The 72,089-nt window shown below is 36.5% G+C and overlaps 2 protein-coding genes and 1 long non-coding RNA gene across 3 annotated transcripts; 1 reads left to right on the top strand and 2 right to left on the bottom strand.

The window, feature by feature from the left end:
• Positions 1-15,293: 15,293 nt before the first annotated feature.
• LOC136231923 (ankyrin repeat domain-containing protein 2A) lies at positions 15,294-18,865 on the bottom strand. The gene is made up of 7 exons (XM_066020949.1): positions 18,512-18,865; positions 18,081-18,182; positions 17,910-17,997; positions 16,736-16,800; positions 15,673-15,741; positions 15,545-15,594; positions 15,294-15,459 (listed from the first exon to the last, which is right to left on the bottom strand). The coding sequence occupies exons 2-7, from the start codon at positions 18,156-18,158 to the stop codon at positions 15,348-15,350; spliced, it is 462 nt and encodes a 153-aa protein (XP_065877021.1). The 5' UTR covers positions 18,159-18,182; positions 18,512-18,865; the 3' UTR covers positions 15,294-15,347.
• Positions 18,866-30,037: 11,172 nt separating this feature from the next.
• On the top strand, positions 30,038-33,163 carry LOC136232846 (uncharacterized). The gene is made up of 4 exons (XM_066022288.1): positions 30,038-30,302; positions 30,695-30,825; positions 32,227-32,331; positions 32,457-33,163. Exons 1-4 carry the CDS (start codon positions 30,231-30,233, stop codon positions 32,884-32,886), a joined length of 738 nt encoding a protein of 245 aa, XP_065878360.1. The 5' UTR covers positions 30,038-30,230; the 3' UTR covers positions 32,887-33,163.
• A 1,475-nt stretch (positions 33,164-34,638) lies between these two features.
• LOC136232020 (uncharacterized) lies at positions 34,639-39,870 on the bottom strand. Its single transcript, XR_010690247.1, has 4 exons — positions 39,671-39,870; positions 38,598-38,728; positions 35,385-35,490; positions 34,639-35,252 (listed from the first exon to the last, which is right to left on the bottom strand). It is a non-coding gene; the product is annotated as an uncharacterized lncRNA (long non-coding RNA).
• Positions 39,871-72,089: the final 32,219 nt, after the last annotated feature.

Genomic DNA, 72,089 nt, shown 5'->3' with positions numbered 1-72,089 from the left:
CTGAAGAGGCAATCAAAAACTAGTGTTGCATCTCCTAAGAAGAAATGAACAGAGAACGAGAATCCAACAATAAACCTTTTGCAAATATCTCATAGAGTCGTCATCATCATCATTTCATCACATCATATGCAAGAGCCAAACGAGATAAATATTATTTGTAAGTTGATGTTCAATTTCCATATGTCAATCCGTAAAGGCATACAAGCACTAAAAAATCCAAAAAATATTATCATGCACAATATTTTCCGACAAACAGATGAGACCTTAATTTGTGAAATGATGATGATTACGATGACTTTACCATATATTTTCAAAAGGTTTATTGTTGGATTTTTGTTCTACGTCCATTTCTTCTTAAGAGATGTAACACTAGTTTGTGATCGCCTCTCCATTGGCTTTGCCTCCTTTTATGGTTTCCCTTTCTCCATTCTCTATTGTTCTCACATCCTCCTCTTGCTAGCTTTCTAATTACTTCACTCATAACTACCATGTTCTCCGCTCGAAGGCTTGCTTGGGTGTCTCTCTAGGGAAGATTTGTTAATGCTGAAGTCAACTTCGATACAAGCATTGGCGGTAGGTTGAGCCGTGAGGGAACTTATTCTTGGGAGTTGTTTACACCTTTTTAACAATTCCTCATTGTAGCCATAATCAGAGTTGTTGTTGCGGAGTCTAAAAACAATAATCTCATTTCACGTCTTAAGAATTTCGTAAATCTTAGTGATAATGTGTTATCAAATATGCAACGAAAGGTAAATGATCTTTGTGAGCAACAATGCACCATTAAGAATCGTACCAGATATCAATATCAACTCTTCCTGTTCTGATTCGGATTCATCTCCTAATAGTAGACAACTTATTCCAGTTCCTAAGAATTTGGTGGCTCTTTTACAGCAGGGTCGTTATAATAGCCTTTCGTACTCTATTTCAAACTCAGACCACCCTTCTCTTAGTTAGATTGATGTAGATTATATTCGAATTATGGAAACTCCTCTTTAAAATACTGAACTTGATAGTAGACTAAAACAAAAAATAGCACGAGCGAAAGCTCATATTCAAAAGAAAGATTAACGGTTGCACAACGTACATAGCCTAGATCAGGAGGATGACAGATTAATGTTGCAACTCCTAAGAAGAAATGAACGTAGAACGATAATCCAACAATAAACTTTTGCAAATATCTGGTAGAGTCGTTATCATCGTCATCTCATCACATCCTATAGAAGAGTGATAACTTGCCGGATCCGATTTGATATTCTCTGCCAGAGTTACCTGCAAAACAGAACCGGAGACAGGATCTCCGGGAAAACTCTCCGACGATCAAGTCAGTTTTTGTAAGAAGGTTGGTAATTTGACAATAGTATTGCGGGGAAAATTGTGAGCGTACCTTTTTCCCTCGTTCTTAAGGCCTTTTATAGGTGTTTTTTAGGTAACCGCCGAGGGCGGTTACTCCTTAGTGGGCCACGTTCTGAGGGCGGTTCCCCCTTTTTAGGCCATGTCCCTTTCGTGGCTTTCATGGCAACGAACGTGGTTCTGAGTGGGAGTCTTGATGCTCCGTTTAGGAATTCGGGGCGGTTACTCGCTTCACCCGTTTCCGCTTATTCGGGTCCCATTCGGGGCGGTTACTCGCTGCGCCCGCTTCCTTTATTCGGGTCTCATCCGATCTTAGACCATAGGTCTAAGTATGGGCTGGGCCTGCGAAATGAGTATGACCCGGTTTAGCCTCGCGGGTCATCACATGCCTCCCCTTTAGTTTGATACAAGAGCCCTTTAGGGTCTGTTCATAGGGGACGCTTCGTTTTCGCTTGTCTATTCAAAATTCAAAAACTTGTGAATTTTTCCTCTTTCGTTATTTCTTTTCCGGCGTCATCTTTTCCGACGTTGACCTCTTATTTCCGTCATTTCTTTGTGTTGTCTTTCCCATGTAAGTTTTCCTTTTCATAATTTGTACCTCGTTCGGCTTTTTACTTCTGTTTATTTCTTTTCCTCAACATGTCGAACCCCGACCTTGACTTCGCACCGTTCGATGAGAGCTACGTCCGCGAGGTTTCTCATGAAGTTGATGAGATGGTTGATGAAGTTTCAACCAGTTCTCATGGGTCTGATTCCCACCCCGCTGACTTCCTCCATCTGGCGAATACAACCGACGAGGGTCTAGGTTTTGACCCTAAGAAGTTGATTCCGCCACCTGTCCCAACCCCCCGTTTGTTACCAAAGAGGGACAGGTCGGGAAGCCTAGTTTGTCGCGAGACCATTGAGGATTTGCGGGTGCAATATCCTTGGCTCCAAGGTCTCGAGACCATCATTCCCGGGGAGGATAGAGGACCGGGCGATTACCCAAAGGGGTATTTCACCATTTTCGTCGCCCAGATTATCTGCGGCTTCACTTATCCGCTGGCGGATGAGATTGCTTCCATCCTCGGCGGTTACGGAATCGCACCCGGGCAGTTACATCCAAATGGATGGGCCGACTTGACCCTGGATAAATTTCTGGCGGATTGTTTGGAGGTTCCTTTCTCGCTTAAAATTTTCTCCAAGCTTCATCATTTCAAGAGTTCGGCGGGGTATTTCACTTTCATCCGCCAGAGCGGATACTATGGTTTTGACGAGAAACTGAACAAGATCCGCGAGTGGGATCGCTCTTACTTTTTTATCAAGTTTAATGAGGGAAATCCGAACTTCCTTCGCCATTGGGGCCGGCCCAATGTGAAGAGTTTGAACTTCGGTTATCCCAGCGAGGAAGAATCCGCCGTCATCAAGTTCCTGAAGAGTACCCCTCCTTTTGTATAGACATATGATCAGGCCTTCCATATGCTAAGGAGCCGAGTAGCGATTGCCTACCGCGAGGGGGATCGCGTGGTCTATATCCCTTATCGCGTTTTTGTACAAGGTACTTTTTATTTCCAAGTTGATGATTTCTTTTAACCCTTTGCAGGGGTGATCCTTTATCTCAAATCGCTACAGATCGGGAGGCTAAATCCTTAGCGAGAAGGAAGAAGCGGATGGCGGGAACCGCCTCCGTTGTAGGGCCGGATTCTTCTGGAGGAACGATTCCTTCCATTGAGGCGGCTTCTCCTGTAAGGGCCTCCGTTTCACAAGGTCCCGCTTCTGCCTCCGAGGATCTTCCTTTGACGAGGAAGCGAAAGATAAGTGCGGATACAGAGTCTTCTCGTCCCAAGAAGAAGAACACCTCCGTGTCCCTTACTGTTGGCGGTACACCCGTATCCGCCTCATCCAAAGGAAAGAGCAGTACCCCAATTCATGAGGTATCCTGATCTATTCCCTCTTTCTATATTGCTACTTTTTTCCTCATGAGCTATCTACTGTTCTCTTGATATTTTTTTTACGCCTTTGCAGCCAATTCCCGACATCAGCGGATGGTGGACTAGGACCTTTGGCATGGCCGTGAGTTTTTCTTGCAAGGACATTGTCTCTTCCATATGCAATGTCCTCGGGCGGCTTCCCTCTGCTTCCCGTGTGCGCGAACAAGTACCGCTCCCTACCGCTGTGGAGGGGATTGAGAAGCGTTCTGTAGAGGTATATTGTTGCTTGTCATTCTCTTTCAAGGATCTTGCGTCCATTGTAACCGCCTATTTCTATTCGCCCTTTTTTATTCGTGAGCCGTCTTATATGCAGATTATCAATTTCGCTGAGGGCATTCTCCGAAGGGATGCCGAGCGAGCCAAGGAGTTGGAAGGTCTTGGTACTGAATTGGCGACTCAGAAGTCGCTTTATGATGATGTCCAAGGGAAGGTGAAGGTCCTAGAAGGCGCCCTTCAGAAGGCTGAGCGAGAAGGAGGAGGCTCTTAAATCTCTTCAGGCTAAGTCCGATGAGCTGCGAAAGGCCCTCGATGATCCAGCTGATTCCAAGGAGACACAAAAGAAGAGGGCTGAGGAAATTCTGACTGAAGACGGTGCCCGCATCTACTGGTATGGGGAGCGGATTCATGCCGCTTATGAGCATGGACATCAGGGTCTCGTACTTAACCGCCCCAAGGTTCCCATCCCTGAAAAGGATTTAACTGAGAAGTGGGACAAGCTGGAAGCCGAGGATGCTGATATGGATGAGGTACTCCTCTTAGATTGGAAGAGTTTTCAGGAATCTCCAATTATCGGCGAGATCCCTACCCAGAATGCGGAAGAAGGGGCACCGCAGGACATCTCTCAGCTTGAGCAAGAGGTACCGCCCTCTGAAGCAGTTATTGATTCGAGGGTTGAGGATTCGCTTGAAGTAGATCCGCCCACTGGAGGAGATGAGGGAGTCGCTGGAGGCGAGGAAAGCAATAGGGGTGAAGGAGAGGAAGCCGTAGCATAGTTTAATTTATATTTGGACTTTTTGTATGTAACAAACTGCCCGTATATATTAATTTTCTTTCACTTGCCGCTTTGCCTTGCCTATACGTGCGATTATTGTCACTTTATTTTCATGTATGATCCTTGCCTTTTGCCGACTTCATACTTGTAATTCTTCATAGTAATTTTTGCTTTCGCTAGGGTGGCCAAACCCTTTTTGCAATTTTTGAGTACTCGTTTATTCGCTTAATTTTATGCCTTACTCTATTATTTTTCTTTCGAAAATAATATAATCATAAGGTTAATCATAAGGTTTTGCGAGTGATGCGTAATCATGCATCCGCCTTTCTTTAATAGGCAACACATTTATGTGTTTTTTGAGTTTAACCCTAAGGGTTTTGCGAGTGATGCGTAATCATGCATCCGCATTTCTTTAATAGGCAACACATTTATGTGTTTTTTGAGTTTAACCCTAAGGGTTTTGCGAGTGATGCGTAATCATGCATCCGCCTTTCTTTAATAGGCAACACATTTATGTGTTTTTTGAGTTTAACCCTAAGGGTTTTGCGAATGATGCGTAACCATGCATCCGCCTTTCTTTAATAGGCAACACATTTATGTGTTTTTAAGAACAATCCGCATTCGGGCGTAACATATTGAATAAATGTAATAATTGAATACCTTTATTGATAAAGAGAAAAAGTTTATTACATAGGTACACCAACTGTGTGGGATCAAAGCCTCATTAAAACCTTTTATCAGAAAACCCAATGGGAAAAACTCATAAAAGGAAAAAGAGTACTCGTCATTTCCTCGAACTACTCGGCCTTTTTATATAGGCGTAGATTCTCTAGATTCCAGGTGCGCGGGAGCTTCTTTCCGCTCATTTCTTCTATTTCAAAAGTGGCTGGTCCCAGCTTCTTGGATACTTTGTATGGTCCGATCCAGTTGACGCCCAGCTTGCCTTTGCCATCTCTGGATTGTATTTTATCCGCTTTTTTCAAGACCAAGTCGTTTTCATTGATTATTACTTTTCGCATTCTTCTGTCATGATATTTCTTGATTCTATTGCGGTATACTGCCATTCGCATGTAAGCTTTTTCTCTTCGTTCCTCCACAGAATCCAAAGCATCTCTAATGTTGATAGGATTTTGTGTGTCGCAATAATAAATTATCCGATCTGTGGGCGACTTGATTTCAACAGGTAGGACTGCTTCGGCTCCATAAACTAGCGAGAAAGGTGTTTCGCCTGTTGCTGCCTTTACAGAGGTTCTGTATGCCCACAACATATGGGGTATCTCATCCGCCCAACCTGTTTTTTTGTCTCCTAGCCGCTTCTTGATGCCTTGAATCATGGCCCTGTTGGTAACCTCCGTCATACCATTCGATTGGGGATGGTTTACGGAAGAAAAATGATTTTTGATCCCCATGCTTTCGCAGTATGCTTTGAACTTGGCACAGTTGAACTGGGTGCCATTGTCGGTTATAAGCTTTTGCGGGATTCCAAATCGCATGATAATGTTCTCTCGTAAGAACTCGATCATTCGCTCAGGTGTTTATGCGGTTACTGCCTCCGCTTCTACCCATTTGCTGAAGTGGTCAACTGCGATTATCAAGTACTTCCTTTTCTTTGTCGTTTCTGGGAATGGACCCACTATATCGATTCCCCATGTTGCGAATGGCCACGCCGTCATTATAGCGATTTGTTCGGCTCCGGGAACATGCTTTTCATTCGCATGTATTTGACAATTGTGACATTCCGCAACCATCTTCTGGGAATCTTCCACCACCTTGGGCCAGTAGTATCCCATCAGTTTGACCTTTCTTGCCAACGCCGCCGAAGCTTCGTGCGCGCCACAAATTCCTTCATGTAATTCTCGCAGCACGTAGTCTCCTTCGTTGCGACTAATGCATTTCAACCATGGACATGTGTACGATTTCCGATACAAAGTTCCATCCCGAATTGAGTATCGAGCTGACTGCCCAATTAGCTTTCTGGCTAAGCTCTTATCAACCGGTAAATCTCCCTGCTCCAGATATTGGTGAATGGGCATCCGCCAATCTTCATCGTCTTCCAGTTCTTCGATGACCATAATCTGATCGACCTCGAATGCTGGTGCCGATTTTATTTCCAAATTGCATGCCTTTTGACTCCATGGTTCTCTACTTGCCGCTGCTTTTGCCAATTCGTCAGCCTTTGTATTTTGGCCTCGCGGAACATGCACCATCTCCCAAACGACTCCCTTGTGCGTTAACTCTTGTGTCAATCTGCCGACTACCTGATGGTATTTTACTAGCTCCTCCTGTTTCACCAGATAATTTTTTGTGATCTGGTTTATCATGAGTTTGGAATCGCTGTAGATTACCACTCTTTCTGGGGTGAGTTCATTGAGCAACTTCAATCCGCATATCATTGCTTCATACTCTGCGGCATTATTGGTAGTTTTGAAAGTTAATTTTGCTGCATAGCACAGGCGAATAACCTCCGGGCCCTTGATGACGACTCCCAGCCCAGCTCCATCTGTAGATAATGCCCCATCTGTGTACATGCTCCACTCTTCTTTTTGTGCCTTCGGACATTCATCGTCATCCCAGGTGAATTCGTTCACGAAATCGGCGAGTACTTGGCTCTTTAGCGCTGGTCTCCCTTCATAGCGAATATCGAATTCTCCCAGGCGAATTGACCATTCCATCAACCGGCCGGATGCGTCCGGTTTCTGTAATACCTTTCGCATTGGGATGCCAGTTCTCACAATGATAGTATGCGCCTGAAAGTATGGTTTCAATCTAGCCGCCGTGGTTATCACTGCGAGGGCCATTTTGTCCAACTTCGAATACCGGAGTTCTGCATCCTTCAGGACTTTGCTCACGTAGTACACTGGATATTGTTGCCCTTCTTCTTCTCGCACCATCACAGTGCATATCGCCATATTGGTGACGGATACGTAGAGAAATAAATCTTCTCCATCCTCCGGCCTACTCATTAAGGGCGGATAACACAGTAATCGCTTTATCCCCTCGAATGCTTCTTGACAATCCGACGTCCATTCAAAGGACTTGGATTTTTTGATGGCATTGTAGAAAGGTAGAAATCTCCTAGCTGAGCATGATATGAATCGCCCTAATGCCACCAACCGCCCATTTAGTCTCTGTACTTCTCTTATGCTCCTCGGCGTTTTCATCTCCATTACTGCTTTAACCTTCTCGGGATTCGCCTCAACTCCCTTGCCGCTAACAATGAAACCCAGGAACTTTCCCGCTCTTGCTCCGAATGTGCATTTCTCTGGGTTCAATTTGAGGCCATATTTGATTAGCACTTCCAGGATTTCTTTGATATCCTGCGGGTGGTCTTGCATTTTCTTGCTTTTGATGATCATGTCATCAACGTAGATCGAGAAGTTCTCGCCGGATTTGTCTGAAAATATCTTGTTCATCATCCTCTGGTATGTTGCTCCCGCGTTTTTCAATCCAAAGGGCATCACCTTGAAGCAATAAGTCGCCTGGTGAGTTATGAACGATGTTTTGATTTCATCCGCCTTCTCCATGGGTATCTGATGGTAACTGGATTTCACGTCGGTGAATGATAAAGCTTCATATCCTGCAGTTCCATCTACCAATATATCAATGTTAGGAAGCGGATACATATCCTTCGGACATGCCTTGTTCAGATCTTTGAAGTCGACGCACATTCTGTACGTTCCATTTGGCTTTTTGACTAGCACCACATTGGCTAACCACTCCGGATAGGTGACTTCTCGAATTGCATCTGACTTTAGCAAATCCGCCACTGCCTTTTCAATCGCCTTTTGCCGCTCAGGAGCATGTCCTCTCTTTTTCTGTCGCACTGGGGTTGCACCTTTGTCTACATTCAAACGATGGGTTGCTACGTCTGGACTTATTCCTTTCAGTATTTCATTTGGGGCGGCAAATGCCGACTCACATTGGACCAGCACCTCGGCAATGGCTTTCTTCGTTTCTTCGGGGAGGCCCGTCGCTATTCGCACATTTTTGTCGCTTGAGATGGCGAATAGTTCCGTTTCTCCCAATGCTTCCGCTGGGAACTTCTCCTCTACCCTATCTTCCTTGTCTGGCTTTGGTTCAAGTGACAATGTATAGGCCTGTTGAGATACAAGTTGATCACCTTCAACTATGACTCGCCCTTGGTGTGTTGGTAAATGTAATGTTAAATGCTTCATTGAGATGAGCGACTCCGTTTCTGACAGGAATGGGCGTCCCAGAATTATGTTGTAGGCCAATGGGAGATCAACAATTGCGAATTCCAAATCACCTCGCCATTTTAGCTTTTTATCGCCCATTTCTGCCTCCAACACCACCTGTCCACTTGTTTGAGAGGATTGACCCCCAAAACCTGTTACATCCATGAATGTATGTTCCACTCGCTCGTCATTAATTCCCAACTTGTTGAATGCAGTCCGAGTAATAACATTACAAGAACTGCCAGTATCAATAAGGACCCGCTTGACGTCCCATCCTTCTACAGCCATTGTAATCACCAAAGCATCCGCATGCGGCTCCGTGATTCGCGCGAATGAGTAATTGAGGGCATCCCCCCTATGAGTGTTGCTTTTTCGCTGTTCACGGCGAGCTCTTTTTGTTGGAGGCTCATAGATCCCGCCGACTATCACGTTTATCACTCCTTTTTTCTGCTTCTTTTCGGGCCTTGCCTCTTCTTCATGTGGTAACGTTGCTTTCTCGTCACTAGTCTCCTTTCGTACAAATTGATTCAGCTTGCCCCTTTCGATCAGCCTTTCAATCTCCTTCTTCAATTCATAGCAATCGTTCGTGTCGTGGCCGTTCAATCTGTGGAACCTGCAATATTTGTTAGGATGTCGCCCCAAACTGGTTCGACCTTTTACCTCGGGGAACCGCACATCCTTCTTCAGGGGGCTCTTTTCGATCCAAAGTAACACCTCCTGGCGAGTCGTGTTTAATGGTGTCTGATATCCGCCACTTTGAAAGGGGCGATCGCCTCTTCGAACAAAATTACTTTTGGACTGGGTCTGGCGCCGATTTCCGAAGTGGATCTAGCGGCATCTCTTTCTCGCCGGGTTTGAGCCCTATGTTCCCTGTTGACATCATCCACTTCCATGAATTCCTTTGCTATTTTCATGAGTTCGGCCACTGTGCGCGGCTTGTTGCGGATGATTTCCTCCCGCATACTCCAATCTGTGGTTCCATCTGCCATGATGTTGCGGATGCTCACGATATCCGGGTTTTGCAATCGCACCAGAATATCGTTGAATGCGACAACAAATTCCCTTAGGGAATTATAGTTCCTCTGTTTGATCTCCTTCAACTGCCTATCCGTCACATCCGCTGCCTTACAGCCCACAAATTTCGCACAGAAATCCTGACTATATTGATGCCAATTGTGAATAGATTCTGCGGGTAAAGATCGAAACCAATCAGATGCGGCTCCGCCCAAAGTTGTCGAGAATAACCTGCAAATGATGCTTTCACTCGCTCCTGCAACATCCATTAGTTCTCTGTAGTTCCTAACATGAGCCTCAGGATCAGAATTTGGATCCCCATAGTATTTAGGTATCGCGGGCGCTTTGATTCTGTGATCTGGAATGAATTTCCGCAACGAAGGGGCAAAAGGTGAATCGCTCTGGACCTCTGCTCTCGGCCTAGGCGAGTACCCCATTCGCTCCATCATGCTTCGTAATTGATCTTCTAAGTCAATATCGGGTATTCGCCGGACTTCTTCCATCCGCTGCTGGTGAATTCTGGGTGGCATCCACCCGCCCATCGGTGTTGAGACGTGTGCCTGTTGGGGGACTAACCGCTGTCCCGTTATAGGATCAAAGTTCCATGTGTGCTCTCGCCCAGGAGTCATCAACTCCGAATGTCTGTGAGGAAAAGGTTCCACTTGCTGTAGCGGAAGAGTGCCTTGCACTCCTGGCAACGGTTGGGATGGCTGCCAGGTCGGATGTATCGTCGTAATGAGATCTGGGTGCGAGTAGTTGCTCGGGTGGCTGTGTGGGTTTGTGCGACTACTCTGGCCCACTTGATTTGGCGCCTGAGATGGCTGCGGGAGGGCCTATATGACAGGGATAGTCGGTGATTGTGTTGAGATAACCACAGGTTCTTGAGGAGCAGCCGCCACGGCGGTATTGTGTTCGGCGAGGGCAGTTAGTAAATTAATCATTCGATCTCCAGCCGCCTGGCTCATGTTCGAAGCCAAGACTTGTCCTGCCATCTGCACGAAATCACTATTGGACATTTCCATCTCAGTTTGCACTTGGACTTCCAATAAGGGACTCAATTGTCCCGAAGGACCCGATGAGCTAGGCACCACAGGCTGTGTACTTGCAGGTTGCGAATTCGCACTCCGTGGTCCCCTGGAGTTCATACTGGTTGATCTAGTGGTAACGCCGGTCGTTCGTGATGGTTCTGACATGTTCTTCGCGTACCTTTAACCAAATGTTGGTAAAAAAGGTCCACGATCACCGCACCAATGATAACTTGCCGGATCCGATTTGATATTCTCTGCCAGAGTTACCTGCAAAACAGAACCGGAGACAGGATCTCCGGGAAAACTCTCCGACGATCAAGTCAGTTTTTGTAAGAAGGTTGGTAATTTGACAATAGTATTGCGGGGAAAATTGTGAGCGTACCTTTTTTCCTCGTTCTTCAGGCCTTTTATAGGTGTTTTTTAGGTAACCGCCGAGGGCGGTTACTCCTTAGTGGGCCACGTTCTGAGGGCGGTTCCCCCTTTTTAGGCCATGTCCCTTTCGTGGCTTTCATGGCAACGAACGTGGTTCTGAGTGGGAGTCTTGATGCTCCGTTTAGGAATTCGGGGCGGTTACTCGCTTCACCCGTTTCCGCTTATTCGGGTCCCATTCGGGACGGTTACTCGCTGCGCCCGCTTTCTTTATTCGGGTCTCATCCGATCTTAGACCATAGGTCTAAGTATGGACTGGGCCTGCGAAATGAGTATGACCCGATTTAACCTCGCGGGTCATCAAAGAGGCACACAAGATAATATTGTTGGTAAGTTGATGTTCAATTTGTAAATGTAAGTACATGATGGCATGTGTTATTGTCTTTGCTTCTACTTGAATAAGTTGTGGATCTAGGAGGAAGAAGGAAGTTTGTCTTCTTTCCTTCTACTCCCACCAGTTAGGTTTCCTGTATTTTTTGTTATTGTCATTTTGTTTTAGTCACGAGTCATATTTTATCGGATCTCTTTATCCGTCTGAACTGTATCCGCTCTCTATTATTTTTTTCGTTTATAGCTTTTTCGGATTTAGCAAGAGCAGAAACAGTTTATCTTGTCTATGGATCAATAAATCTACGTGGTTGTAACAAATAAAAAAGACTCGGATCTGAATGTTCGGAATGACGTAAATGATGAAGATTGGATTGCAGATTCTTTACTAAGGATTTGGATTTACAAGAAGTATATGTTTTATTATACTTTTGTGTTTTTTTTAATGCATGTTATAACATTTTTTGCTCTTTGTAATCGTTTTCATTGCTTCATGGATCTTGTATTGGCTTTAAGCAAAGTGTGAAGGTTTATTTCTTACCATTTTCTTGTTGTACTTCGTCTTTTTTTATCTAATGAAAATATATACATTTTTATATATAAAAAAAAAGTGTTGCTTTTTTTTTTTTTTGTAAAAAACATGATATCTGTTTGTGAAGGTTTATTCCTTACCACAATGTTTATTAAATAACACACGATATCTGTTTGTAAAGTTGTAAAAAACCGGACTATGTTTGCAAATGCGTCAAACTACAATGTCTATTTTTATATTTTTGCTTATCTATATCTATATATTTATATCTTGTTTGGTTTAGCTGTCTATTGTTATTGTTAACTGTTTACTATTAGTTAATCGATAATCGAGAATTCGTCTCAATTTTCTCTGATTAGTCCCTATTGGCGTTCTTTTTTCTCCTAGGCAATTTTCTCCTAGGTATTCGGTTCGGTTTGATAGAAAATGTAAAAAAAACCGAACCGCACCGAATTACACATATTTTACATTTATATATATATATATTATACAAGTTTAGTTTTTTTTTTTATTGTTGAGATAATAATCCAATATAGATACATTTTGGAAATATTTCAATTTTGTTGTTGTTGAGGTAAATTTAATGAGAAAATATAGTGAATTTTATTTGTTATTTGTTATTTTTAACTTAATTCGGTTTGTTCGGTTTAAACCGAACTGAACCGCATATTTCGGTTCAGTTTTAATTCGATTTTACCTATTATCCGGTTCGGTGTCGGTTTGAATTATTTTGATCATTTCGGTATTCGTTTTTTTTATTCGGTTCGGTTCGGTTCGATTTTGTACCGATGCACACCCCTAGACGTGAGATTTGAGAAATGAAAGGTTAGATGACAATGTAATGAGAATTCAAGTCATTTTTCTATGTAATGGGGATTACAAGATTTCTTCAACAAAATTTAACTCAAGGTTTTCTCATTCCATTACAATGAAATTGTAATATGCAACCAAACATGGTAATGAGCCTTCAATGTAATGGTCATTCCATTACGAAGCTCATTACGTCTTACCAAACGGCACTTAAGGGTTTTTATTTTTTACAAAATGTGTGAATTATTTATGACATGCTTATTGTAATTTTGCATAGGATGTATGCTTTTTTTTTTTGTTTGTTTGTTTACATGGATGTATGATTTTTTTTTTTTAAATCAAGAACAAATTCATTAACGAAAATCCGAATACAAAGATTAAACAATAAAATTCAGAGGATTAATCCACTCCAAAAATTCTGAAAAAAAAGGCTTGCTCGAACTAACGCATGAACCACACTATTCACAGAACTACCTATGAAAATACTGATGCTCAACTAAGAATAGAAACTAAATCAGATTAGTATTAATCTTCAAATTAAATAGTGTCAAGTTACCTAATTCAAAATAATACAACTTCTCCCTCGACGCTTTTCACGGGCCCTAGACATAGATACCCTTAAAATATTTTTTAACCTGATAAAATCGCGTTTGTGTCAATAAAATCACTATGCCGGATTCAACGCTAAAGACGACCACATCAACACCACCTCATGATATGTTCCACACATGTAGCCATTATTAAAAAAATACAAAAAAAAAATTATTAGATCAATTCAGGTCACGGGTAATGATATTCCGAAAATTTGTTGATGATCCAAATCGTCGGATTCGGCCACAGTGACTTCAATGATACAAATTTAGTGACTTCAATGATACAAATTTAGTGACTTTGTTGGATGAAAAACTAATTTAATGACCATCGGTGCACAAAACGGACATTATTGAAACTTTTAGGGTAAAAGAAACACCATAATTCAATGCAAAACTGTTTAGAGAGATTCAAATTTGAAGATGGAGAAGCAGGATCTACTGCAAACTCTTATAATTCCTCTTAACAGATGCATTATACTATTTTCATTTCAATTTCAAAAAGCTTACCCTCACTATACAAAATCCATAGCTTATGCAGCTTTTCAGTCAGATTGTAGAGCGATAATCTTTTCTCCATTCCTCCATTCGCCTACTGCAAAGCATTTCTCAACTTGTGCTTCATTTGAGAAAACAAAAAGACACATCATTACTACTCTGTTTAAATCTACTTAGACGGTGTAATTTCAAACATTATTAATAAAATGTGTTCTTTTTCCATTAATGAAGATATGAAATTTCATGTTATGACCATCATCCAACCTCCAACGTTATGGCCACCTAATAAGGGGCTTGAAACAGCCCATTTTCTCTCAACATTCCTTTAATAAGGCTTAAAATTGCATTAAGATGGTATTGTTTTGTACGTGAAAGATAAATCTGTTTTCCCCCAATAACTATAGGACTAAATTTGTACCTTATTCCTTTGTTCAATAAGCTCTTGTACATTTATTTGGAGTTTACCTTTATACTCTCATTTATTGGATAACTTAGCCCCTTACTATTAATTCTGTAAAATTTTAGAGAATTATGCAGGATATTAGATTTGTAAAATTTATAAATTTTACAATTTCTGAGGGGCAAAAAGGATCTAACATGAAAGTTGTTATTTTGGGTCCTAACATTTTTTTACTGATTAAAGCACTATTTGGCCCTTGATCTATGAAATATTTGGCCCTAACCTATGAAAAGAATGTTGGTGTTTGCAGTATGATTTGGTAACACAAGTCTAAATTGTTTAGATTGGCAGAAACGTTAATGTCATCTTGTCAAATATTATACCCAACTCATCAAAACTTTCATCCACGTGTGGAAAAAGAAATATAAAATTCTCAATCTTGGTACAACATTTGTCAAACTCAGATTACGTTTCTTCCACTGTAAACAATTTAGACGATATCTCTTAGTTCCATCCAAATAGGTGCAAGTTTTATTAATTTTGATAGGTCATGAGATAAATGTTACCAAATCATAGGTTAGGGTGCAAAAACTAACATTGTTATAGGTTGGGGGCCAAATAGTGACTTTAACCAAAACCGCAATGTTCAAAATTTTTACAGATCAAGGGCTGAATTATCCGATAATTGAGAGTACAACTAAGTACAAATAAAAACAAAGGTTAATACATAAAGAGCTCCCTAAACTTGGTCCAAAAACGTACATTGGCCCCCCTTACAGAGTTTCTCTTAGCCCCCTGAACCTGCTTAAAGTATCATGATTAACTCCTTATGTCAACAATAGCAGATCTTGACAAATTGAAAAGTATACCACTTTATGCAAGTTCAGGGGCAAATATACCACTCTAAGCAATTTCAGGAAGCCAACAGGTCATTTTAAAACAAATTCAGGTGGACAATAGGTCAGTTTAAGCAAGTTAAGAGGGTTAACAAGTCACTCTGAAAGTTCAGGGAACCAATCTACATTTTAGGCCAAGTTAAAGGAGTTCCTTATATGTTAAGCCTAAAAACAAAGAGCCTTATTGAAAAAATTTAGTCAAGTATAGGGGTCAAAATATAGATTTGCCCCGAAAGCTATAAGCAACGATTGAATTTATTACCTGCAAAAACATCCACCTATGCTTTTTTTTTTTTTGTCTCAGAAGATTTCTGAATTATGAAACCTCAACACCAGAAAGTTCTAATTGTGCCACAGTTGCATTAATTGCATCAATAACATCCAATTTCCCTCCACTAACAGCTTCATCCACTGGAGTTCTCTCATGGCTGAAAATCATTTAGTTATATTATTACTTGAGGCCCAGAAAACTGATTTTATTATAATTTGAAAAGCATGAATGTTCGTTCATACCAGTTTAGAATACTTAAACTTGCTCCAGCAAGAATCAATTTTTTGACCACCTGTAAAATCAGCTTTTATCAATAAGCTAAAAACATAATATCATAATAATTATGATGCAATGAGACTATTAAAATCACCTCAATTCGACCATTAAGGCAAGCCCAATGAAGTGGTGTATTCTTCTCTACATTAGAGGCATTAATATCCTGCACAGCAGGATAATAGAAAAAATTAAGAGCATTTACAAGAAAGATCAGTATGATACCACAGGAGATGTTACATAATAAAAAGGAAAAGAGTATATTTACACATTAAGCCACCGATACCAAACATCAATCTAGTTAAAAGAACGTTCCTATACGCCCGGAGTTGCGGTTTTTATGTTCTAAATGAGTTTTTTACATTAGACTAATAAAAAGTTGCTTTCGAAGTATTAAAAATGCCATTTCAAATGTAGAATTAATAATGCTTTTTTAACTAAGTTTGATGTTCACAACGTAATCAGCGCTTAATGTATGCCATTATAATTGATCAAGGGGTCAATATATCAAATTGAAAGATAAGGGACTTAATCAACAATAATTGAAAAGATCAGGAGCCTAGGATGCTTTTATTTCAAAAAAAAAAATGCAAATCGAAATATTGAAATTAAAAAATAAATGTATAATCATGACAGAGCAATGCAGTTTCAAGTTAAAACGCACACACTCATTGCTTTCCGCAACCAATGAAGCTTGGCCTTGGGTAAATCTTTTGGATACATATCCATTTTTAACATAGAGTTGTTCATTCCTATATGCATATATTATGGCTGTTTCATTATTTATCCTTACTTTGTTAAGAATGCAATATATTTGTTGATACTTACATACAGACATGTTTTTATTGCAAGCTTTTCCAGATCTATTTTAAACATGCTAAGAAAGAGAAACAGGTGAAAAGAAAGGAAAAAAAGAAAGATCTATACATGGCTCCATTCACAGTGAAAATTTTCAAATTTGAAAAAATTTAGAAGTAAGGGTGCCAATGAAAGAACAAAAGCATTTAGAGGCTTAAGACTTGCAATCACATCACACTAATTGCTAAATATTCGACACAGCAACAGTAAATAATAATTTAATAAACCAATGGTTGAATCATAGTCTGAAATGATTTGACAGAAAAAGAAAAAGAAAAAAAGAAGTGTGATTGATGCCTTACCACTCCCTGGCTGATAAGATATTCCACAATGTCAAGATGCCCATTAGCTGCAGCCATATGAAGTGCTGCAATTTTATCAGAAAAAAATCAAAACATGAAAGTGTTACAGAGTGATCGTTATAGACTTACAGTCATTAAGTGCAACCAGCTGCAATTTTCCCACTCAAAATCATTTAGCCAAGTTTAAAAAACAGATACATCATATGGATCTATTACTTCACCTCTCAAATATCCTATGTGAAGGTCAATGCTTTAAAAGAAGTTTCAAAAAATATATACATATATTATGATTTCATTTTAATCTTGTAATTATAATACCATGTAGTACACTCTACACTGGTAGAGTAACTTTAAGAACTATATATATCAAGTTATGCTGTTCACAAATATGATACAGTACATGGAAGTCATACACAAGCATTTTCTCTTTTATAAGTTGATTATATACATTTCAGTAAGCTCGGATCAGGTCTTAAGTGCAAAGTAAATATACTTCTATGTCTTTGTTACCTATTGATTTTCCTACAATGCATACAAACATCAGAAAGAGACACATCTCAACAATTAATCTAACTATCAAAACATTAAGCCAAACAGCCATATTTGGCAAAAGCCATTTTTTACTTGCTTAAATTTATTAAATTTCTATAGTAGGCCCACTTAATTAGATTTAACCTCAATTAGGCCCTCCACTTGTAATTTTTGAAGAAATCTAGGCACATGACTACAAACCTGTTAAGCATTTCTCCCATTTCTCGATAACCTACTCTGCACGGACTCGGAAACTTTATTTCTAAAGCATAACCTTCGTAAAATAGCCTTCAAACGAAAAAGGACATGACATGGAATGGATAAACATAGAAACGCAACTAAAGAGGAGTGTCCGTTAACTGACGCATCATCATCCACATGTAACCTTGTTAGTTTCTGTTGAGCCAATTAACGAAATTGGAAGATATGTCTAACAGGGACTAGATTATAGAAAATATTATAAGTACAGGGGAATGAAAGTACAGGACAGAGGTAAAAAAAAATTGGCTTTTGCCGTTCGTAATTTCAATGGATTTGTCTTACAGACGAAGCTAATAAGTAATAAACATAACAAAAGGAAGAAAAGCAAGTAAATGGAAACTTAAAGGATGGAACCAAAACTTAACTATACATTGATAATTACCTGTTCGACCCATTGAATCTACAGAATCAAGAGAAACTCCAGTTGAAGCTAAGCTTCTAATATCATCAATGTCATCATATCTAGCAGCCTGTCGAGGCAAAATTTGGGAATTTGCAATGAAAGTCATCAGATGAAAGTGTAGCAAGAGAATAAAAAGATTAAGAAATATACTTCGAGCAATGAATCGACACAGTCGGAGCTCATTTCTAGTTGGGTAAGCTGTCCTGATTGATTTGCCTCCATCACCATTGGATTCCTGCCCTTGTTAGGAGCCTACAAACAGGATGACACCAAGCTTGGATGAAAGTTGTCGACAGACAAATAAGGGAATGGTTTAAAATTAGGGTAAAGGGATGGCTGAAAGCACTATTTGGTCCTCAATCTGTACAAAATTTGTATATTTAGCCCTGAACAATTATTTATTCATATTTAGCCCTCTACCTATTACAATCGGTGATATTTCACCCTAATTGGATGACTGTTAACTTCATGACCTGTGGCAATCTTTTTCCTTTTACGATTCCCAAACAGTCTGAATGTTGTTCGTTTGCTTAATTATTTATTCAACATTTTCTTGACACATTTGGATAAGGATCTCATACCTTTTGAACAATGGGTCCTTGATTTGTGGTTTCACAGTATTTGCCTTTAAAAGGCAGAGTGTGAATTGGGAATTTTGAATGGAGTCTTTGAATTGGCGATAGGCGATTTCGACAGATCGTTCTTCGACTTGGGATGCCACTTCAATTGCAGATTTCAGGAGGAGGACGGACGAGTTGGGGATTTTCAATCTTTCATCAATCTTTTGACTTCGAATGAGACTTTAGTTGTGGCGTTTAGGTTTCTCGAAGAGAAGGATTTAGGCTTTTTCAATTGGTGAGGAAGAACACTGAATTGGTGAATTGGGGAGGAAAAACCTTGAACATAAAAGCTTGATTGGTGATTTCAACTTTTCAAAATGTCACAATAGCATTCTGAATTTTACATAAAATATATTGCTACTCCTCTAAACTTACCTAAAATGTAATTAATTGATCATTCGGTTGTAAAAAAAGAATTAAATGCGAAAAATATATTGCACTTGTTTAAAAAAAAGTAAAACAATCAAGATCGGGATATTGTGGTTATAATATTAGATAATACAAAGTTTATAGTTTAACAAGTAATAACTTCATTTTTACTCTATTTTTTAATATTGTAATAACATCCTAAGACACGTAGAATACATTTTCTATATTTAACTTACTTTTTTACAGCCGATTGGTCAATTGATTACATTTTATGCAAGTTTAGGGGACTAACTAAACATTTTATGTAAGTTCAATGAAACTATCGAGACACTTTGAAAATTGAGGAAGCCAATCAAACTTTTTAAACAAATTCAAGAGACTAATAATATATTAAACCTAATTTTTATAATAAACGATATTTTTCGCATAAAAAAAGCCACCTGGAATGGAATGGAGTTAACGGAGTTGTTAACTCTCTATCCAATTTGGTGAATTGTCCTCTATTACAATTGGTCAGTAGCCTAGAGTCAAAGGCCAAATGTAACAAAATAATAGATGAGGGGTTATATAGATAAATTTTGGATTGATAAGGAGTCAAATGGTGTTTGATGCCTAACTTTAATGGTTAAGAATAATTTTATCCAGCAAAACGAAAATTTATCCGTAATATTGACAAGTAGTGTCGTTTATTAGCAACACTAGTCGAAAGTTCGTGTGATATATAGATTGTGAAATTCTAAATTCATTTAAAAAAAATAATAAATAATAAGATAAATTTTATTATTTAAGGAGTGTTTGGTTGCCATTTTTTCTCCTTATATTTGACTTTTCACTTTAAAAGTGAGTGTTTTAGGTGTTTAGTTAGACATCTTCCGTTTACATTTTATAGCTAAAAAATAATTTTTCATAGAAATAGATAATCTCTACTTTTTGGAAAAACAGTTTTTTCCAACAATAAATAGCAAACCATAAAAGCAAACAACAAACATGAGATAAATCTAACGGATCCTTAATTATATGTGTATTATATAATAATTCATTTTAATTTTAGTTTTAATTAATAATTATGATATATGCAGCCTTTGAGCTGTATATAAGTCTTTAATAGGCATAGGTTACTATATTTATATTTATCATTGTATTACATTTATTATTACATTGAAGTTTTAAATACAACCAAATCTATTAATGTAAATATTAGAAGTATATAATTATATTTAATTTATTCAAAAGTTGAATGTAATAATATATACAAATATTGGAAATATACATAAATATATTAACCTAATAAATCTTACATACAACTATAAGGGTTGTATATATCATAACCCTTTAATTAACAATACAATTAAACCTCGATAAATGAATGTTCGATAAAGTAATAACCTCGTTTATATAATAAATTCTTCCGGTCCCAACTTGGACCAATGGACTAAAGTAATAACCTCGTTAAATGTATTAAATAATAAAAATATTTAAATCCTTAAGAGCCTAATGAAAATATAAATTAATAATTATTGAATTACATACAATATATATATATATATATATATATATATATATACCAAAACCTTTCAATCAATCAACTAGTAGCTAATTGTTTTTCTTTCCACCTAAATTAAAATGAACATTATCCTTAACTTTTTGTAATGCAAACACAACTTCTGGTATATGTTGCTCATGTTGTAGCAAGTAGTTATTTAAAGTGATTATTGCTTGAAAGACCTTTTTTGACGATACATTTGCGACAACGTAACTATTATCTGGCTCTGGATCATTTACATCATCATTGTTCTATAAAATAATAAATATTGATTTATCGATAAATGAATAATTTATTCATTTATCGATAAATAAATAATCTCGTTTAATGAATATTTTTTTCGGTTCTAAAGATATGCATTTATCAAGGTTTTACTGTATTTTAAATTTTTTAATTGTGAAAATTAAGTAGTTTTTTTATATAATATAATCATAAACATTATAAAACTATAACTTTTTTTTATCAAAAAATCATATTAATTACTGCTAAAAAAAAGAATCATAAAGATGAAAACGATCATTGCATACTAAGTTCCAGATACTAGCTGGACAATCCTCTATAACGACTATTATTAAAACTAAATCTTTTGCCCAACTAGCTACTGCATGAGCCACCTTATTTTCTTCACGAGGTATAAAACAAAACTCACATGAAGAAAACACATAACTCTCAAATAAAACATCAGAATAAATAAACGAGAGGCTCGATTATGGGATTGGTCCCTTTGTAGGTCCCTTGATCACCTCCTGACAATCCGATTCAATAATAATAGGATTTAGACAACAATCACAAGCAAGCTTCAAGCCTTCCAGAACCGCCAACAGCTCGGCTCATATCTGCAGAAAACAACAGGAATTCTCGTTGTTGCAATAATAAGACCCTCACCATCACGAGCAATAATCCTAAGATGCATCACAATTGACTTTGTAAGTTCCCAAACAAGGAGCAACCCAATGCACATTACGCCAAACAACCACCATCGATTGATCAGAATTCCCACAAGAGATACCCAACATCTCTCTCTCCCGCGAACTCCACTCCTCTTGAAATTTCAATATTTTCGACAGAATTATAAGCCTCGGTATAGTCTTCTTATTATGAATCAAATTATTTCTTCTGAACCATATCATCCACATCGCCATAGTTGCAACCTGCTGTTCCTGTACAGTAAAATTAACAAAAATATAACTGAACAAAGACCACATATCAGGAACAAACACCTTATCAAGTCGAGTTGGTAAAGGTAACAACCGCCAAAGACTTCTCAAAACCGGACATTTTAAAAGAGCATGTTATGTATCTTCCCTACCAAATCCACATCCCCTACATGTAGACTCTGTCATTAGTCCTTGCGTTTGTAGATTGGCATAACAAGGAAGATTGTTTTTCAACACTTTCCAAAGGAAATGATGAACCTTAGGTGGGCCGTCAATTTTCCACAGCAACGCCCAATTCTCCCTGTGATCGGATGATGATGAGGCATTGTTCAACATTTTTTGTCTGCACTCCTCCGCCGGATAAATATGCCCGATTTTGAGCCTTCCCAATACACTTCATCAGATGGGCCTTGTATGCTTAACTTCAGTTGCAGAATTTCTCTTGCTTCGTCTTCCACAAAAACTTCATTCACACAATCTCTTCTCCAATTGTGAGTTTCATTATCAATCAATTCATTTACCATGACTGGCCGAGGAGCAATCTGTGAAATTAACATTTTTTTATAATTCATAGACGAAAGCCATCTATCATTCCAAATATGGATCCTACTCCCAGTTCCCACTCTCCAAATAAGCCCTTCATTAAACACCTTTTTGGCCTCCCAAATACCTCTCCAAAAATAGCTCGAGTTATTACCAGGCCTTGCCGTAAGTAGGTATGAATGAAGATAATATTTCAATTTGATGATTCGTGAACACAAGGAGTTAGGTTCCTTCAATAAACGCCAACACTAGGGGTGTCAAAATAGGTCATGACACGATAACACGATTCGCGTAACCCGCAAATTAAGCAGGTTAGGGTTGAGGCTAAATAGGTCAAAGTGTTAAATGGATCGACTTGCAAAACTTGGTTAATAAACGGGTCGGGTCGCGGGTTGACTCGTAAACTCGTTACAACCCGTATAATTTTAGACGAGTTAACATGTCGGGTCAACCTGTTTCACTAACCCACCAAACCCGACCCATATAACATGTATAACCCGTTTAGTTATTGGAAATATCAGATTTTAGAGAGGGTATAATAGTAATTTAGAGGCCCATATATATACCTAACAAATTGTTAGTTTTTTCCATTCCATAACTTATCAAGCAGCCACCACAACACAACCCACACACCATACGATCGATTTCTCTTCTCCCATTTCCCTTTCTCCTTCAATTTTTTTCAAAGCTTAAACTCCTTCCGTCGCTACCATTCCGCGCTGCTGCCTTGTCGTCGTTTCTGATATCATGTTCTTCCGTTCAGTGAAGAAGGTAATCTCTGAGAACCCTTCCTTTACTTTTTAAGTTTATTTTCTTGGTTCTTTTTTTATATTGGAAACTTTTATTTGTGTTATTATATCTGATTATTGTTTCCTTAATTCATTGTTTTTTGCTGTTTTCTTTTGATACATATTATTGTTTTTTGCTGTTTTCTTTGAAACAGATCATTATTTGTTTATTTACTTTTTAAGTTTATTTTCTTGATTCATTGGTTTTTGCTGTTTTTTTATACAGATTAGCATGTCTGACACCAATTATTATTCACATGAACCTGTTTAATTCCTAATCAGTTTTCCTGTTTTGTGATTCATGTGTTTTTTGAGTTTTTCTCTTGATACAAGTTGTTGTGATACATATTCATGTGTTTTTGGTGTTTTTTTCTGATATAGATTATAGATTCATATGTTTTTGGTCTTATTAGCATATTAAACTAAACTTTCTGATATAGATTAGCTTATTAGATATTGTCTTTAATTGTTGTGCAGATGACTAGTACCACAGGAGTAGGTTCGATTAAAATTGGGAACGAAGCAAATACTGAAACTATTGACAGTGATGATGATGTCAATGCCATGGAGGTAGATGATGAAGGAGAAGGAGAGACTAGAAATGTAAGTGTTAAGAGCAAGGGAAAGAGGAGTAGGCCTAGAAAGTGTTATTCTATGGTGTGGCATTACTTTGAACGTATTACGTTGAATGACAAGACAAAAATTGCAAAATGCAAAGCTTGTGGGAAATCATACAAGGCTGGTAGCGCTTTTGGGACAGGTAACTTGTCACGACATATAAAGAAGTGTCCTAGAAAAGATACTAGAGAAATAGGTCAAACCATGATAGCTTTGATTGATGGAACAATTATGCACACAAAGTTTGACATTAATGGTTTTAGAGAGTTGGTTGTTATTGCTGTTATCAAACATGATTTGCCTTTTCATTTTGTTACATGGAATGTGATTAAGGATTTGTTTAAGTATTTTAAACCTGATTTGAATTTAGTTTCGAGGAATACATGTAAGGCTGATTGCATGAAGATATATACTAGAGAAAAAAATAAGGTCAAGTCTTTGTTGGAGTCAACCACTAGTAGGATATGCCTTACTTCTGATTGTTGGACTTCAATTACAACGGATGGGTATATTTTTTGACTGGACATTTTATTGATAGAGATTGGACTATTCAAGAGAGGATTTTGAACTTTTGTTATTTGCCTCCTCCACATACGGGTGTAGCTTTGTGTGAAAAAATTCATAATTTATTGTGTGGTTGGAAAATTGATGGTAGGGTTTTTTCACTCACTTTGGATAATGCAAGTGCTAATGATAAATGTGCGGAATTGTTGAAAAATTTGTTGAATAGCAAGGGTAGTCTTTTGAATCATGGAGAGTTTTTTCACATGAGATGTTCAGCTCACATTTTAAATTTGATAGTGCAATATGGTCTGAAAGAAACTGATGATTCAGTTGGAAAGATTGGGAAAGTATAAAGTATGTTAAGGGCTCTCAAGCTAGAAAAGTCAAGTTCTTAGAGTGTGTTAGTCTTTGCACTCTAGATTCAAAAAAAAAGGTCTTAGACAAGGTGTTCCTACCAGATGGAATTCGACTTTTATGATGCTCGATAGTGTTTTATATTATCATAATGCTTTTGTTCATCTTAGACTGAGTGATTCTAATTTCAAGCATTGTCCATCAGCAGATGAATGGGTTAAGGTAAAAAAAATGTACAAATTTCTTAGAGTTTTTAACGATATTACTTGTCTTTTCTCGGGTTCCAAATATGTGACTGCAAATCTATACTCCCATTGGTGTTTACTGCTCATTTGACTTTGAAAGAAAACATGAATAGTGATGATTTGTATATGAGTTCCATGGCAACAAAAATGATGGAGAAGTTTAAAAAGTATTAGAGTGTATATAGTAGAATTCTGGCCATTGCTGTGATTTTGGTTCCTAGGTACAAGCTAGGTTTTGTTGAGTATTGTTATAAGAAGCTTTATGGTGATGATGGGTTGACCGAAGCAAAACAAGTTAGGATTGACTTGTATGGCTTGTTTTCTGAGTATCAAAATTCTATAAATAAGCAAAATCTTCGTGAGTCAAACGGTGACAATAATGCAAGCAAGCACAATTCAATGATGGATCAACAACAAACTTCTTCTTCATCTGTTGCTTTAGATTGGGGCAAGGTATATTACTTTAAACTATTATTTATTTTACTTCTTTTTTTTCGTTTGACAAAAATCATTTATAAACACACTTTTGATGGGTTTTTTTAATATATTTGTAATATTGTGTAGGAATTTGATTCTTTAGATACTATGGAATTTACACCTCAAAAGTCTCAGTTGGATTTGTATCTTGATGAGCCAAGAATAGATAGAAAGATCAATTTAGACATATTAGCTTATTGGAAAGCAAATCAATTTAGATGCCCTCAAATTGCAGCCATGGCCCAAGATGTGCTAGTTATTCCAATTACAACAGTAGCTTCAGAGAGTGCATTTAGCAACAGTGGCAGAGTTCTTGACCAATATAGGAGTGCATTAAAATCTAATATTGTGGAAGCATTGCTATGTAAAGATTGGATTTCTTGTGAAATTGATGGTAAACTCTTTTCACAAATTTTGGTTATTTTTTGGTTTAAATACTTCAATTATATTTTGATTATTTGTTTTTATTTTTTTTTTTAGGTGTATAAGGACGTTGATAAACTTGAAAAGGAGTTGATGGAATTAAACTTGGAATCCCATGAATCAAAGCCTAATCAGCAAGATGCCAATTCCGCTGCTGTCAATCGAATGTTATGATTTTATTTGTTCTCACTGTTGTTTCATGTTTTGTGGATTTTGCATTTTTTTTTCTTATGGTTTGTTGTTTATGTTGAACTATTTGGATGTTTTTTTTGTATGTTTTATTATGTTGAACTTGAACTGAATGTTGTTTAATGGATTTGCTGAAATTTTATTGAAAGTTTAAAGTGTTAATGGGTCATATAACTCGTTTAGGGTGTTCTGACTCGTTAAGTATAAACGGGTTGTGTTAAAAATTGACATGTTTATTTATTAATTTAGTTAAACGGGTTATCCAGGTTGACCCGTGTCAACCCCTGTTTTAACCGAGTCATTTCGTATCAACCCATTAAGTTAAACGATTCATATCTGGGTTTCAATAAACGGGTCACCTAAGTAGGTTGACACGACCTGTTTACGACCCATTAACCCATTTTGACACCCCTAGCCAATACTGCTTGGCAAGCATAGTAATATTAAAAGACCTCAACCAGCGAAAACCAAGTCCTCCTATCAACTTTGATTTACGGATAGCTTCCCATGCAAGCCAGTATAATGGCCTTTTATTTTCACTGCCACCCCACCAAAATTTGCTAATAATACCCTGTATGTCACAACATATGGAATCAGGTAGTATAAAGCACGACATAACATATTGAGGTATAGATTTGAAGAACAACTTTAATCAAAACTTCACGACCACCAGTAGAAAGACATTTCATTTCACTCTCCTAAGTAACCTTTCCTTGATGGCAGCAAAAATTGTATTTTTTGATCGGCCAATAATAGTAGGCAAACCTAAATACTTAGGAAAAGCACCAGTCTCTTTAACCTTTAACTCCAAAGATAATTGTTCCCTGATCCTAGCAGGAACCCCTGAGCTGGAAAAAATCTCAGACTTCTCAAAATTTATCTATTGATCAGACGCCTACTCATACTCAGACAGAATCATTTTAACTATACTTATATTCCCCAAACTAGCTTTCCCAAAGATCATGGAATCATCTACAAAAAATAGATGGGAGATAATAGGACCCTGACTACTAATTTTAAACCCATGTAATGAGTGATCAGTAACAGCTTTTCTGATATTTGTTGATAATGCTTCTGCACAATTTAGAAATAAATAGGGAGAAATAGGATCTCCTTGTTTTAACCCTATGTCAGGCGTAATAGACCCAGATGGTTGACCATTTATCAGAAAAGACATTATAACCGACGACACACACATCATAATCAACTTTATGAAATGTTCAGGGAACTGCATCTTAATCATCACTTCCTGAAGAAAACCCCACTCAATACGATCATAAACTTTACTCATATCAATTTTTAAAGCAAAATAACCTTTTTTTCCTTTCATCCTAGTTTTCCATCTGTGAAAGGCTTCAAACGCAATTATAGCATTGTCGGTAATTAGACGGCCAAGAACAAATGCAGATTGAGTCTAAAAAATGAGGTCCTATAGTACTATTTTTAATCTATTAACAAGCACCTTAGATATCACTTTATATAACACATTGCATAAAGCAATAGGCCTAAGCTCTTGGACTTTCTCTGGGTTTTTAACCTTAGGGATTAAAGCAATATATGTATGATTTAAGTTACTAGGCATAATACCAGTGTTTAGGCAAGTAAGCACAAGGGAACAACCTCATTACCCATAATGGACCAACATGATTAATAAAATAGAGAGGACATACCATCTGTGCTCGGAGATTTGGAAGGGTTAATTTGACAAACAGCCGAGAATACTTCCTCCCTTGTAAATAGGACAGAAATATCAGCCTGTGTTGCACATTCAGATTAGAATTAATTGCTGAAATAAAACTCATGCTATCCCCCTCTCCTGTGCTAGAGAACAGCTCCGAATAGTAAGATGTTATAAAACGAGTGAGATCCTCATTACCCTCTGCCCAGTTATTATGAGCACTCTTCAACCACCAGATAGAGTTATTTTGCCTCCTAAAAGACGCATATCTATAGAAGTAATCCATGTTACGGTCCCCATCTTTAAGCCAATTTGATCGAGAACACTGCTTCCACAACACCTCCTCACGTGGATGTAATTCCGTAATCCATTTTAAGCATTAAACCTCAATTATTTTGAAATTTGGATCAACCAGAGTTTGTATTTGTTGTAACTCACGATAAGCCTCCTTAATACTGTTTCCAGTATCACCATACTTTATCCAATTCCAAGATTTGAGAGCTTTTGCACAAGCAGTAATATTACTCTACACATTATCATTCCCTACCCGATTTTCATTCCATGTCTGATCAATCAAATTTTTACACTCAGGATCACAAGCCACATTTGTTCATACCAAAAGATGGGCCTCTATTTGAATTGTTTATCAGAAAAACCATCAATATCAAGCAAAATAGGACAATGGTCCGATGATATACGAGGCAAATTCTTAACCAGCGACTTTGAGAACAACAATACCCAATCCTCAGAAGCCAGACACCTATCCAACCTCCCCCAAATAGCAGCATCTCCTGAACGTCTATTAAACCATGTAAATTGAGGTCCCACATAACCCAAATCCCTCACACCACACTCCTCAATTATGTGGGTAAATTTTTTATAACAATTCTTATAATCTAATTTAAAGAAAACACTTTTAAATTCACCATTAATTGAAGAGCATAATTAAATATCAGAATAATAATTCTATTAAATTGAAAAATATAAATAATAAAATTAAAATAAACTAGATAATAAACCTTCGAATAAACTGAATGCACGAAAGAAGTATTTTCTCGTCTCCCAGCAACACAAGCGTGAGTCAAACTCTAATTGTGTATGTCGAATGATCACTAAAATTTTGAAAAATAGGACGACCAAATCGAAATAGAAGTTTTGAAAGCTGAACAAAATTTGGTAGAAAGAACTTTTAGATGATTTGTCTATCTATTTCAAATGAGCTAAAAATTACTCTTATAAACACAGTTGAAATATTGTTGTCCTCAATTAATTCACTTATAAAAGAATTAATCTGATTTAATTAATTCACGTTAACGATAATTAAAAATATTGTTATTACTAAATTATTTTATAAAATTAATAACGATCATTAGTTTTATTTAATTCTATTGATTAGATTTGATTTTTAGTTACTACAAGTAACCACATTATACTATTTAACTAACAGTATCCCTTTAATTGATTTAACCTTAAATATAATCTAATTATAATTATCTAAATAAATCAATTAATCTATCTTAATTTAATTCCTATAAATTTCGGCCCCTTGTATCTCTCCTTCTTAAATTACCATTCCGTCCTCTGATCAATTCTTTGTGTGACCCTATAAAAATGAAGATCCTTTCTATATGAGTTGGTTAATCGAAGACCTGAAGAATTTTCAACGCAGCATGAGGATTTGGTCTGGCTCAACGCCATGACACTAGATCTGTCCATAGGTTCGAGTACCCGTCAGGTCCGTGTCCCTTAGGCCGAACTTGTACAATAAAAATTGACCTTAGATTCATTCCGATCGAGGCCCACTAAAGCCCACCACCTATTTTTTGGACGTATTTGAGATTGATAAAAATAGCATCGGTCAGCTCGCATTATTAATGCAACTTAATTTTCCATATATCATTTTTTTCTATATATACCAAATAAAATATGTGTTAGGATTAATTAGGTATGGATCTAATTAATCTGACCCGTTCGAAATGGAATAAGCCAAACCCATCTTAAGAAATAGAGGACTATGGTTTTCACTTCCTATTTATATGGACTTAACCCTAATCACAACATGATGTTCCCTCTCCTTCTGCCTCCGGCCCTCTCTCCATCTCATTCTTCGCTTTAGTCCATGGATTTTTCAGTCGATGTGTGGTTGCTTGTTACTTCCTCTATTCTAAAAGATCTATCGATTCTGCTATTCAATAAGATACACCCGTACCCGTATATCTCAACTGGATTAATTATCGTTAATTCCTTCAATATACTTTTACATCCATTTTAAAAGATTTAAACTTAATTCATAAATACTAAACTCTTTTAGATTCTTAATTTATAAAATTTAATCTGATTTTATTAGTTCAAAATAATTCAACACTTAACATCATCATTAGTTTTTTAAAAGTAAAATTTCGCTAAATTAATAGCATGATAAGCTGCCATAATGTTACCATTTTTTTATTTTACTTATGATAAAATGAATAAATTAGAAAAGCAAACGTGGTTATTTTATAATACTCCCACGTGGCACCCAACCTCTTGGAACTCAAGCAATAATTAAACCGAAAATAAAATAAAAATTGCCGCTTTATATCATCCACAACCATTCTGTCTAGCCGGGGCCTTTTTAACCCTAAAGAGGGTCTCCTCTTCTCTCTCTCTCTCTCTCTCTGGAATCTCCATAGGATTATTCGTTAGCATATTTTAGCTTTTGTACAAATTTTTCTTCTTAGATTATAGATTAGATTACGTTCTAGATTAGCTCAATAAATTCGATTCCATTCTTTTCAACTCATTTTTCCATCATGACTTCAGTCTTCGACGATGATCATCAACAACTCTCTAGCTCGCTTTCCCTTTTGTCTATTCAAGATCAGGTACCCTATTCGTTTTATCGGTTTTCCTCATTTCTTTACGATACAAGAAGGTATTAGTGTTTGACTGAAGTTATTGTGTTTCTGGATCCATGGATCTGTTGTTTAAATTGTTCATTTGATTTTCTTTTGCGCGAGAAAAAATTGGAAAAAATTTCGTAAGCGATTAGACCTATGTTCGGATTTGTGTAATTCGATTTCCATTTGAGATGAACGTTTTTAGATTGAGGGTTATTTTTTTTATTCAAGTTTGTGAAAAAGAATGTCGTTTCTTGTTTGTCATCTGAATAAGTCTGACGTAAGCTGTTATCGGTTCTTTCTTAATCTTCTTGTGAGATAAAGATTGTATTAGCTGATTTTTGTTTGTATTTATTCGCCTGGGGTTCTGATTTCAGGTTGTAGTGCGGACTGAGTCGGAGATTCACGAAAAACCATGTGGGAATCATGGTGGTGTTTGTGCTATATGCTTGGATAAAATCGTGCTTCAAGAAACTGCTCTTATAAAAGGTTGCGAGCACGCCTACTGGTTAGTAGAATCAACCTTTCTTTGGTCAATGATGGGTTTTGATATATCGAGAAATGATTTTATCTGCTTCTTGTTGGATATACCTTTCTTTGGTCAATGATGGGTTTTGATATATCGAGAAATGATTTTATCTGCTTCTTGTTGGATATATTTCTTGAAAGGTTTTTCGAATTTTATGTTGTTTTTTGGCCCTTATTTATATCAGCTATTTTTTTTTTCTTTCCGGATAACCTATTTAACACTTCAGCTTGCATTATAGGACCCCTAATTGTATTTTTGTGTTGTATTTTTGTAATTAAATGACACGTTATAATTACAATAATTTTACACTATCAACTGACTTACAGGTGCCTAGCAGTTACAATAAAAATCAAAAGAACAAATTAAGGTCTTTCTTTATCTTTCTCTTTTTTCCCACTGCTCTTCTCTAAAGCAGACAGTTGCAAATTTTACAATGCCTAATATGTCTAATTCAAATAAAAAGAACAGCTCATGTATGGCATGTGTCTTTTTTCCCCATTATTTTATATTTCTCTTGTTTCAATTCATATTCTCCAAGCTGGAAAATTAGAATCTTATTGTAGGTGTTTGTGTTGCTGTGTCTTGAAATCCTAATTGACATGCTGCTGCTGCATCACAAGGAGATAATCCAAGCAATAACGACTTCATTCATGGTCGCTGTAAGAGTGAGCTAGGCATTGAGTATAGGCCAGTACATATTAAATATGCACAAGGCAGTATAGGTTCATAGTAGTGGAAAGTCAATAAGTGCTGCTTCCATCAAATTGGGCAGTGGGTTTTTTTTTATGGTTTGAATAGGGAATCATGCTGTTAATTGATGAGTTGTGTATAGCTTTTTTTGATTGTTGGAGTAGGGAACCATGCAGTTAGTCAATGGGGTTGCCATGGCTGGAACAGGAAATTGGCTTAAAGTTTTGAATTCAAAGGCTTTCAATTCTATAAGAAGAGAGACCTTGAGGAATAATAAGAATAGATATTTAAAGAAAATAAAAAGAGATGAATTGTGTATTTTGTAACAGATAATGAGATATGTATGATTATTATCTTTTATCAGTCATGCGCCCATCATTGTTTAATCAAACACTCATGTAAGGATCACTAAATATCAATTTTTAGAATTTTAGGTGTTTGATATCTTATCTGAAAAGATAAGTAGGGGCTATTAGTCTTTTTGTGTCAAAATTCATTGGTGTATGTATGTATTGATTCGATTCTTCAACTTTTGACATGTCTCGAGGTATAAGCTGATCATTGGAACACATCATATGTTGTTCTGAATCTTTGGACTTGGCAGTAATAGTTTGAACTTTTGCTTTAACTGATGATGTTAAATATAGCTCGTAATTTTTAAAAATAGTAATGTGCTCTTTTGTTTTGTAGTGTAATGTGCATCCTGCGATGGGCCTCGTACAATCAGAAACCGACCTGCCCTCAGTGCAAATACCCGTTTGAGTCCCTCAACGTTCATCGTTCTCTTGATGGCAGGTAGGTGTTTATTCATTATTCAAGTTCTAATCATATAAAAAATGTGTAAATTTGGCTTAAAACAGTTATATGATTTATGTTGGTGTTCTTTTTCTCAATTGTTAATATGTTGATTTCTCCAACAGCATCCAGGATTATATGTTTGAGGAAAGTGTATGCCTGCTTCTTAGAGCTGTCTGGTTTAACCCCTTAATTGTAGAGCATCAGAATGATTCTTATGATGACGCGGAGGATTATTATCCGCATGGATACTATTACGATGATGATGAAGAGGATGAGCTAGAAGAGTACTTGAGCCATTCTTCAAATCTTCGTATTGGTAACCGAAGGTGGGGAGACAACGGTTACGTTAGGTCAGGGCGGCAAGAAGCAAGGCCAGTTCAGCGACCAAATAACCAGGACGCAGCTGCTGGTTCGTCGCGTGAACCTAAGATGAAAGAGCCTGCCAATGATAGAACAGGAAGGCGGGCAAAGAGGACGCTTAAGCGTGAAGCTGCTGACAAGGCAGCTGCAGTAAAACATCAACAGCATTTGGTAAGGCTTGGCAGGAAGTGATTCTCCAGCAACCCTTTGTTTGTAGTTTATATAATCCAGAAAGTACGGTCTGGTATTTGTACATTATTTGGTACCGCAGACCAATGAAATAATAACATGGTATCATCTTAGGATTTAATTTTTCATATTCAAAATTCATTCAGAGTGGTGTTCTGAATGTTATTTTTTTTTACCAATTCTGATTTTTGTGTACATTAAATAATATGATTCATGTACTTCATGTGTATTTGTATCATTGCTTAAGCTAATGTACATCAGTAGAGGCTATTTCTTTTAACTGGCAATTTGGATTTTTATTGTCTGTTGTGCTCTCACTTGTTATTAGGGCTGTAAATGAGCGTCTTGGTGTTCGGTTTGATAAAAGTTCGATCGAGTCCGGTTCAAAGTAGCCGAGCTTGAGTTGAGCACGACGTAGTTAGGTTCGAAATCTCGTGAGCATGTTTGATTATAATTCGATTTTATGAATAAGTTTATTTTATGAATACGTTTATGAGTAAGTTTGTTTATAATTCATAAACACGTATTGTTAGTAAATTTGGTTTGATTATTTTTTAATGAAAATATTTCTATAAAAGGAGAGAACTTGCTTCAATTACTTTTACTTTTAATAAAAGTATTTCTCTAAAGAGAGAAATTGTTTAAAAGAAAATTTAGAGTAATATAATTAATGAACATAATTGACAGTTTATGAGCAAATATTCGCATGATTAATATTGATTGATTCTAACTTTGTTATGAATATTTTCCCAATTCTCTTTGAGTTCAATAATTATTTCCTTCCATGGATAGTCCAGAGCTTTTTTAATGCCCAACATGCTGAGGTTTTACCTAATGTCTACTGTTGCAATTCTATTATTGCTATAATTCTCCGACATTTCAATATGCTTCTGTTTATTCAGCCAACTCTAGCTAATTTTGTCTTTGCCAAAATTGATGCATATCCAAATTGAATGAAGACTATGCTCTGGTTAGGGTCTAAGCCAACCTATAGGGTCTCCTTTCGTCTTGGTTGAGCTTGTTACCTCTCGTATTCGTAGGAATGAACCCTCTTAAGTCAAGCTTACCTCCTCCGGTATCTCTTAGGTGAGGGCTTGGGTTGCCAAGCCATAGTGGGTCTACTTGGAGACGGGTAAGAGTTTCAATGAGCTTAGTAAAGACAGACTCTTGAGTGAACTTCTCAATTTTCTATTAAATGTCAAGCATCAAGGTTTGGACCCCTAGGCGGAACGAAGTTAAGGTTAAGACATACCTGAAATGAAAACCGCTAATTAATCTCTTGATCTGGTATTCCGCAAAGGAGGTGGATAGGGTTTGACCAACTGTTTTATACAATTTTCTGGTATCATTTAGTTCTTAATTTAGATGCCAACTTGATGCTCAACCTTGAAACATGACTTGCTTTGGTTAATTTTGCCATTCATTAACTTTGTATTAGTTGATATGATCTCTTCTAATCATCTTGCAACACAGTATGGAAAACTATAATCTCTAACAGCATAAATCAGTGTTGATCATATTGATATGTTTTTTGTTCTCTTCGGTTGAAGTTTGCAGTGAAAGTGGTAGTTGTCCGTCTCTAGAAAATTAGTTCACTTATAAACGTTGTTGTCGTGTTCGGTTCGAGTCTTAGGAGTAGCCTCAATACACCTTTGTGGTAGGATCCATCGCCTTTTACTGTCAAGTAACTAGTATTGTTTTTATTCGATATTAGAAGAAATCACAACAAACTTTAGAACTTTGTCCTTGGAAAAACTCATTCTGTTTGTAACATGCATGCCTTCACAGATCTATTCATTAAGAACACCACTCTGAATTTTGAATATGCAAAATTGAATCCTAAAATGATACATGTTATTATTTCAGTAGTCCGAGGTACCAAATACTGTAAAAATACCAGACTGTAGTTTCTGGATTATATAAACTACAAACAAAGGTTTGCTGGAAAATCATTTCCCGCTAAGCCTTGCCCAATGCTGTTGATGTTTTACTGCAGTTGCCTTGTCGGAAGCTTCATGTTTAAGCGTCCTCTTTGCCCACCTTCATGTTCTATCATTTGCAGGCTCTTTCATCTTAGGTTGACACGACGAACTAGCAGCTGCGTCCTGGTTATTTGGTGGCTGAACTGAGCTTGCTTCTTGACGCCTTGACCTAACATAACCGATGTCTCCCCACCTGCGGTTACCAATACATTTGAAGAATGGCCTTAAGTACTTGTCTAGTTCATCCTCTTCGTCATCATCGTAATAGTATCCATACGGATAATAATCCTCCATGTCATCGTAAGCATCATTCTGATGCTCCACAATTAAGGGGTTAAACCAGACAGCTCTAAGGAGCAGGTATACACTTTCCTCAAACATATAATCCTGGATGTTGTCGGAGAAATCAACATATTAACAATTGAGAAAAAGAACACCAACATACATCATATAACTGTTTTAAGCCAAATTTACACATTTTTTATATGATTGAAACTTGAATAATGAATAAATAGCTACCTGCCATCAAGAGAACGATGAACGTTAAGGGACTCAAACGGATATTTGCACTGAGGGGCAGGTTGGTTTCTGATTGTACGAGGCCCATCGAAGGATGCATAATACACTACAAAACAAAAGAGCACATTACTATTTTGAAAAATTACGAGCTATATTTAACATCATCAATTGAAGGAAAAGTTCAAACTATTACAGCCAAGTCCAAAGATTCAGAACAACATAAGATGTGTTGCAACAATCGGCTTATACGTCAAAACATGTCAAAAGTTGAAGAATCGAATCAATACATACATACAACAATGAATTTTGACACAAAAAGTCTAATAGCCCCTACTTATCTTTTCAGATAAGATATCAGACACCTAAAATTGTAAGAATTGATATTCATCCTTACATGAGCGTTTAATCAAACAATGATGGACTCATGACTGCTAAAAGGTAATAATCATACATATCTCATTATCTGTTGCATACACGTTTCATCTTCTCTTTTTATTTTATTTAAATATCTGTTCTTATTATTCCTCAAGGTCTCTCTTCTTGTAGAATTGAAAGCCTTTCAATTCAAAACTTTAAGCCAATTTCTGTTCCAGCCATGGCAACCCCATAGACTAACTGCATGATTCCCAACTCCAACAATAAAAAAAAGCCAAACACAACTTGTCAAATAACCGAATGATTCCCTATCCTAACCATAAAAAAACCCACTGCCCAATTTGATGGAAGCAGCACTTATTGACATTCAACTATTATGTACCTATACTGCCTTGTGCATGTTTAATATGTACTGGCCTATACTCAATGCCTGGCTCATTCTTACAGCAGCCATGAATGAAGTCGTTATTTCTTGGATTATCTCCTTGTGATGCAGCAGCAGCATGTCAATTAGGATTTCAAGACACAGCAACACGAACACCTATGGTAAGATTCTCATTTTCTGGCTTAGAGAATATGAATTGAAACAAGAGAAGTATAAAATAATGGTGAAAAAAAGACACATGCCATGCATGAGCTTGTCCTTTTTATTTGAATTAGACATATTAGGCATTATAAAATTTTCAACTGTTTGCTTTAGAAAAGATCAATGGGAAAAAGAGAAAGATAAAAGGAAGACCTTAATTTGTTCTTTTTGATTTTTATTATAACTGCTAGGCACATGTAAGTCAGTTGATAGTGTAAAATTTATAATTGTAGTGTGTTATTTAATTAACTCCGCCTGTGAGTGTCACTCGGTGGCATTTACAGCCGGTCCCAAGCCCGGATAAAGGAGGAGGGTTGCGGTAGGTTTGTGACAGCCAGCGTAAATTTAGCCACATCTTATGCACATGAACCGAATTTTTTAGGAAGAGCATTCTTCCTTGCTTTCTCCACCTTGACCTTCCATTTCTTTTGTATTTGAGTGCTGCGTTTTCCCCCTGAAGTTTTTCCGTCGCCATTTCGTACCGAGCTTCTGCTTCTGCACGGGTATCCTCTGGGTCGTCCCTCATCCGTATTGGCAAGTCCGGGCCCTATTAGTGAGGTGCCCTAAATCCTTTTGATCGTGCCTGGTAGGATATTATATTCCTCACTAGTATAGTTCCCTTAGGCAAGGTATGTAGTTTATAAAGGAATTACGGGAATGGAATGAAGGCTGAAAAGCGCGAGACACAGAATCAGGGGTTTACAAAAAGTGGAATGGATAAAGAAACAAAGAACCACCAGCAGCTCCACCGAGTTTGCCCGGTAGCCTGAGAACTATTAGGCGGGAAGGGATCTAGTCGAATTCAAGCAAAAGAATACGTCGAACCCATGCATGTTACAAGAAAGCTTGTATTTCCGTCTGGCCAATAGATGTAATTGGCACCTTTCAGGTCGAGTCTGAAGCCATTTCTAGGTTCAGGTGGAAACACTTTCAAACTAAGCATCCAAGGATCGTGTTAGCTCAAGCCAGCCAACCAACTTCCATTCTAGTGGTAAGCTTATCAATTTACTGCAAGCTATGTAACGGGTAAAGGGAAAGAGCTAGGGATCTTGGTTAGCAGTCACCAGTTAGGAGTGTCACTTGTGTAATAGCCTATGAATAAGAAATAATATGACATGCCTATTTTCTTTGGCTCTACTCTAGAAGAAGTCAAGCCCGTTAAAGTACCTACCCCTGATCTATTAAAAGCAGTAGCTTTCACCTCTTAGGAAAGCCTAACTCCTTTGGGCAAGCAGGTAAGAAAAGAAAAGCGGGTAAGCGAGTTCGAGGACTAATCTCTTCACCCAGCCAGCCTTTGTATGAAAGGATAAGTCTATCTAGAAAGTTAGAAATAAAGAGAATCGGGGCATGTTCCATAAAGTTTGGAGAGTTCTAGTTTTCAAAGCCTAACCCAATCCCTTGGGGTGGGGGGTATAAGAGATCCATCCCCTATTGTCATTGCTGCGAGTCAAAAGCCCATAAGTGAAACTTCATAAGAGAAGAAGGCCGCGGGCAGCATTGGGTGGAATAGTTACTATAGTCAAGGTAGACCTTTACATTGGTCTAGCTTTGATAAGAGTGACAATAGGGGCGAGGCCCCCAGAAAAGAAAAGATAGCATTTTCTTTCTTAGGTAGATAGGACTTTTAAAGGCAAGGGTGAACAACTCCTTTAGGAAAAAGTGTTCCATCCCGGCCAAACCATGCATGCATGGGTTCGGGGAAGAAGTCTAATGGCTTTCAAAGTCAAACTTCCCTTCCCCGACAACTCTTAGCAATACAGTAACTTTAAGAGTCATACGCCAAATTGGAATATTCTTGATATTCCAATAGTAAAGATCTCTCCTCTATGTCGGCCTTACGAGTGCTAATTGAAGTATTCCCAGCACGGTTCGTCGATTACCGGAATTGGAGGGAAAAGTAACCATCCCCTTTCTTTTCCTATGTTACATTTATTGACTCCCTTACTAAGCTTGAAGTAAAGTAGTGTACCCCCCAACAAAGACAAGCAATACAGAGTCTTCAAAGTCGTCTTTTTGCGCTCTTTTTAGGGTTCCTCTATTGCTTACACTTAAAATTCTACTACTCAAAAACCTAATCACATTAAGAAGTAAAGCACTGAACCAAAATGCTTTCCACGCATTAGCTAAAGCAATTAGCCTAAATTCATGTCACAGTTGAATGGAAAATCGTATGAAATAGAATAAACAAACAAGCAAGTTCCAAAAATCAAGGAAGAGTATAAAGAAAGCAGAGAAAGGACGATTCTACTAACCAGTAGGCGTGCTGGCAACCTTTTATAAGAGCAGTTTCCTGAAGCACGATTTTATCCAAGCATATGGCACAAACTCCACCATGATTCCCACATGGTTTTTCATGAATCTCCGCCTCAGTCTGCCCTTCAACCTGAAATCAGAATCCCAGGTGAATAAATACAACCAAAATCAGCTATTCCAATTCAGAAAATCTAAATATGTTCATCATCTTTGTTGGAAATTGAATCAAAAGCCGATCAAAAGAATAACATAGGTCTAATTGCTGGAAATTGAATTACACAAAATTAGGTTTTGAGGCCAGTGGCGGTACCAGAGTCCCACATGACCCGGGGGGCTCAAATATTACACTTATGAAAACATTCTTCTCAATGTATACCACCATACATTTAAATATGCGGATTCCCTTGGCCTTTTAGTTAAAAAAAATTCTGTTCTTATAGTAAGATGTCTTGAAAAATAACAATGTACAATTTAGATCAGTTTAGAATTAATTACAATTTTCAATTACATATGCTAATAGCAAATGATTAATCATTACCTAAGATGTTTCTTATCCTAAGATGTTTCTTATGATGATTTAAACTTGAAACAAGTAAACTTCATTTGGAGACTGATTAACAAAACAATGGCAATTTTTACTCTCTCTTTCTCTTCTTGCTATGACATGAAAAATTCAAATGCTTCTTCTGAATTCTGATATGCTATATTTCTATTGATTTTACAAATTACAATGAAGTTGAAAAATCTTAATTTGGTTAACTTTAAGATAAAATACTTGATTTCCATATAAAGGTTCTTTAAGCCTTCAATTAAGTAAAAACACCAACAACATTCAATTAAGCAAAACACCAACAGCAAAAACACTTAAGCTTTCAATGAAGCCTTCAGTTAAGCAAAAACACCAACATAAAAGACACTTAAACCTTCAATTAAGCAAAAACACCAACAGCAATTAAGCAAAAATACCAACAGCATTCAAATTCAATTGAGCCTTCATATTCAATTAAGCTTTTATCAGCAGCATTCAGAGATTAATTAAGCCTTGCTTTCTAATTATATTGAGATTACTAACCTGCCTGACCGCTGGAGTTGATTTCCGTTTCCGTCGAAGAAAAGAGAAGGTTGCGGTGGTGGAAGGAACGGCGCCAGCGGTGGAGGCAACTGGCAGTCAGTGGAGTGTCGGAGGAGAAGAGCTCTCTCTATTGCGATTTCTCTCTCGCGATATCGCATAACTTGATTGGAAAATTAGGGATTTGTTTGCAGGGAACAACAGGTGGTTTATTTTCTTCTTGCAATTTCCACTTAATGAAACTTAATGAAACCACGTCGTTTTCTCATTAGGTATAACGATACCGTTTTTATCATTAAGTATTGTCTAGAAAATAGGAAACAAAAATTAAAAGAGATATCGTTTTTGTGCATCGATGCAGTTTAAACTCTATAACGAACCGATTGAATTTAAATTTTCAGTTTGTTTTTTTGATATTTTAGTTTGGCGTCGGTTTTATTTTTTGGTGCATTTCTGTATTTGGTTCGGTTCGATAAAAAAATATAAAAAACTCGGACCACACCGAATTATACTTCTATATTATTATATATACACATATATTTGAATTTACAAGTTGAATTATATATATTTGAATTTACAAGTTGAATTTTGTTTATTGTTGTTGAGATAATAAGCTAGTATGAATATATTTTTGAAAGTATTTCAAATTTTTTATTGTTGAGAATAAACAAAATTAAATTTGTAAATTTAAATATATGTGTATATAAAATAGCCAAATCAAATATTTTGGTTTTATATATTATTCGGTTCAGTATCGGTGGGAATTATTTTGGTATTCAGAATTTTCGGTACATTTCGGTTTTGAATCGATACACACCCTACTAATTTTCATCTTCTACAAAACAACATCTAAGGTTTACTAGTTTTAAACTTCAATAGCGAAAAATATATTTTTTTATAAACTTCAGGCTGGCTTCCATGGCTCCATCCCCAACAACTCCCTTGATTCTGCCTAGGGATGACAACGGATAGGGTACCCGCGGGTAATGTCATTCCCATTCTCAAACCCTTACCCTTTTATTTTTTAATTATCCGTACCCGTCTCATTACCCTAATGGGTATACCTTTTGCATCCCATACCCTTCCCATTTAATTCGTGGGTACCCGCGGGTACCTTTACTCGTTAAGAATCAATAAATAAAACAAAAAATATTACAAATTTAACAAGCTATAAATTTAAGGGACAAGGTACCAAAATAGGTCTAAGATTTTTGGGGAAGTACCAATTTAGACCCAACGTTCAAAATAGCACCAATGTAGGCTTAACGTTTACAACATAATATCAATTTAGGCTTAACGTTTACAATATAGCATCAATTTAGGCCTCACGTACAAAATATCACAAATATAGGCTTAACGTTTACAAAATAATACGAATTTAAGCTTAACGTTTTATAAAATATATACAATTTAAGCTAAACGTCACAATTAAATTAACTATATTATATTCAAAATATCAATGACTCCTAAATTCCATGGCTCATGTAATATATGCAAACTAAAAGTAATTTAAACTTGTGACGTTTAGCTTAAATTGTATATATTTTGTAAAACGTTAAGCTTAAATTCGTATTATTTTGTAAACGTTAAGCCTATATTTGTGCTATTTTGTACGTGAGGCCTAAATTGATGCTATATTATAAACGTTAAGCCTAAATTGATATTATGTTTACGTTACGTCTACATTGGTGCTATTTTGAACGTTGAGCCTAAATTGATACTTCTTCAAAAACCTTAGGCCTATTTTGGTATCTTATCCCTAAATTTAATAAATCATCAATCTAAAATTTGAACAAATTGAACCTTAATTAATAAGAATAAAGTAGCTTAGTGGTATCACTCAATTGTTGAAAAATAAAAAATTAGGGTTCAAATCTCACGTCTTACATCTAAAAAACATTGATATTTATTAATATAAAAAAAATTTATGGCGGGTAACGGGTACCCTAGGGGGTATTCCCATACCCATCCCATTACCCTAACGGGTAACGGTTTTGATCCCATACCCGTCCCATACCCTTTTATACAGGGTACGGGTAGTCCCATTAGGATCGGATAGTGCCGGGTACCTGCAGGTATACTACCCGTTGCCTTCTGCCCCTGTTTGAGCCAAACAATTTTTTTTTTTTTGTGATTAATATATACATTACAAACTTAATTTTTGATATTTTGGCAAGTCTTTTTGTGGTTATATTTGAAATTTAGGGGTAATTAGTACCGATGATCAGAAAAATTTGGATAATGTTATCAAACCGTTATAAAAGTTTAATTTGTTTCAATAAAATCACTTAAGTTTTTTTGTCCCAATAAAGTCATTTTGGACATTTTCAATCATTTTTTCGTCGAAGTTGATTATGTGACATCTAAGCACATATCTCGACGTTGTGTGGCATAGTAAAAAAAATAACCATAGATTAATTCAAGTAAATAAGAGTTGTCAATTAAAATTTTAACCACAAATTAACCCACTTAACATATGGATTGTCAATATTTGTTTTTTTTACTATGTCAGGTGGCGTTGGCATGAAGCTGAGCTACCATGTTAGTAATTCCAACAAAGAGATGACTTGAAAGCATTCAAAGTGACTTTATTTAGATAAAAACAATCTTAAGTGATTTTATTTAGGCAAAGTGAACTTTTGTGATCTTTTAAGGATATTGTCCAAACTTATATAACTGCCGATACTAATTACCCAATATTCATAATTGATGTTTAGAATGCTCGATATGACAGCTAAATAGTAAGTCAAATAATGATAAGCTGGTTTGTTCAATTTTTTTGGTTAGGTGAGGACAAATTTTACCATTTTATACGTTAACGATAAATTTGTAGTTCTATAAAAAGAACGATATGACATATTTATACCTCATCTCTATTTGGTAAAAAGAGGTTTGTGATAAAATTAGAAGTTTGGACCACTTTAGGATTTTGATTAGTCAAATTTCTAATGGAGGTGCTTGATGAACAAATGTTTGAAAGAGTTTTTTGTATTTTTTTTTTAAATTTACGCATAATACGCTTACATTAAAGAAAGAGCTTTTTGTATTTAAACATCTAATCCCTTTTGAAAGACATTCTTACTCCTAATTTCTACCCTTTACTTAAACAAATGTAATTTTTTTTTTAAAAAAATAAGTAAAATATTATAAACATATTCATCTAGTTATATTTTAGTGATAAATCTCAATTAATAAATTTAAATTTACTATTATGTTTTTTAAATTATATTTTTTTCAAAATTTATATGAATTAAAATTAATCATTGAACTAATGATTATTTAAACTTTGAAAAGAATATAAAAACGTTAAATTTTTATTTTAGTAAAATATTAAATTCTAAATTAATTGGTGTATATTAAAAAACGTATTATATAATATATTATATAATATCTAAAATAATATTAGCAATCTAATTCTAAAGTCTTTTTTTTATCAAATATTTACGATCATAGATGAAAATATATTTTTAATTGTTTAAATATATTTTTATTATTATAAAGACATGAGTTATAATATGTGTGTATGCTCTTTTTCAGAATGTAATTAAGAATATGAATTATTAAAAAAAAATAATTATGTAGTATCAATGTTTTTATTTGTCATTTTACATAAAACAGCTATTAGTAGTCGACTAAGTCTTACTAAACAAATTTACACAAACAACAAACAGTTAATCAAATCAGCTAATTAAAAAAGTGATCAACTAACAACTATTTGACAAATAGAGTCATTCGATAATAGTATGTCTCAACATCTATGCTATAATTATAGTACATTTTGGATAAGACATGAAATATAAAAGACCTTGTGAACTAATCTTTTTGTTTGAATGGTAATTACGAATTTTAGAAATGAAGTAAGTGATGGATTTAGGGTTTCGATCAAGAATGCTCTTAGATGATGTATGAGTGTTTCCTTAATATTTTTTAGATGTTCCTGCTTAAAAAAATTAAAACTCCGTACATAAATTTTATGGAATTTTTTGATATTTTTTGGTGATGCGTGGAGATTGAAACATCCTAATCCCATTGTATATGTCAAGTAAAAAAAAAAAAAAAATGTTGCATCGGGTTATATTTTCACACTATCAATAGGTGAAGCTTATAATGAGACATCCATTAAGTAAATTATGCTACAACAAAGACTTAAGTATTCATTTTTCAAGTTGTGTGGTTATGATTAAATTATAAATAGTAATTATTAACAATAAACTCAAATAAGAATAGTTGTTTATTTGCATATAAGACAATAAAGATCATGAAAGTAAGACCCTTCATGCAATTAATGATATCACAAAATACATCAAATATAACCAAATGTGGCATCAAATTAGAAGGTCTACGAGTTTAAAGAATATTATTGGGGACTAGAATAGATTGAATTCCACATTATAAATGAAGAGACAGTAATTGAATTACAGTAATTGAATTACATTAATAAGATGTGTTTTCGAAATACATAAACACGTTTTAAAGATGTGAGGTCCAAAAAAAATAAGGATGACAATGGGTACTGTATCCGTAGGTATTTGATTCTAATGGGACTATCTATTCCCTGTGTAAAAGGGTATGAGATCAAAACTATTACTCGTTAGGGTAATGAGACGGGTATGCGAATACCCCCTAAGGTATCCGTTACCCGTCATAACTCTTTTATATATTAAAAAATATTATTGTTTTTTAAATATAAAATGTGAGATGTAAACCCTGTTGAAACACCTTTCCACATGATTTTAATTTGACAAAATTATTTAAGTTAATCCCATGATTAAACAATTAAATTTAAGTGCTTTGATTTAATTGTACTAATGAGTTCGTTCAATGTTGAGTAAGTTGATTATTAAGAACTGGAACTAAAAATCCATTATAGAAAGTCGCGACCAAGTCAGCAGATGCAAAACACACAGCCGGAGCTGAGTAGAATGTAACTCAGCCTCGATAAAAGAGATGTCTTCTTTAGAATAAAGCTTGAAGGCGAAGCCGACCAAAGAAGCTGAGTAGAATGTAACTCAGCCCCGATAAAGGAAACGCTTGAAGGCAAAGCCAATCAGTCAAGTTGAGTATTCGTCAGGTCATCATCAATGATCCGTTGACTAGAAGACAAGGTCTGACACAGTTCTGCAACAAATTAGAAGCCTCGAAAATCCGTCTAAAGACCTTTTCGAGATACATGGACCATCTGACTTTTGGCAAGAAGACAAACCTGGTGCAAGGAGACAAACCTGGAGCAAGAAGACGAAACTGGCAAACCTGGCTCCTGCTAAAAACAGAAGACATGATTGGCTTGCAGCTCTGGAAGCTGACCACGTGATGACGAAGAAGACCGTTCTTCCCACAACGGCTATGTCTGAATTCAAATTATTGAAGCTTCAGAAATCACTATAAATAGACAAGTTCATCACTTCGATCAATCGCAAGAGACATACATACAGACAAGCAAAATCTTCACTAAATCGAAATCCAAAATAGAAGCTGTCTGAAAAGAAAAAGCAAGCTCTTACACTAAACTCCAATCATTGTGTAAAAGTCTAGAGTGACTCTGTCATCTAAAGTGTTCTTTGTTGTATTAAGAACAATCTCTTATCATTTGTAAAAGGTTGGAAAGGTGAAGCTGAGTACTCAGTTATAATACTCAGTAGTAGAGAGAAGCTGAGTACTCGGTTATAGTGCTCAGTGGTAGATAGGATTGAGTAGACGAATAGAGGACGGTACTCTTGCATACTCAGTTGCTATTGTAAACAGTTTGTGCTCTACCTTTGTAACTTCTAACCCTTTCTCTTGATATATATATATATATATATATATATATATATATATATATATATATATATATATATATATTTGTATGTGCTGCTTGCTTAAAATTACTCAGTAAATTATCTGTACAATCTGAAGCTGAGTAATCTGAGTGCTGAGTTGGAAACTGATCTAAGTGTTATCACAACTGAAATAGCTCTAGTCAGTATCTGATTAAAGCTGTCTCACACCACACTCAGCCTTGCTGACTTAAAACAGAGTTAAATTGTCAAACATTCAATTTAGTCAGCATTATTAAGCGAAAAAGTTATATTAGTTCCTAACCCCCCCTTGGAACTAATCCTAATACGTTACACGTGACCAACAAGTGGTATCAGAGCCTAACAGCTCACTATTCAAGATAAAACTATCTTGAGCTGATCCCTGTAATGGCTGAGAACAACACTCGTTTCCTTCTAGGAAATCAAACAACTCAGATACTCCCTGAGGGATTATCTATTAGTCGACCTCCTCTATTCTTTGGATCTAATTATACATTTTGGAAGAACAGAATGAAAAACTTCATTCAGGCAACAAATATGAGTGCATGGCTAGCTATAGTCCAAGGCCCTTTTGTTCCCTATGAAATCATTGACGGTGTAAAAACTGTCAAAAGCGAGGTTAAGTGGTCAGAAAATGACCTTAAGAAATTACAAAATAATGCTTCGGCTATCAATATGCTTCATTGTGCGTTAGATGTAGCAGAATACAATAAGATTTCAAGTTGTGAGTCAGCACAAGAAATCTGGAAGAAGCTGGAGGTTACCTATGAAGGAACTAGCAAGGTCAAGGAGTCCAAAGTGAATCAACATATGCGGCTGTACGAGTTGTTCAAGACGAATGATAATGAAGACATCTCCGAAATGAATGCAAGATTCACTAACATCATCAATGAGCTTAAAAGACTCGGCAAGAACTTCACAGAAGAAGAACATGTGAAGAAAATCTTGAGAAGTCTCCCCAAAAGCTGGCAAGCAAAGAAAACAGCTGTTGAAGAAGCTCAAGACCTGACCACATATAAATATGATGAACTCATTGGATCTCTGCTGACCCACGAGATTTCAATGAAGAACTTTGAAGTGAAAGAAAAGTCTGAAGACAATAAGCAAAAATCCTTGTCATGAAAGCTGACTCAACTGATGCTGACTCATCAGATGATGAGGAAATGGCCCTATTCACCAGAAAGATGAAGAAGCTATTTCGAAAGAATGAAAAATATAGTAGAAGGTCATTCAAGAAAGTTGACAAGTATAAAGCTGAGTCCAACGACAGCAGACACAAGAAAGACAACTCAAAGCCCGTTACTTGCTTTGAATGCCATCAAGCTGGGCACATCAAATCAAGTTGTCCTACTCTGAAGAAAGAAAAGAAAAACAGTAGAAAGGCAATGGTGGCAACTTGGAGCGATAATGATGAGTCAACCTCGTCAGAAGTTGATGCCACTGAGTCAGCAAATATTTATTTCATGGCTGATGAATCTGCTGACACCTACCATTTTGAGCAAGCTGACCACTCTGGTGGATCTGACCCTGAAGAACTCTCAACCGAGGTAATGTCTCTACCCTTGCTTAGAAGTGAAATGATAAATGCCCTGAGTGATCTTTATACACTTATCAAAAAGTGTAACAAGAAAATAAAAGCACTCAGCAGGCGATGTGATGAGATTGAAGAGGTCAAACTCAGTGACCTCCGACATCTTCTCTAGGACAACACCAGGCAAGATGAAAATTTAAAAATCTTGCATGGGTTTGTCTCTGAAGTTCAATCAGATTCTAAGAAACTGAGGAAGGACATCACATCTATACAGAACCAGCTGAGCTCATCGGCTAGGAAAAGGTTCTATCCAAACGCTAAGTACTTTGGTACTAGTCAGCGGAAATGGAATGCTCCACAAAAGGTCCAATGTGATTTCTGTGGAAAGAAAGGGCATAACACAAAGGTATGCTGGCATGCTCAGCACCCAGGTGCTGACCAGAATATAAGGTATCCCCAATGGAAGATTTATTGTGACTTCTGTGGGAAGAGTGGCCACACTGTTAATATGTGTCATCACAAAGTTAAGTATGATGTATCACCTGCTGACCCTAACAAACGGGGACCCAAAAAAGACTTGGGTACCTAAAGATAACTGATTATATTGCAGGTAAGCCCGAGGTGTGCTGAGAAGTCAAAGCTATGGTATATTGACAGTGCATGCTCAAGGCATATGACTGGTGATGAAACTCAGTTCATCACACTTGTGCGTAAACGAGGTGGGAATGTAAGTTTTGGAGACAACAAAAAGGGTAAGATAGTAAGTTCAGGAACCATTGGTGGAAATCCTTTTATTGAGTCAGTCTCCCTAGACAGGGGTCTTAAATATAACCTATTGAGCATAGCTCAGCTGTGTGACAGTGGTAGAAAGGTTGTATTTTGATAACAAGTAGAGAAATCCTGATCAACTTCCGTCCCTGTGGGGGCGTCGTTGGGTTCGACGGGGGGAAGCTCCGATGCCAAAGTCAGTAAGGTGAATCAAGGGAACAAACTGAATTGACAAAGGATGTGAGAATGTGTACCTTGATAGCCTGATGTATAGGCTATATATATAGTCATGAAGTTGTAAGTTGCAGTAACTAGAAAGTCTCCATTAATGCTCCATTAATGGCGGTTACATGTTATCTTTAACCTGGCGGTTAGCTAATTGATAGCTCATTAATGGTCTTTATGGCCGAGTCGGCAGTTAGCCATTACCGTGGCGAATCAGGTGAAAGAGGGGATTCGCCTCATAGGTTCGCCAGCGGATCTCTCTGAGCAGGTCCGTGGAGATCCGCCAGTCGGCTCTCCTTTGGGGATCAATATGCGGCGTTCTCAAGGTGAATATCCCTTTTGGTCCACGGGATAATATCTCTATGTTATCAGAAGCCCCCCTCCCAAATTCCTTTAAAGTCCTTTAGGGCTTTTGAGCTTCCGCGCGCCGTCATGAACATCTGTATTAATGAGCACTCTGTTCGATGCCAATCGAGGTGTGACACGTGTAATGGACGCACTGCCCCAGGAAAAAGATGACATCCTTCTTCCTCCTTCGCTTTCTCTTTCTTCTTCATTTCATCTTCACTTTCTTCTTTACTGCTCGAAGCTCTTCCTGGGAATTTTCAGAGTTCAAAGCTTTTCGATTTCATGTAAGTTTATCTTTCCTTACTCGATTTGTTCTGAATGTTTAGGAGTTCTTCTTCATCTTCTAAATCAACTTCAGAGCTTTTTAATTCGACCCCTTCCCCTGAAATAGTAGTTGATTTTAGTTGGATCACTTCGTCATCGGAGAACTCATCTTCTTCTGAGGACTCCATTAGCTCTGAGTTAGCTGGGTTTAGTAACTCGGCGTGTAATCACTATCAAACTCGTTCCACTAGGAATCCAGTTCTTTCTACTTCTGTCTCCGGTACCGCTCCGGCCGTTAAGTCTAGGTGTTTTCCGGGGACAATGGCCTCTTCTTCAATCCCACCTAGGAAAAAGAACCCTCGAGCGGAGTCTACTCCGTCTCGTATGAATGCCGCGGATCTAGTGGATCTGGCGAATCGCTTCCCTTGGATCAATAATTATGAGACTCAATTAGCCGTAGCCCACCAACGACCCTCCTGTCCGCCTAGCGGTTTTCTAACCGTATATTGCAGTCATGTGGAGAGAAGGTTCCATCTTCCTCTTCTAAAGATGATGGCAGACATCCTCTCCTACTTTGACATTACGGCCAGCCAACTGCACCCCAACGGTTGGTTGGATATCGCTTTAGACTGCTACCTCGCCCCAAATTTAGGAGTGGTATATACGGGTCGTGTCTTTAGAGCTTTCCATAAACCCTCGAAATGGAAGTTCGAATCCTATCTCACTTTTTTCCAAATTCGGAGTATATTCGCCATTCAGTGACAAAATGTCCAATGTCCACTGTTGGGATGAGAAATTCTTCTATGTGAAGATAAAAGATGGCGAGCCACTGGGTTTTCCCTCGTTTTGGAATCCTAAGCCGCTACACACGGCGGGTGATATGCGAATATTGACCGATAGTGATGAGAGGGTGGCGGAGCTCATGAAGCAGATCAAGGCGGATGCATGGACATACGCAGACGCTTTAGCCTTCATGATGAGCGATATTCCGTTGATTCGCCAAGAGGGGGATCAGTTCATTTACTCGAAGATTACGCAATTTGACCAAGGTAACTTTTATTTCTTCTTGAACTTTGATTACTTTAATGTTTTCTTTGGCAGGGGTTTATCTAAGGCCAATCACTCTATTGCAGAGAAGCGTAGGAAGTTTCTAGAGGCTGAAGCATGAAGGAAAGATCAAGCGGTGAATCCTCAAACGGATACTGGAAAACGCCCTACGGGAACAGTGGTTGAGCCGCCACTAAAAAGGAGGAAGCCTATAGCCACTAGAGGCCCTAAGCTTATGGCGGATGCCATAAGGTCCGCCAGGCCTGTAGGGGAGATAGAACAGGTAAGTTGCCTTTTACTTTTATCTGTTCATCAAGTTTTGGACTTGAGTTTTGACCCTTGAATGTTTGTGCAGATGGCGAAGCCTGATATTGGCGGATACTGGTCTGCTAAATATGGAGCTCAAGGATCTTTTGAGAATGAATCCATCATAAATGACTTGGATGAGGCCCTGGGTCAGGTGGGCGAAGTGCAAAGGAATCAGAACCAAATTCCTAGTTCCATTCATGCGCAAAAGGGGAAAACGGAGCTTCTTATGGTGAGTCCCCCAGAAAAGATTTCTTTTTGTAGAAAAAGTTGGTCCTTTGCTCTTTTTCTTTTAACGGAACTGTTTGTTTTTGATAGATGTATACTCGCATACGTGCTATGGAAGCCGAGCTCCTTCAAGGTGTGGCGGATAAGGTAACCATTGAAAAGTTGGAGAAAGAGTTAGCTAAAGCCAATGCGAACATCGCTTCTGCTAATGCGAACCTTGCCTCTGCCACAGCCGCTTTAGTCCTTAGAGACGCGGAAATTGAGAAGCTAAAGGAAAAGATTGTGACATACGCCAAGAACCATGAGGACGCCCTTGGAGAAGCTGAATATATGGCGGGCGAACAGGCCTTCTATTATGGCGAACTGCTCATGGCGTACTTTTCTCTGGCGTACCCCGAGATTAATTTTATAGATCTGCAGTTCGCCATCCCGACCCAGAGGATGTAGCCAAATATGACAAAATGCCAGACGCTAAGGAATACCTCCGCGAATATGTTCGGAGATGGATGAAGGGACCCATGGAAGAAACCAAACCTTCCACCAATGTCACGCTAGTGGAGCTTGAGGAAGTGCCCCTCAAGGCGGGTGAAGAACCGATCTCTGATAACACCCTTCCTTTTGTTCCCACATCTTCCGTGGAGAAGGAGGTTCCTTTGGCTGGCGTATCCGAGGCTGTAGAGAAGGAGGTTTCCCAGGCAAGCACCGTAAGCAAGGATAGCATAAAGGAGGATGCTCCCACTGTTACTTAGTTGTTTACTTGTGACTTTGTAAAAAATCCTTTATGTACAATTTGTTTAATCCTTTATGGCAGCTATTTATTTTACTATTACGTTTGGGTAAGTAAATATATAGGCATCTAGGATTTATTTTGGAGTAGGTGGCCAGCCATACTCTATTGCAAGGACCTTTGTGAAGGTTAGAAGCTGTTTTATTTCATTGAAGGAAGTAAAGCTGCTTAGGGGATCAATTTGCTGTCTTTGAGGTGAAGTGAAAGAGGGGATTCGCCTCAGAGGTTCGCCAGCGGATCTCTCTGAGCAGGTCCGTGGAGATCCGCCAGCCGGCTCTCCTTTGGGGATCAATACGCGGCGTTCTCAAGGTGAATATCCCTTTTGGTCCTCGGGATAATATCTCTATGTTATCATATTTGATACCACTGAGTGTAAAATACCCGAGGGCAAAACAAACGATGTGATTTTAACTGCACCTCGTGTTGACAACGTTTTCATGTTGAATTTAGAAAAGAAGTTTTCAAAGAAATATGTTTAGTGTCAAAGGAAGATAATTCCTGGCTATGGCATAGGAGACTTGGTCATGTAAGCATGGATCTCCTTGCCAAATTAGCAAGAAAGCAATTAGTTGAGGGTTTTCCCAAACTCAAGTTTGAAAAAGATCAGTTGTGCAATGCTTGTCAGCAAGGTAAACAAACAAAAAAAAAACTTTTCAAAGCAAAAATTTAGTCTCAACCAAGCGTCCATTAGAGTTGTTACACTTGGATCTTTTCGGACCAGTGCAGCCGCTGAGCTTGGGTGATAAGAGATTTTCCTTTGTCATTATAGATGACTTTTCTCGGTACACTTGGATCATTTTGCTGAGTAGCAAGGATGAAGCCTTTGAGATGTTCTCAACATTAGTTAAAAAGCTTGAAAATGATAAAGACCTAAAATTAGCTCACATCTAGGGGCGGAGCTAAGGGGGTAGGGGAGGGTCTCCCGACCCTCTGACCCTCCGGAACACCTTTGACGAATAGTGGTTCAGTCCCGAGCAGCCCCTCCAAAATAGTTAAAATTAGTACTTATAATGTAGAATGTGATTATATGACATAAAACTAAGTTTGCATAGTTGGTTGTAGTGATAATTAAAGGAATCTTTGCATCCAACTGGGTCTTATGTTCGAATCTCCCTCTCTTCACTTTTTATCTCATTTTAATTTTTTCCCTTAAACCTCATTCTCCTTTAAAAATATTAAGTATCATTTTTAATCATTATTAACCTCATTCTCCTTTATTATTTTTAATTGTATTTTTTTAGTTACAAAATTCATGACCGAGAAGACAATTTGATAAATAATTTTGCCAATTGACCAAACTTGTCAACGTTAGGGATAAAATTACTCTTAACTGCCAACATTAAGGGTAAAATTGCACAATTTTATACGTTAGAGGTAAAATTATTCTTAGGTGTAAACATTAGAGTATTTTTGCACCTTATCCTTACTTTATATTGAATCCCAGTGGTTTTGCACCTTGATGTTTTCCAATTATGATCAAATTTACTCTTATATTATCAAAAATTTGAAAATTTTTATTTGACTACTATGAATCAAAGTCTTAAGTCGTTATTAAGAAAAAAAAATTCATGTAATGGAGCCCCTCCGGACCTTGAGCTCTGGCTCCGCCACTAGGGCTGTAAACGAGCCGAGCCGAGCTTTGGCCTGTTCAAGCTCTGCTCGCTATAAAATTAACGAGCTCGAGCCCGAGCCGAGCTTGCTATAAAATTAACGAGCCGAGCTTTGGCCTGCTCAATGAGCTTGAGCCGAGTTTCGAGCTTGTTTCGAGCCCAAAATCCTCTTTGGGCTTTGTTCATTAAGAAAATTATCTAACCATGAATTGTTTGTGAGTAAATTGTTAATTATATTTGTGAAGTTTGTTCACAAATAACTCTTTAATTGTGTACATAAACAAGCTAACAAGCAAAGTTCGTGAATAAATAATAAGATGTTTACAAATAGTTCGTCCATTACTCATTTATTATGTTTGTGAACGAACTCATCTAATAGCAAATAAAATAATATTAAGTTTAGATATTTGTGAACTAACACAAAACTATATAGTTTTCTACAAAACTAAAATTTGTTCATAAATGTTCTAATCGAGCCTGCTCGCGAGCTTTTGAGCCGAGCTTTGGCCTGTTCATGCTCGGCTCATTTACGAACCGAGCCAGTAAATCGTGTTCACGAGCGGCTCGTTTACAAATCGAGCCGAGTCGAGCCGAGCTTTTATCGAGCCGATCACCGAGCCGCTCATGAGCGGCTCTGCTCATTTACAGCCCTATCCGCCACTGCTCACATCCGAAGTGATAATGGCGGAGAATTCAAAAATCAACAATTTGATGAATTCTGTGAAGTCAGCGGCATTGACCATAATTTTTCTGCTCCTAGAACTCCTCAACAAAATGGGGTAGTTGAGAGGAAGAACAGAACCTTAGTCGAAATAGCTAGGACAATGCTGAGTGAGAATAGGCTTCCAAAGTATTTTTGAGGTGAAGCTGTCAACACAGCGTGGTATATACTCAATAGGGCTTTAGTTAGACCTATACTTAAGAAAACCCCCTATGAACTTTGGAAAGGACGAAAGCCCAACATTGGTTACTTTCGTGCCTTTGGTTGTAAATGTTTTATTCTCAATACGAAAGACAACCTTGCTAAGTTTGATTCTAAAGCTGACGAAGCTATCTTTTTGGGGTACTCAACTAATAGTAAAGCATATAGGGTGTTCAATAAACAAACTCAGGTCTTAGAAGAGTCTGTACATGTTGAGTTCGATGAAACTGACCCTACAGGGAAGTCAAGTCATTCTACCGAAGATGACCCATGCTCAGCTTCCGCTGACCAAAATGGAGCCACTGAGTCATTACAACAAGGACTGGCCAAAGGTAAAAACAAACCTCAGATTATCTTTGCTGACCCATTTAAACCTGCGGAGATTGTTGAAACACATGTTCCTGAAGACTCAACACTGCCAAAAGAGATCAAGGTTCCAAGAGGACACTTAGAGAAGTCCATTCTTGATGCTGCTGAGAACACCCTGATGACCAGAAATCAACTCAAGAGATATCTCATTAATGTGGCGTTCGTCTCAGTTCTTTAACCGAAAAACTTTTCAGAAGCTGAGCACGATGAATTCTGGATCAATGCGATGCAAGAAAAGCTTGATCAATTCAGGAGAAATGAAGTATGGGATTTAGTGCCTAAACCAAGAAATCAAAAGACCATAGGAACAAAATGGGTATTCCGCAATAAGCTAGATGAACTGGGGAACGTAGTCAGGAACAAAGCTAGAATTGTAGCTCAAGGTTACAGTCAGTAGGAAGATATTGACTACGGTGAGACTTTTGCCCATGTAGCTAGATTAGAAGCTATAAGAATATTGTGTGCATATGCTAGCTTTATGAATTTTAAATTGTTCCAAATGGATGTTAAAAGTGCTTTCCTTAATGGAGTTATAAATGAAGAGGTGTACGTTAGTCAGCCTACAGGGTTTGAGGATCCCAAGTTCCCAAACCATGTTTATAAGCTCAAAAAGGCTCTGTACGGTCTAAATCAAGCACCACGTGCTTGGTATGAAAGGCTGACCAGCTTTCTGTTGACCAGAAACTATGTCAGAGGAAAAGCTGACACAACCTTATTCATTAAGAGAAAGGGTAAAGATACCCTGCTGGCACAAATATATGTAGATGATATCATTTTTGGTGCTACTAACGAGTCAATGTGCAAGGAATTTAGTAAGCAAATGCAGACTGAGTTCGAAATGTCAATGATGGGAGAACTCAACTTCTTCCTTGGACTTCAAATCAAACAAGGAAAGAATGGCATCTTCATTAGTCAGACCAAGTACAGGGGCGTCTCCAGCATTTTGGAGGCCCTAGGCAATTTCTCTACTTTTTAAAAAAAAATTATTATTATTTTAGAAATAATAAATACAGAATAATAAAATGATTACATCACATCATTAACTATAATTCAAACAATATATTAGTCTTGATATAACAATCAAAATCAAATAACAATAATCTAAAACTAAGAAATTATTACTCTTCTCGCTTTTGTATGTGCAAAATATCTAATTAAATCACTGTAATCTAGTTCAGCTAAAACTTTCTTCTCAATAGATAATATGGCCAAACCGTTCAATCTCTCTTGTGACATAGTTGACCGAAGATAATTTTTTATTAACTTTAGCTTAGAGAAACTTCTTTCGGCAGTAGCTACTGTAACCGGTATAGTCAATATAATTCTGTAAGCAATCCAAGTATTAGGAAAAGCAAGATGTAAATTCTTGATGTACTCTAACACTTCAACCGGGTTGGTTAAGTTATCTGGTAATGATTTTCTCAATAGTTGCAATTCTGAATATAAATCAAGGCCATCAATATCTGAATATTCTCCATCTTTCAGAAAAATATCAAGTGCAGTACAGGCATGCTTCATTTTCTCATCCTCCATAGATTTCAACTTGCTTAAGTTAAATAAGAACCCAAAAACATCTTCATATTTTTTAAATTGCTCAAATCTTGTAGTGAGCGAAGAAATAGCATTATCAATTATATTTAAAAAATAATTGACTCGAAAAGATTGTTCAGCCACTTGGATTGGTCTCATCAAAAAACCTTTTTTTAAGACGAACACGAGTTTCGCAAAAAGTGGGTTCAACTCCCATTTCTAAAGCAATCTTTTCAGCTTCACTTTTTGCAATTTCAAATCCATTATTTTTGTACTCTTCGAAAAAAGAATGAGACATTGCAAGAGATTAATACATGCCGCAATATTCATATCCTTACTTTGGAGAATCTTGCTAACTTTATTCACTTTTTGTAGAATTTCAAACCAAATAACCATGCAAACAAGGAAATCAAAGTTTTGAAGTTCATAATTTGCTAAAGAACTTGCATCACTTGTTGTTGTTGCATCAACACTATGTTCTACTAGATGAAGTAATGCATCTCTTATTTGAGGAGCTTGGAATCTTATTGCCCTTACACTAGAAACACGACTTTCCCAACGTGTATCTGACCATGACTTTAATGTAAGCCTTTTCCCATTTTGATCTTTCACATAAGATTTGAGGACCTCCCATCGTTTTGTTGATCCAGAGAATAATTTATAAATCCTTTGTACCACTCCAAAAAATGATTTAGCTTGAACAGAACTCATGGCCATATCACAAAGTGCAAGATTAAGAGAATGACAACCACACGGAGAGTAAAATGCTCTAGGATACTCTTTTATTACCCTACTACTTACACCTTTGTATTGGCCCTTCATATTAGAACCATTATCGTAACCTTGCCCTCTTATGTCACTAAAATCAAGTTTCAGGTTTCCAATAGCATCTTTAAGTTCATGAAAAAGTGCATCCCCTGTTGTTTCAATAACTTTCAAAAAGCCAATGAAAAACTCTTCTACTTTTATTGGACTCGTAGAAACATTAACACATCTTAAAACGAGACTCATTTGTTCTTCATGACTAACATCGGGAGTACAATCAAGAATAACAGAAAAATATTTTGCCTCTCTAACAATATGAAGAATTTTGCTCTTAACCTCACTCGCTAACAAAAGTATTAGCTCATTTTGAATATTATGACCAAGATAATGGACACGTCAAGTCTCTTTTTTTCGAATACACCTAAGGTGCTCTTCCATTATTGGATCAAAATCAGCAATCATTCGAATTATACTAAAAAAATTTTCATTATTATCATCATCAAGTATCTCCTTACTCCCACGAAACGCCAAATTACTACTAGCAAGAGTTTTTACAACACATATAATTCTTTTCAAAACTTCTCCCCAAAACTTTTTCTCTTTCTCAATGGCTTTTTTATTAAAGGAATCAATTGTCAATCTTTTTCTCAATCTCGTTTCTGCCTCCATCCAGTCTGTTATACTATTTAGGTGATCATTGCTCTTTTCATGCTCATTAAGCCTATAATGAATATTTTTCCAGTCATTATATCCAATGGTTACTGTTGTTATGGGACTAGACACAACTCTGTCTCTTTTGAACAAGACACAACAAAAGCAAAACACCTTATCTATCTTCCGAGAGTATACTAGCCATGACCTATCAAGTTTTTCTCCATTCTGTAAAGATCGAGTGTAGTGTTTATTACTAAAACTTCTACTTTGTGCATTAGAAGGATATGTTTCATCTATAACTCTTATGGGCCCTTTCTCTACTAAAAAATCAATTTTTCTTTGAGACATATTAATCTCCCAATTTCCTAGATCAAATAAATCATTTAAATCTTCTTCGTTCATATCCACATTTTCATTTAAAGGCTCACCATCTGTAACTATATTATTAAGATTATTATCAACTAAATCTACATCCGCAACATTCACAGGATTCAAATTCTCAGACAAAATTTTATCAACATATGAGATGTTCAAATTGTCATTGTTGATAGGTATATTTTCAGCCAAATTTTCATCAATAGTGACACTCTCGTTTAAATTTGGCAATATATTAGTATGTTTTAAATACCTATTCATCGTGGAAGATGGTGAAATTGATTTTTATTTTTTATTTTGGGGTTTGTTTGTGATAATTAGATAATAAGAGGGTTTAATTTGTAAAATAAATAAAAATAAGGACTAAATTAACTCTTTTTCCTTTGACTTTTAACACCGTTAGTCAATTTGGTATGTGTTTGCTAACGGAATGAATTACATGGTACCACTTTGCAAACTTTTAAACCACAGGGGTGCAGTTCGAAAATGGGCCAAACCACAAGGTTTATTTTTGTACTTTTCCCTAAAATATATTATTGAATTGAAACCTAATTGATTTTATAAAGGTAAAACCAAAATAAATTTCAAAGCTAAAAATTCATCTTTGTGAACTGAAATCCAATTAATAGGATTTCATTAATGACCCAAAGTCCATCACTTCTCATTAAACCTAAAAGTAGACTCCTGTTAATGGAAGTCGAATTTCATATGTGAAAACCCCAGCCTTCATCTTTTCCTTCTCTTCCCCGCCTTAATCTTTTCCTTTGTAGTTGGCAACAGTGATTCCCTAGACTATAAACAAACCCAATGCAGAAAGAGATTGATTTGAAGATACACTTGATGTTCGGTTCCTACCTGAACCGAACCGAATAAATTTGGTTCGGTCTGAACCGAACCAAAACTTAATTCGGTTTGGTTCGATTTACAAAAACAAGTCTAATTTGGTTTGGTTTGGTTTTAGGACCAAACCGGACCATGCTCACCACTAGGACACTTGCCTGCTGAAAAATTTAAGTTTTTACCTCTCAACGTAAAACATTTTGCATTTTTTTATTGTACTATTTGTCCACAAGCTAAACTCAAGCGTTTGCCTTTCCTGTATGGGGTAAAACTAAGCATATTTTTGATTTTGTACATTTGGACATATGGGGACCCTTTTCAGTGGAGTCTCATGTGGGTTATAGATATTTTTTAACTGTGATTGATGACTACAGTACATATACATGGATATACTTGTTGAAAAATAAGTCTCAGGCACCTAAATGTATTGAGGGTTTCTATAACTTTGTAGAGACACAGTTTAACCTAAAGATTAAGTCTGTCAGGAGTGACAATGCACCTGAGTTACAATTGGCTAATCTGTGCTCTGAAAAAGGCATAAAACATCAGTTTTCCTATCCTTATACTCCCCAACAAAATAACACTGTTGAGAGGAAACATCATCACTTGCTTGCTGTTGCTAGAACACTTAGAATACAAGCATACTTACCCTTAGTTTTCTGGACAGATTGTATTATGCATGCTGCCTTTCTGATAAACCTCATGCCTACACCATTGTTAAACAATAGTTCACCTCATAGCATATTATACTCAACTCAATTTGATTATACTAGTCTAAGAACTTTTGGATGTTTAGTGTATAGTTACAATTTTAGACAAGGGAAACCCAAAATCGACAATAGGGGAACACCTGGTACTTTTATGGGATATAAGCCTAATGTTAAAGGTTTTAAGGTCTTTAGTCTTCACACACAAACATATACCCTGACAAGAGATGTCATGTTCATTGAGCACTTTTTTTTCCCTTATGCACAACCTTTGGATCATAAGCCAATACCAGAGTATCACATTCTAAGCAATTCTTTTATTGAGAGTTTGTCAGCTTTAGAATCTTCTGCAGTAACAACAGAAATTTATGTTCCTGTTAGTCCATTACTTACAACACCATCAGTGCCTATACCAACCCTTGAGGTTCCTGTTGAATCTTTTAGGTTTGCTGAGTGATATAGACAGTGCTGATTCAATGAGTACTGAGATCAATCATCCTCATACTCACATAGGTCAAGACACACAAGAAACTGTAAGCCAAGACACACAAGCAACCATATTCAAGGAACTAGGCAATCATCTAGGAATAAGAAGCAACCCTCTTATCTTGTTGATTACCACTGTAATCAACTTAGCAGCCGTGTCATAGACACTAGTGTCAAGTATCCCATTTCCAATGTATTATCCTATCAAAGGTTAAGCATTCCACATAAGAATTATGTCATGAATTTAACCATAGTGCCTGAACCAAAGAGTCACACAGAGGCTATGAAATAGAGTTGTTGGAAGAAAGCTATGCAGAAAGAATTAGATGCACTAGAAGCTACTCATACCTGGACACTGGTTGAGTTACCTAAAGGAAAGAAAAAGGTAGGCTGTAGATGGACCTTTAAGGTTAAGCTTAAAAGTGATGGGACCCTTGAACGATACAAGGCAAGGCTTGTCGCAAAGGGTTCCAAATAGAGGGTGTAGATTTCCTAGACACCTTTTCTCCTGTGGTGAAACTAACTACACTGAGGCTTATACTTGCAATTGCAGCATTACATGATTGACCTTTATACCAATGTGATGTTAACAACGCATTTCTCCATGGTAATTTGCATGAGGAAGTGTACATGGCTCTTCCTCCTGGCATGAAGACTTCTAATCATAATCTTGTGTGTAAGTTACAACGGCCGCTTTATGGTTTAAAGCAAGCAAGTAGGTAATGGTTCGAAAGGTTATCATTATTTCTGTTTAAACACAATTACATTCAATGTTCATTAGATCATTCCCTTTTTATAAAGTACAATAATAACCTTGTCAATGTCTTACTCGTGTATGTTGATGATATAACACTCACATGCACCAATCTAGCTGAGATAGAAAACATAAAAAAGCATTTAGATGGGGAATTTAAAATAAAGGATTTAGGTACTTTAAAGTACTTCTTAAGCTTTGAGGTAGCTAGAATAGGAAAGGGAATTTGCATTTCTCAGCACAAATATGCTCTAGAGTTACTAGAGGATAATGGTCTACTAGCTTCGAAACCGGTTACAACCCTCATGGATCCTATTGCTCGTCTTAGTAAAGATATAGGCACCCCAATTCCTAACCCCACTGTGTATAGAAGGTTGATTGTCCGATTAGTATATCTGACCAATACTAGGGCTGACATAATGTATGTTGTCAACACTCTTAGTCAGTTTCTACAGACACCTACTGGCATTCACTTGAAAGCAACACATAGGATTTTGCATTATTTAAAAATGATCCAGGTAAGGGGTTGTTTTATCCCTCAAGCGCACCAACTCAGAAACTACAAGCCTTCTCAGATATAGACTGGGCTACATGTGTCGATACTAGACGCAACATTACTAGTTATTGTATTTACATAGGAAATGCTCTAATTTCCTGGAAGAGCGAGAAGCAAGTCACCGTGTCTCGATCCTCCACTGAAGGAGAATACAGGGTTATGTCCTCTACAACGGCTGAAGTACAATGGATATTATACCTCATAGATGCATTGAAGATCACTCACAATATCCCAATACCCCTGTTCTGTGATAATAGAATTACTATTAACCTAACTTTTTTTTATTATTATTTTGAATGTTAAATATTAGAATTACTCTATTTGAATTTTTATGTTCTTATGCCGCTGTGATTTGGGTCTATTTTTATTGCTACTCGGTAAGAAATCTCTTAAAATACATCAATTACTAATTTGGTTTTTTTTAGCAATTACTTAATAGAAATCAGGCGAGCAATTGTTTATTTGGGTCCTATATTATGTTAGGTTCATAGTAATTTTATATTTTTAATAGGATTATGGTATGAATGGTCTTTATATTTGCTACAATATCTATTCATTAAATATGAAGATCATACTGTATTAACAGGTTTATAGAAATTTTATATTTTTAATAGAAATCATAATTTATATTTAGTGCCTAGCAGGTTACCATTATCACATCATTCTAAGTTTTTCATGTTTCCTCAAATATTTCAATTCAATTCAAATCCTTATATATTATAAGCTTTACTCTTCATTTAGTTACTCACTCTTCATTTATAATTACATGTTATACTCTAATTGGAGATTAATTAAAGTGCACATAATCTAAATGAAGATTGATTAAAGTGGACATAACCCAAGTGTTAGAACTCCTTTTATATTTTGATTGATTAAGTGATTGTTAACTTTTATTCGTATTTGTTGTTGTTATTGTTTATAAATTATAATATGCCTCCTAAAATACATTTTTCTGGATCTGGAAAAAGAAATAAAAGAAAACGATTAAATGCTTTAGTAAAATCGCAGAAATGAGCTATTGATAAATTCATAATTAAAAAGAAAGATTATCATGAAAGTCAAAATGGGGAAGGTGCAACTAATGTGGATCATTTGATTATTTGCATATTTTATTTTGTGGGCAATTAGAGATGATCTTGAAGGGTTGGAAAAAAAATTAGAAAATGAAGAATATCATTATAGAGAGAGATCTTTAGTGATTTAGAACAATTTTGATTTTGTTTAGCACATTTTGAAGTTCTATTCTTAACTGTTTTGTTCTTTTTCATTGCCTATTAATAAAATCAGACTTAGGTGTAGGAGAGTTCGTTAGGGGGTGTCAACCTAGTTGGGATGTCTGACAATCTCTATTTCATCTAAGTTCTAACCTTCGAAAAAAAAATTTAAAATTTATGCATGAAGGGGCCCAAGTTTATTATCTCGCCCCCGGGCCTACAAAAGGTCAGGATCGGTCCTGTACCCGTCATAACTCTTTTATATATTAAAAAATATTATTATTTTTTAAATATAAAATGTGAGATTTAAACCCCATCCGCTATAGAGATACTGCGTGTATTGGTCGGAACCTTTTCAAAGGTATCAAGGAGCTTCTCAGAAACTTCAAGTGTGTTCATCTTCGGAATGTGTTCTGGAAGCTAAACCGAGTTGCTGATTTTGTGGCTAGTAGCGCTCATGCTCTTGAACCAGTTGTTACTCATCTTCTGCTCCCACTGGTTGATATTCGAAGGCTACTACTGGATGATCTTGTGGGAGCTGTGTCACACCCGACCCGAAGCGACTCCTAATCGGCATCGGGCGTGAAATATAAATCTCACAATCAACACTTAATAGTCTCCAAATTATCCAAATATCATAAATATCATGCTTTTCAAGATTCTTCTTTGATATATTCTAAAATAAATCCACATTCCTACTATACTAGCCATTTAAGAACCTCAACATATTCACCAACTCCATTATATTACAATTGAAATACTAAAGTTCTAATGGTAACTCTAACAATAAGCAACAACTTCCAATTCTCGCCTAATCAGTCGATAATCTTCTCTATACCTTGTACTTTGTCACCTAAAAACATTAAAACATTTAAAAAAGTGAGACAGAAATCTCAGTAAGGAATTATCAACTACATAACATATTTATACTCAAAATAACTATATATATTGTTTAATTTGTTTAAAATCTCAAGTATACAAAATAAATAAGTTTGCAATTAACCATTTGCTCAAAACAACCGTAAATCAATAAATACTTGATAAATCGTATTTCGATAAATACTCCATAAACTGTATCCCAATAAATACTTCATCAACTGTATATCAGTAAATATTTCAGAAACCATATATCAATAAATAATTCGTAAACCGTATCCATCCGAGAGATAATCCCCGTATGTATCAACCCCCACAATATAATAGAATCGAGATATCTCATAATTTTCCTAGCCTGCATGGTCTTACTCAACACTTCTTTTCCATACCGATATGTCTTTCAACTATATACACATGCCGTATTTCTCACTAAATACAGACTTTAATTAAAGCCACCTATCCGTATTACTCTCGATGGATACTAAAAACATTATAATTTCATAATATAACTTAAAATCAGAAATATATCATAAATCAACATCATAAAGTTTCCAAGTACCTTTCTCAATCCATTTCCAAAATATTCAATCATAAACCATAATTGTACTAAAATCACCAATAAATAATTTAAAAATATATTATCAATACTAACTTCAATTTCTTAAAAATAAGCACATAAATCATCATATATAAAAAATTTATTTCATAAATCATAAGTTATCAAAAACAATATTTTAACCATCTTAAAATCAAATATTAGCTTAAGAGATAAAATTTATAAGAATCACTTAACATATATGTATAGATAATCAAAATCATAAAAAGATAGTTGATAAATTACTTACCTCAACAATTAATTGAAAGAAAACACAATCTGAGTCTCAAAATCTGTCTAATATATATACAAACTCATCTTAAGGACTTTGCACTCCAATCTTCATCACTTAAACTATGAATTGAAGTGTTGGACATTCACACTTAACTCCATTTACTACTAACTTTCTCTTATTCCCACTCTTAATTTCATTTCTTTAGGCTTTCTCTCTCTCTTTTCTTTTCTTTTTGTTCTTGGATGAAATAATTAAGTGTGAATATTTTTTTTTCTTTTTCAAATAAATTTCTATATATACTAACATTCTTCTTTGTTTGCATGAATGACACATCTTATCATGCATGCCACATTTTCTTTATACAAATTTGCATGCATGACACATTTCATTTTACATGGCATTTATTTTTGTTTTTTTATTATTAAAAATTTATGCATGAAAGTTGCCACCTCATTTAAAATGTATATTCATAATAACAATTTATAAAAACACCCTTTTTAGTAATTACTTATTTTTGAAATAAGTTTTAGAATTTACTATATTTCCTTTTCATTTTCATGATATAAAATTATAAAATAAAATATTGCTAGAGAAAAAAATGACATAAACCAATATCTTAAATTAAAACCACCATTTCTATGAAAATAAATAAATAAATAAATAATATATATATGTTAAATAAATAATTAACTCAAATATTTAAATTGATAAAATAAAACACTTTTTTACATGTGTTAACCTTAAGCATACGTGGAAAACATGCATAATGGAAAGCATGCATGATGAACACTTGTCAGTCTATGTACATATTGAATTTTTATTTTACACATTTTTTTTTTGTGTATTATTAAAGTAATATGACATTTTTGTAATTATTTTTCACATTATTTCCAACCATATAAATTAACTTAGAGAACACAAATCTCGATTTGTGTTATTGATCTTCTCAATAAGAGAAATAGTCTATTTCGGTCCCTCTAAAATTTAACTTCTTTTAAAACTTACTCTAAGCTTTTAATTTTACACTTAAAACATAAAATTAATTTTCAAACTATATCCATAATACTCAATTACCTCTCGAATAAATAACTATAATATAACCTAATGTTAGGGTATAATAACTAAAAATTAGGGACACGGATGTGACAAGCTGGCTTTCCTAGGATGGTTTCGGCTTAGTTTCTTTTCGTTTTTTGTTGTTTCCTTTCTTATTTATCAAAAAAAAACCTCATCCGTTTATTTTTCAACCATTGAGTAATAGCACTAAGCTACTTTATTCTTATTGATTAAGGTTCAATTTGTCCAATTTTTAGATGAATGATTTATTAAATTTATACTTTGTTAAATTTGTAATACTTTTTGATTTATTTATTGATTTTTAACGAGTAAGGGTACCCGGAGGTACCCGTGAATTAAATGGGACGAGTATGAGATGCAAAAAGTATACTCGTTAAGGTAATGTGATGGGTACAAGTAACTAAAAAATAAACGGGTAAGAGTTTGGGATTGTCACTACCCGCGGATACCCTACCCGTTGCTATCCCTACCAAAAAAAATGAGACTTTAGTTATCACATAGATACTTATTTATTTATTTATTTTAATCAAAAGAGATAATTATCTTTGTATCATCTTTTATTAGGTTTGCCATATCTCACATATGATATATTAACTAAGTAGATGTGTCCAATGCATTCCTTCATGGAAAGTTAACTGAGACAATCTAAATCGAGCAACCCCAAGGTTTCCACGATAAAGACAGATCCGATCATGTCAACTTACTAAAGAAATCTTCGTATGGCTTGAAATAAACACCCACCGGGAATGGTTTAACATGCTGAAGTCCTTTTCATTTTATCGGTTTTTCTCATTTCTTTATCATACAAGAAGGTATTAGTGTTTCACTGAAGTTATTGTGTTTCTGGATCTATGGATCTATTTTTTAAATTCTTCACTGCGTTTCATGTTGAAGAAAATGCACCGTTTCACTTATCAACGGTAACAAAGAAAGGACCAGCAGGAAAAAGATGTGTGGAGCTGAGCTATATAACAGCCACATCAAAGCCGTTACAAACAACAGTTTTCATTCTTCTCCTCCCTCTCTCTTTAGCTTCTCTTCTCTATTCTTCTGTAACTCTCTTTTCCTTTTGTAATTCTCTTCTTCCTCTGTAACTGTCTTCATCTCCAACAGATTGTTGTATATTATTCAAGATAATAAACTCAGTTTTGTTATGGTATTAGAGCACACGCTTTGCGTTTGATTATCTTTTCGTTACATAGTTCTCAATCATTCATACGTTTTTCTATTTTATTCCAAAATCAGGATCGAAACATTACTTTCTTGATTGAAAATTTCAATCAATTTCTTTTCTTGATTGAAGAAATTCAGTCAATTTTCCTTTGATCCATCTTTTCTCTTTGCCAACAGGTAATTCACACAAAAATGGCACCAGAAAATACCACCGCAAATGTTACTCCCGATCTTTCACAAAATCCCTTAAGTTGCTATTATCTTCTGATATTATGTAGATTTAGCAACATCGTAGAGCGTCCCTGTGAGGCACCCTTGGGATCGGCCGTGGGCACTCCGATGCCTAAGTCAGTAAACTTCTCAAGAGAATAAACTATAATGACAAAGCAAAGCTAAGAAGAGTGTGTAAGTGTACCTCTATTGTCATGTCACAAGGGTATTTATACAGGTTTGAGTGATAACTGTAATAACCCTCTCCTTAATGTGCCTTTAATGAAGAGTAATGCTCTTTCAATGTATTTTAACTCGATCCTCTAACCTCCAAGCTTTGGAGGGTTCTGAGCTATCATTAACGCTAATTAAATGATAGTGAGTTACGCCGTATAATCATCTGTTTCTTCTAGAGGCGGATTGCCATATGAGGCGATTCCCCTCTTTGCCCCTCGTGGAAAATCTTTGTAACAATCCCTGGCATGATACTGTATCTTCAGCTTTGGCGGATCATAAGTGGAGCTCTTATGAGACGACATCGCATCCCTGTTATGTGCCGTGTGGCAGATCTTAAGTGGGAATCTTCAAGACGACACCACACTCCTATCTGTACGCCATATATTCCTTGGAGGCGAGCCTTTATTCCCTTTAAGCCCTCTTTGTTAGGATATATCTCTTGTTTAATCCTTCATGTTTCATGGCGGATGTTATCATCTTCATTCAGGGGAGAACCCAAGATTAGTTTTGGTAGCACAACTATTGAATGGAATCAATTACCATTCTTGGAGTAGAGAAATTCAAAGGGCTTTACGGGCCAAAAATAAGATTTCTTTCATTGATGGCACACTTCCTTCATCGGTTGAAGCAGATCCAAACAAAGCAGTTTGGGATCGTTGCAATACCATGATCTTTTCATGGATTACCAGATTTGTCACACCTTCCATTGCTCAAAGCATCCAATGGTTTGATAATGCATCTGATGTTTGGAAGAATCTGAAGTCTAGATTTGCTCAAGGCGATTCGTTGAAGATAACCGAGCTGCATGAAGAGATTTTCTCTTTTACCCAAGGTTCGTTATCTGTCACACGAAATTGATGACTTTATGGGAAGAGTTGATCAATTATAGACCCTTGCACGCTTGTCATTGTACACCTGCTTGTTCTTGTTCTAAACGATTACAAGAGTCTAGAAAGTATCAAGAAGAGGATTGTATAATTCTTGTCCTCAAAGGCTTAGGACCAGACTTTGCTACTGTTAGGTCTCAGATCTTTCTTATGAAACCCATACCAGATTTTACCACTGCTTTAACTTTGGTTACACAGCAAGAGAGGCAAATAGGACCTACTTCTACTGAGTCTAAAGTCAACATGGCTAGAGGGCAATATCAAGACAATAGAAAGAAAGGACCTAGATGCACACACTGTGATAAACCTGGGCACACCACTGACCAATGCTATAGAAAACATGGTTTTCCAGCACGGTTTAAATTCACTAAAAAGAAGGGCAATGGCAGTGGGTATATTACAGGAGAACATTGTTGGTCTCGTGTAACGTGATAGGATTAGTTCCAAAGGGGGAGAGGTTAGGAACTAATATAACTTTTTCACTTAATAATGCTGACTTAATTGAATGTTTGATAATTTAATTTAATTTCTGGCCAGCAAGGCTGAGTGTGGTGTGAGATAGCTTTAATCAGATACTGACTAGAGCTGTTTCAGTTGTGAGTTAGGAAGTAACACTTAGGCCAGTTTCCAACTCAGCACTCAGATTACTCAGCTTCAACTTGTACAGATTATTTACTGAGTAATTTTAAGCAAGCAGCACATACATATATATATCAAGGGAAAGGGTTAGAAGTTACTCAGTAGACTTATCCTGGTTTGGCCTCTCCGCCTACGTCCAGTCCTCGGAATCCTTCTGAGCTTTTTCAATCCTCTACTGAGCTCTTTAATGGTAGAGCACAAACCTTTTACAATAGCAACTGAGTATGCAAGAGTCTCTATTCGTCTACTCAATCCTATCTACCACTGAATATTATAACCGAGTACTCAGCTTCTCTCTACCACTGAGTACTATAACCGAGTACTCAGCTTCACCTTTCTCACCTTTTACAAATGATAAGAAATTGTTCTTAATACAATAAAGAACACTTTAGATGACAAAATCAATCTAGACTTTTACACAATGATTGGAGTTTGGTGTAAGAGCTTGCCTTTTCTATTCAGACAACTTCTATTTTGGATTTTGACTTAGTGAAGATTTGCTTGTCTGTCTGTATGTGCTTGTATGTCTTGCTATTGATCCAAGTGATGAATTGGCCTTTTTATAGTGATCATTGGGATGCCAATGATTTGAATTCCGACATATCCGTTGTGGGGAAACGGTCTCCTTTCGTCATGGCTTGGTCAGCTTTCAGAACTGTAGGCCAATCCTGTCTTCTGTTTTTAGCAGGAGCCAGGTTTGCCAGATTCGTCTTTTTGTGCCAGGTTTGTCTTCTTGCGCCATGTTTGTCTTCTAGCAAAAGTCAGATGGTCTATGCGTCTCGAAAAGGTCCTTAAACGGATTTCCGAGGCTTCTGATTTGTTTCAGAGATTTGTCAGACCTTGTCTTCCAAGTTGACGGATCCTTGATGCTGACTTGATTATTACTCAGCTTGACTCAGCTGCTTCGCCTTCAAGCTTTTCTAAAGAAGACATTTCTTTTGCAAAGCTAAGTTGCATTCCACGCTGCTTCTGCTGTATGACTTGCTTATGCTGACTTTGGTTTGTCTTTCTTTTATAGACTTTCAGTTCATGTTCTCATTAGTTAACTTACTCAACATTGAACAAACATATTAGTACAATTAAATCAAAGCACTTAAATTTAATTGTTTTAATCATGGGATTAACTTAAATAATTTTATCAAATCAAAATCATATTGAAAAGGTGTTTCAACAAACATAATAGCAACTACAATGCTAATGTGTCTATGAATTATTCGCCTAAAGGAAATCATCAAGATCTTGAGATAGGTCAACATCCCACTTTTAGCTTCAACATTATGTCTGCTAGCAGATTATTAGAACAATGTGATATGAATTGTGTTTTTGCATTTGATCTTTGTGCAATACAGGATACAAAACTTCAGTTGATGATTGGCTTAACTAAATTGAAAAAGGGCTTGTATATCATACCTCATGACCATCAACCAACTGTGGCTTCCATATCTGCAAAACACAATAACATGTATCTGATTTGAATATGTGGCATCTTAGATTGGGATGGGTGAGCAAACCGAACCGAAAACCGAATACTGAAAAAACTGAACCGAAAAAACCTGAACCAAATCGAACCTTTTTATATTTCGGTTTGGTTCAGTTTTCATTAAATAAGAAATTTGGTTTTCTGGAAACATCAGCACTTGCTTGCTATTGCTAGCACACTTAGAATACAAGCATCCTTACCCCTAGTTTTCTGGATAGATTGTATTATGCATGCCGCCTTTTTGATAAACCTCATGCCTACACCATTGTTAGACAATAGTTCACCTTATAACATGTTATACTCAACTCAATTTGATTATACTAGTCTAAGAACTTTTGGATGTTTGGTGTATAGTTGCAATTTTAGACCAGGAAAACCCAAAATGGACAATACGGGAACACCTTGTATTTTTATGGGATATAAGCCTAACGTTAAAGGTTTTAAGGTCTTTAGTCTTCACACACAAACATATACCTTGACAAGAGATGTCAAGTTCATTGAGCACTTTTTCCTTATGCACAGTCTTTGGATCATAAGCCAATACCAGAGTATCACACTCTAAGCAATTCTTTTATTGAGAGTTTGTCAGCTTTAGAATCTTCTGGAGTAATAGCAGAAATTTATGTTCCTGTTAGTCCATCACTTACAACACCATCAGTGCCTACCAACCATTGAGGTTCCTGTTGAATCTTTTAGGTTTGCTAGTGTTGATTCCCTGAGTACTAAGATCAATCATCCTCATACTCACATAGGTCAAGACACACAAGAAACTGTAAGTCAAGACACACAAGCAACCACATTAGTTGATATACCTATTCAAGGAACTAGGCAATCATCTAGGAATAAGAAGCAACCCTCTTATCTTGTTGATTACCACTGTAATCAACTTAGCAGCCGTGTCATAGACACTAGTGTCAAGTATCCCATTTCCAATGTATTATCCTATCAAAGGTTAAGCATTCCACATAAGAATTATGTCATGAATTTGACCATAGTGCCTGAACCAAAGAGTCACACAGAGGCTATGAAACATAGTTGTTGGAAGAAAGCTATACAGAAAGAATTAGATGCACTAGAAGCTACTCATACCTGGACACTAGTTGAGTTACCTAAAGGAAAAAAAAGGTAGGCTGTAGATGGACCTTTAAGGTTAAGTTTAAAAGTGATGGGACCCTTGAATGATACAAGGCAAGGCTTGTCGCAAAGGGTCATACCCAAATAGAGGACGTAGATTTCCTAGACACCTTTTCTCATGTGGTGAAACTAACTACAGTGAGGCTTATACTTGCAATTGCAGCATTACAAGATTGGCCTTTATACCAATGTGATGTTAACAACGCATTTCTTCATGGTAATTTGCATGGGGAAGTGTACATGGCTCTTCCTCCTGGCATGAAGACTTGTAATCATAATCTTGTCTATAAGTTACAACGGTCACTTTATGGTTTGAAGCAGGCAAGTAGGCAATGGTACGAAAGCTTATCATTATTTCTGTTTAAACACAATTACATTCAATGTTCATTAGATCATTCCCTTTTTATAAAGTACAATAATAACCTTATCACATTATTACTCGTGTATGTTAATGATATAATACTCATAGGCACCAATCTAGCTGAGATAGAAAGCATCAAAAAGCATTTAGATGGGGAATTTAAAATAAAGGATTTAGGTACTTTAAAGTACTTCTTAGGCTTTGAGGTAGCTAGAATGGGAAAGGGAATTTGCATTTCTCGGCGCAAATATGCTCTAAAGTTACTAGAGGATAGTGGTCTACTATCTTCGAAACCAGTTACAACCCCCATGGATCCTACTGCTCATCTTAGTAAAGATATAGGCACCTCAATTCCTGACCCCACTGTGTATAGAAGGTTGATTAACCGATTAGTATATCTGACCAATACTAGGCCTGACATAATGTATGTTGCCAACACTCTTAGTCAGTTTCTACAGACACTTACTCACATTCACTTGATAGCAGCACGTAGGATTTTGCATTATTTAAAAATGATCCAGGTAAGGGGTTGTTTTATCCCTCAAGCGCACCAACTCAGAAACTACAAGCCTTCTCAGATGTAGACTGGGCTACATGTGTCGATACTAGACACAACATTACTAGTTACTGTATTTACATAGGAAATGCTCTAATTTCCTGGAAGAGCGAGAAGCAAGTCACCGTGTCTCGATCCTCCACTAAAGGAGAATACAGGGTTATGTCCTCTGCAACGGCTGAAGTACAATGGATATTATACCTCATAGATGCATTGAAGATCACTCACAATATCCCAATACCCCTGGTCTGTGATAATCTTTCTACCATATATCTAACTACGAACTCCACATTCCGTGAAAGGAGTAAACACATAGAATTGGAATGCCACTTCATTCGCGAAAAACTCCAGCAAGAAATTATAAACCCAATTCCAGTCAAAACGAACAACCAAGCTGCAAACATATTCACCAAAGCATTGGCGCCAGTACCCTTCCAATAAAATGTCACCAAGCTCGACCTAATTTCAATACATGCCTAGCTTGAAGGGGTAACAAGCTAGAGAAACGGTTGCGTATCATGTTGAAGAAAACGCACCGTTTCACTTATCAACAGTAACAAAGAAAGGACCCACCAGGTGAAAGACGCGTGGAGCTGAGCTATATAACAGCCACAACAAAGCTGTTACAAACAATGTTTTCATTCTTCTCCTCTCTCTCTTTAGCTTCTCTTCTCCATTCTTCTGTAACTCTCTTTTCCTTTTGTAATTCTCTTCTTCCTCTGTAACTCTCTTCATCTTCATGGATCTGTTGTTTCAATTCTTCATTTGATTTTCTTTTGCGTTTAATTTTTGAGAAAAATTTGGAAGAAATTCCTTAAGCGATTACACCTATGTTATTCTTTTGTTCGGATTTTGTGTAATTCGATTTCTAATTAAGA

Source organism: Euphorbia lathyris, chromosome 6 (genome assembly GCF_963576675.1).
Source record: "Euphorbia lathyris chromosome 6, ddEupLath1.1, whole genome shotgun sequence".
Classification (NCBI taxonomy): domain Eukaryota; kingdom Viridiplantae; phylum Streptophyta; class Magnoliopsida; order Malpighiales; family Euphorbiaceae; genus Euphorbia; species Euphorbia lathyris.
This window is presented reverse-complemented; position numbering and strand designations above follow the sequence as displayed.

Coding starts and splice junctions, on each gene's coding strand:
- LOC136231923 (XM_066020949.1), bottom strand. CDS start 18,158: ATGGTGATGGAGGCAAATCAATCAGGACAGCTTACCCAACTAGAAATG. Junction 16,801..17,909: donor AGATTCAATGGGTCGAACAG/GTAATTATCAAT, acceptor ATAAAATTGCAG/CACTTCATATGGCTGCAGCT. Junction 15,595..15,672: donor GCCTTAATGGTCGAATTGAG/GTGATTTTAATA, acceptor CTGATTTTACAG/GTGGTCAAAAAATTGATTCT.
- LOC136232846 (XM_066022288.1), top strand. CDS start 30,231: ATGACTTCAGTCTTCGACGATGATCATCAACAACTCTCTAGCTCGCTT. Junction 30,303..30,694: donor TTTTGTCTATTCAAGATCAG/GTACCCTATTCG, acceptor TTCTGATTTCAG/GTTGTAGTGCGGACTGAGTC. Junction 30,826..32,226: donor GGTTGCGAGCACGCCTACTG/GTTAGTAGAATC, acceptor TTTGTTTTGTAG/TGTAATGTGCATCCTGCGAT.